The following is a 72089-nucleotide window of genomic DNA, read 5'->3' on the forward strand; positions in this document are numbered from 1 at the left end:
TCATCTTCATAAAATTTTCTATAGTCAAAACCTAAACCTTGGGAAAGCTCATTCAAGGTAAGAGTCCATCCCTAGTAGCAAGTTTGCTGGGAACAAAGATTTCATCACCTAGTATATTTCTTGAGAGCTCTGCACTATTTCAGGCCCCCAAGGCATGAACATTGCAACAATGTCAACATTAATTTTCATTTGTGTTTGGCTTCCTTAAAAAGATGCTCCAAAGTATTTTTACGTGCCCTTACAACCTCATGTGTTGGGCATTTTAAAAGGAGATTTGAATGCTTGTTTTCCACTAGGCCAAATAGGTCTTTTTGATATGTCTTAGTTTCAAAGGTGAAGGAGGCCTTTGTTAAACCTTTCGTAAAAAATTTAGTCTTGTTACACCACACTTCTCTACTCACACTTTACTTCGAAGAGATTTAAAGGAAAGCCTTGATCCATGTAAATAGACTCCTGACAGAGACTTCTAGACACCCATAGTTTCATCTCGTAAATGCGACAATGTTAGAAATTAAAAAACAAGATTTAAGTTGCCATTTCCTGCACTTAAACCATCATTTCCACTTAACGCTTCCAATCTCCACTACCTATCAAATTTGAAATTCTCTTAGTGCATTTAATTTGTTCATCACAACAATTTTTTTTTGAATTAATATTTAATACTCCTAAACTTCGTCACTCTTCATAATAATTGGGGACTCTATGCGGTGTTAACAACTACCTCCATTGAAAATTAAAAAGAAAAAAATTAAAATAGATATCCTTTTTAAACACATTTATCTTTTATTTTCTTAACATAAATGTAGCCAAAGAAGTAGCAAAACCAACCCATTGGCTACAGAACAACAAAAAATAATTATCTAAATCTATCATTAAAAACCTCCATCCTTACCTCATCTTCATTTTCAAATCCTAATGCACATTTTGACAACACATATGCTTCCATATTTCCTTACCTCCTTATGTGAGCTACCATAAAATTTTCCATACCTTCCAATTCCTTCCTAATCTACACAATGAAGTTCCCCAAATGCCAAACAGTTAAATTATTTTCCCTTTCTATGACATCCACAATTATAAAGAAGTCATCTTCCAAGTAGAGCTTCTTTATCCCAAATTTCTTTTCCATGTTGATTGCTAATAATGCCATTTTCCTTTGTATGTTATTTGTTCCCTTAGCTTTTTGGCCTTCACTACAATTGCCTCCCCATTATAATCTCTCACAATTACTCCCACGTTTGATGGTCCCTGATTCCCTCTTTTTGCACCATCAAAATTTATCTTTACCCAATCCTTTTTTGGGCAATCCACCTCTCTCTCTTTTCACTACTTTTGATTCCTACAAACTATTTCTAGAAACCACAACACTTAGCACCTCCTCAATTGAATGATTTATCCTCCCAAAAAAGGACTTCAAAGACTCATGTTTATCCATGAAGGTCCTCCTATTCCTCTGTTTCCAATTCTCCCACACCACAATGGATGGACTGATCCTCCACACACTTGGTAAAATAGATCTATCAATCATGCTTGGCCATCCTTCAAATAAATCTTTAACCGAATTCTCCCAAGGACCTTGCCACCCTAACTTCTTGTAAAGTCCCCTTTCTTTGTCCAGCATGATTTATATCTTTAAATAAATTGTAATATTCATAATAGTCATTTCTGTCCTCAAATGATGTTATTGTTTGGATTTAAGAATGAAGAATGATGATGTTATCCAAGTTTCCTAGACACCATCTATGGACTCCCTCAAAGTTTATAGGTCCAAGCCCATTTCACAAATAGGACATTGACCCCCACCCTCTATTGGGATAAGATCCATTAGATTGGACTTACACAAGCCCCTCCTTGGGAACATTGTATGCTCCTAGTTAGAAATCAAATAATGATGACAATGGAAATATTTTAATAATGTTAAAAGATCAAGTCGATAAGTAATAATATTTTATTAGAAATATATATAAAGTAGTTCTATTTTAAGATGAGTTATGGAAAGTAGTATAAATTACTTGTCATTGATTATTTAGATCAATACTTAAAATATTAACTGGTTATATTTATTATATTCTTAAATATACATATATCCATAACTCCCTTCAAAAATTTAGACGTCCACGACACTAGGGGAGAGGACCGAGTACTTGAACACCCTAACTTTATGCTTATCAAAATCTTATGTAAAAAATTTCAAATTACTCCCATTTTTTGACAACAGTTTACTTGGTGAGTCACCTACTTATAACTAAGGTTTCAAGTCCACATCACCCATTATGATGCCACATCAACATGCTTTTTGCAAAGTTGTTCAAAACAACCCAAATAAAAAGTGAGACCAATAGTCGTGCATAATGAGTACACATAGTTGAACAACTGATGTGGCATCACATCATTGGTTAATTTTTATAACTAAGGGTACATTTTATTCAATTTTTGGTAGTCAACATTGTACTAACAACTTTAAAGTCGCAAGTATTGGTACAATGTTGTCAAAAAAATTGGGCATTAAGTCAATAAGTGTAGGTATCAATTCAACAATTTCTTTCACAACTATTGGAACATGTTCAAGTACTGGATCCTCTCTTCTATGTAAACGTACATCCATGTTATTTTGGTTGAGGACTTGAAAAGTGACCAGCTATTCACACCGTTGATGTAGTGTAATCCATGTGAGAGTCTTGGATAGGTTGAGCCAATAAGGCCGCCTACTTTTCTTTTTAATTATTCTTTTTTATATTCTTTACTTTCCAAGTTTCTACTAGGGCGAAAGTTAAATTGCATTCTTATTACAATTTCACTTTATTTCTCTTGTTTTGATTCGATAAATATTTTGTCCTAACGTTGCCTTGTATTTATAGTAAGTGAGACCATAAGATCAATCACATTCTTTGATAAATGATGTGATTGGTCATTGATTTTTGGTTATAGTTTATTTAGAGATATTTGTTTAGTATATTTTAGGGATAAATGGAGAGCTCAAACAAAATTATGTCTTATGGGATTAGCTCATTTGTTTAGGAGTCGAATATTCATTCTTATATTATTCTTAATCTTATTTATTGATAAATATTTATTAACTATATTTTGGTAATTTAGATATATATATATTGATTTATTTATTTATCTATTAGTAATATTTTTCCTAATAATGAATTAGTCATTCTATCATTTTGATCAATTATACTTAGGGATGTCAATTATGGATTGATGATAGATTTTTTTATTAGAGGGGATATTGCACTTCCCTATTAGATCATTTCAACAGTCCATAGCAATTTGGCAGTTTACTAAAGGTGATCTACAATTTCTTTTGCATTCTCGAACATGACACATTTGGTTGGACCAAAATCCCCCAAATGCTTCCTTCTCTCCCTAATAATAATCCTTCCCCTTACCACTAACCATGCAAATGACCCTTCTTTTGTAAGGCAATCCTCATGTCAACATAGATCCTTTGCATCATCAATTCTACTTTTATCAACTCTCTCCACCATTCTATAGCCTAACATAGCTGAATATTTCCTCGAGGAGGCAACACACCAAATCACCTTAACATCATACTCTAGTGAACAAACCTCCCTTCTTTTAAAGATGTTCTTTAAGACTTCTCTTTGCTGAGGTGACAAGAAGTCAACATTTCAATCTCTCCACTCCCATGTCCTCCTATCTCAATCCTCTTTCACTAAACATAGTCCACCACCCTTTCCCCCCACCTTTCATTTATAATATCACTCATTTCCCCCACAACGCAATTTTCCATTAATACTCAGTATCAACTCCATGAATCCTCCTAGAACTTTGCCTTCTCTCCATTACACACCTTCAATGTTGTGTGATCAACTATTTTAGGTCTATAGAACACAATGAAGTTCCATATTACTGACCCTCTTAGGGGGTTACAAATTGTACTGATTCTTTCCTTTTCTATAGAGTCCAAATATTTTACTTTCTAATTTCTAACCCATGATTGTAGACACACCAAGCTATTTTTTCTCCAAGAGCATCATTCATTAAATTCCAATCCCTTAGGCCTATCCCACAAAAATATTTGGAATGACATATGGTTGTGCATATTATAAGTAGAATTTTTTCATCATCATTTGGTGCATTACAAAAAAACCTTCTCATTTTTTGACCTGTTTATAAGCTTAAGAATTTTTTAAGGAATTTTTAAAGACATCATTGAAAAAATTGGGATAGCTGATCTGACATATTTGAGAATTAAAATCTTACCAGTTGATGTTAGCGATTTCCCCTTCCAGCTCTCCATTCTCTTTAAAACATTGTCAATGAAGAAGGGAATACCCAAATATTTACTAGGAAGTGAGTCACTCCTCATATTAAGGTTCATGCATTCCCTTTATTTTCTTAGTGGGGGTGATCAAACATAAAATTTCAAACTTATTCATGCTACAACACCTCAACAATGATCAATACACTAGAATGCTAAAGAGTCTAAATGGTGTATCTAGGAGATGCTTAGGTGTTTGGATCCAATGAACCATTTGGTTGTAATGAGGCCCATCGTGTAAGACCTCTTTGCCATGTGGTAACACATATAAGGCCATGGTCAAAGTTAATCAAATGGAAAATTTTAATGTTTTAAGGAGTCCTAGGTCATTTTTAGATGATTTGGAGTGCAAGTTTGCAAAAAATGCAAAATTGCTCAAAAGTTTCTTGACAACTTTTTGAGCAACTTGCTAATCAAGTGTTTTCCAGCCTCCTAGACTCGCTAATGGTCACCAAAATTCCAAATTTTGGCTGGGAAAGTTGGTTTATGTTTATTTAACCCCATTTGAACCTAGTTCAAATGGTATGGTGAATTGGATGAAGTTTTGGTGCATTGAAGTTAAAAAAAAACTAATATTTTCTTCTAATTTCTCTATTTTGGTATTATGATGTCTCATGGTGATTTGAAATCACTTTAATCTTTCTTGGAACAATTCTATGGTGTATTAGGAACTTGAAAAAGGAAATTACACTTGATTAGATGATGGTTGTGGTGTGTAGAATCCAAATCATTGTAGACTTTTTTGAATTGGGCCCCCCCATATGGTTTCTAAAACCAATGCCTCTATCATTACTTCTAACCCTTAGAATTCAACGACCTTTGGGTAGAAGAAAGTAGAGGCAATGCACTTCAGTCTCCCAAAAGTATTTGGTAGGAAGGTTTTCTTAAGGAATTTTGGCACCAGGCCCTAGCCGAGCATCTCTATGTGATTGACGTGTGACATAGTAAGAAACCTTGGTAAGGAGAGTTCATGGGTGGATCTAAGTGAACTAATGGAGAATATTGTGAATTCTCAGACTGGAAAAGCCTCTTAAGTCATTTCCTTATCGAGTTTGATCAATTTCAAAGTGCTGCTGAAGTATGACCTTTAATTAGGCTTAATTAGCCCTATTTAGCCCTCATAAGTGATGTAGAGTGCTCACACCAAAAGCTTGTTAGAACCCCAATTATACCACTTAAGGAAACTTTAGCTTTCTCCACCTTATAAAGTCCTTAAAGACTCCTCCAAGAGGTTTAATCACAATGCCAACCTTCCACACAACTCTCCAAGTTTTCAAGACTTCTTTCCCTATCAACAATTTTAGGGATCGACAATGGTAAAATCGGCTAAAACTAGGAAATGGACTCCCACCTATTCCTTGGGTTAAACTCACACCTAGGACCTTTCAAGGAACATTCAAGGATGAGACTTCAATAACTATTTGACTTCCACAACTCCTACTTTGCAAGTTCGCTCGCAATGGGCCTAATTCTCCTTGTAGCCCTTTTTAAGGTTTTAGGATAGTAACTTGGTTTTTCTCCACTAGAATTGGAAAAAACTAGGGTTTTGGATGCCATTTTGGAAGTCACACAAATCCCCAAAGCACCAACTCTCACACCTACTCTAGCACCCCTGAACCTACACAAGCCTCATAGGCCTAATTGGCCAAATCAAGCCTGGATCACTTGGAATGAGCAAGGATGGGTACTTGGGACTGGTTTGTTATTGTTGAAGGTCCTACCTAACCTGTTAGGGCCACATCTTGCTTGAATCTCTCAATTTAAGGGTTTTTTAAACCTACTAGTAAAGAAAATGCTCTAACTTGCTTTAGACTAAAGAAACTAGGATGAAATAAAATGCAATGTATTCTAGACTAAAAAAGATTTGAAATCATGCAACTAGATTTGGTGTCCAAATCTGTATAGTTTTGTACAACAATAAAATGCTTAGAAAATACCTATATTAGGTATGAAAAACTTGTTAAACATACACGTACTTTCTCCTCTAACTTCATAGAGGGTACTAGCATCCAAATAAATCATTCCGAACTCATAAAAAGCTGGTTTGAGTAGTTATATGACCAGTTGTAACGTTTTGCAAAAAAATGTCAAAATTGACAAAAAGTTGTTAGCGACTTTTCTTGCAAAATGCAATTTTTTGCATGAACACTTCCTAGGGCTTAACCACTTGGTCATTTGCCACACTTAGGACCTAAATAAGGTATAATGACTCACAAAATATTCCTAGAGCCAAATTATTAGCTAAAAACATCAAAAAGCAAGATCCTAAGGACTAAGGCAACTTAGGCTTATATGGCACCTCAAGTTCCTTGACCTTACAAACAAGGATCAATTTATTACAATAAGAAAACTTAACATTTTTGAATGAGGTGGATCATCACCCCTTATCTTCCATTAGGAATCTCCTTCATTTTGATGAGATGACTTGTTAGTCACCTAGGTGCCTTGCACCATACTCCTCTAGCCAAAAGAGACTCAAGTCCCTTGTGTGGGAATATCTGAAAGCTTCACTCCTGTATGCTCAATATGCTTGTTGATCCTCTTTTCCAGTATGCATTCAATGCTTGGGCTAACTTGCTTTGGTAGATCTTGAAGTATATCTGCATTTGGAGAATCAATAGACCCTACAACACCAGTATTAGTAATACTAGAAGATTTATAGGCATATATATTTGAGACATTAAATATAAGAGAGAGAGCTATCTCAACAGGTAAGGCAATTTTATATGCATTGGGTCCACATTGTTTGAGAATATGAAAGGGACCAACCTTCTTCATGTGCAATTTAGTGTACTTTCCCTTAGGAAGTCTCTCCTTCTTAAGATGGACTAGAACCATGCCTCCCACATTAAAATTCACTTTCCTTCTCCTTACATCTACTGCTTTCTTATACTTTTGTGAACTCTACTGCAACCTTTCCTTAACTTGTTGACAAATGTCCCTTATGACCTCCACAAAGTCATCAGCAAAGGCACTCCTTTGATCAATCTTTTTGATTGACCTAAGCTCTAAGACTCCCCTAGGACGAGAGCCATACACAATCTAAAAGGGACTTAGGCCTGTACTTCTATTGATGGAATCATTGTAGGAGAACTCTGCCTGAGGTAGAACAATATCCCATGCAACACCATAGTCTTTAGTAAGACATTTGAGAAGTTTACCTAGTGACCTATTAATAACCTCAGTCTACCCATCTAATTAGGGATGATAGGCAAATGACATGGCAAGACTTGTTCCTAGTCTCTTCCACAAGGTTTGCCAAATGTGTCTCACAAACTTTAGGTCTCTATCTGACACAATAGAAAGAGGAAGTCCATGAAGTCTTACAACCTCTTTAAAGAAAAAGCCTGCTATACTAGAGGTATCATGAGTGGACTTACAAGGTAAAAAGTGTGCCATTTTGGAAAATCTATCCACAACTACATATATGCTATCATAACCAAACTTGGTCCTTGGAAGACCCAAAACAAAGTCCATACTGACTGAATCCCAAGGCTTTGTAGGTATAGGTAATGGAGTATACAAACCTTGATTAGAACTTGTCATTTTAGCCGTTTAACAAATCAAACAAGTTTCTACAAATCTCCTAACATTTGATTGCATTTTAGGCCAAAAGTAAAATCTTCTTATCAATTCCAATGTCTTGTCAAGACCAAAGTGATCAACTAGGCTTCCACAATGCTTCTCCCTTATTATATTTTCTCTCATAGAACATTGAGGTATACAAAGTTGACTTCCTTTGAACAAAAGGCCCTCTTGAATGATATAATCTACAAAATTAGTATGGTATCTATCCCTTAGTTTCATACACACTTGGTAACCTTCATGAAAGTCTTCATCAACATAACACATATCTTTCAAAGTACAAATACCAACACTCTCCATCTAGATCTCTTGAATGAATAGATTCCTCCTACTCAAGGAATCAACTACCTTATTGGCCGCTCCTTTCTTATGCTTGATAAAGAAGGTATATGGCTACAAGTACTCCATCCATTTGACATGTCTATGATTTAGCTTCTCCTGTCTATTCAAAAAACTCAAAGCTTGATTGTTAGTATGAACAATAAATTCTTTAGGTAACAAGTAGTACCTCTACTCTTTAAGTGATTGAACCATAGCATATAGTTCTAGATTATAAGTAGAGTACTTTTGTTTTGCCTTATTAAGCTTCTCACTGAAAAAGGCCACAGGTCTGCCATCTTGATTTAAGACACCACCAATTTCCCTCTTACTTGCATCACACTCAATGACTTTGTTAAAATTAGGTAAGACCAAGTTAGGTTGTTCTGTTACCTTTGTTTTAAAATATTCAAATGACTAATTTGCATCTTTAGTCCATTGAAACTAACATTCCTTTCCCCCCATAACATTATCAATCATTGATGCACTTATCCCACTAAAATTTCTCACAAACTTCTTGTAAAATCTAGTAAGACCATGAAAAATCTTTACCTCACCAACAAACTTTAGAGTAGGCCAATTCAATATGGCTTCAATCTTAGAAGGATCCAGCTTTAGGTTTCCTTTGGAGATGACAAACCCAAGAAACACAAGCTCTTCCTACCAAAATACACACTTTTCCATGTTGATCTTCAAATGCGCCTCATGTAGCCTTTTCAAAATAATATCAAGATATGTTAGATGTCCATGCTTATCCTTGATTTTGCTTATCCTTGCTAAAAATCAAGATGTCATCTAGATACACAACAATAAAATTTTTTATGAAAAGTTTAAGGACTTCATTCATCAATCTCATAAAGGTTCTTGGAGCATTGGAAATGCCAAAAGACATCACAACCCATTCAAGAAATCCTTCTTTGGTCTTGAAGGTAGTCTTCCACTCATCCCCCTCTCTAATTCTGATTTGTTGGTAGCTAGTCTTCAAATCAATCTTGGAGTAGTATCTTGCATTTCCCAAACAATCCATAAGATCCTCTATTCTAGGCATTAGAAACCTATACCTGATAGTTATCCTGTTGATGATTCTAGAGTCCATATATAGCTTCCATGTACCTTCCTTCTTAGGAGCTAGTACTATTGGAACAACACAAGGGCTAATGCTCTTCCTTATGAAGCCCTTTTTTAATAATCCTTGAATCTACCTTGCTACTTCAACATTCCACTCTGGAGTTAATTTATATGCAACCTTGTGAAGTAGAGTGGAGCTAGGAATGAGGTCTATTCAATGACTTATCTCCCTTTTAGGTGGTAATGTATCTATGGCTTCATTAGTAATTATCCCCCTATACTAATCCAATAGGTTTGCAACTTCTTTTGGGCAAACTTTCCTCAATGTCTCTTGTGTTTGGTTCTCCCTTCTATGTGCATTATCCTTAAGTTTCACTACAACAATAAAGCATGAAATTTTATCCTCTTTTAATCCCTTTAAGAAATCCTTTTCACCTACTAACATGACTATACTAGGTACTATCTTCTCCTTAGTTTCACCCACCAATGGTGTCATAGTGTAGGTTTCTCCATCTTTGGTGAAGGTATACACATTGGCCTTTCCTTCAGGTTGAGCATTTGTGTCATATTGCAAAGTCCTGGCAAGAAGAAGATGACAAGCATCCATATCCATAATGTCACATAATACTTTATCCCTATATTCCCCAATATGGAACTCAACATAACATTGCTCATTTACTAAGGTCTGCTGCTCCTTACTTAGCCAAGAAACCTTGTAAGGATTTGGGTGTGGGATTCTTTTTAGACTTAGTTTATTCACCATTTCACTAGAAGCTAAATTTTTAGTAGAGCCTGAATCAACAATAACTTTACATACCTTTCCTTTCACCTTGCAGGCTGTCTTGAAAATTGATTTTTTTTGAGGAGGATCTTGGTTAAGTGGCACCAAAAGTGATCTATGGAACATCCAGCTCTCTCCTATCTTAGGGCCTACATGTTTTGAAGAAGATGCAATATAATGGAATGAGGTAGTACTTTGCCAATATTCATCTTGAAGCAATTGAATCCTCCTTTCAACTTGGTTGGTTGCACCTATCTTTTCTTGACACCTAAAGGATTGATGTCCCACTTGGTTACATGAAAAAAACCTTACAATTAACACATTTGTTCCTCTACCTCCAAATCTTCCTCTTGGACTAAGTCTCCTTCCCCTAAAGGAGCCTTTGCTACTACTGTCATTCTCTGCCCCTTGATTGCTGCTAGACTCTCCTTGTTGTCTAGGGTAGTTTCCTCTTCCAAGGAATATGTCCCTTCCTTTGAAAGTATTTCCTCTTCCTCCTCTATTACTTTGTTCACCTTTCCTCTTTTTCTTTTCCTCAATCCTGAGGGTTGGTTAGTAACATTTGTGGACTAATTCCACTGACACTAAAGTTAACTCATCTTGGATATTATATTTAAGCCCATTAATGTACCTTGCTAGTTTTTGTTTCTCATTCTCATACAATTTAGACCTAAGGGTTAAGGTTTGAAACTGTTGAGTGCAGGTTTTTACATCCATGTCCTACTACTTGAGATTATGGAGCTTCTTGTGGAACATCACCTCATAATTCTCAAGTACAAACTGCTTCATGATTTCTGCCATCATTCTTTTCCATGTAGAAATGGGTTGCTTCTCTTCCTCTACTCTTTCATTTTGGAAAAAGTTCCACCAACTTAGGGGTGGACCTTTCAATTTATATTTTTCCACTTTAAATCCCTAATTAGCAGGTATCTCCCCAGCTTCAAAATGGTTCTCAAGAGCATCTAACCATTCCATGCATGCTTCTGGTTCCAACTTCCCATCAAATATGGGTAAGTCTCCTTTATCTTTTCTTCCTACCCTCTGGAGGGTTGTTACCATGATCCTTTGATCTTCAATCATGTTAGGAAAGTTTTCTCCCTCTTCTTCTTCTTCTTCTTCTTCTTCTTCTTCCTCAGACTCTTCATGCTCTCATCTTCTTACTTGCCCCTTCAACTTGTCAAGTTCTATCTTTATTGCCCTGTTCTCCTCTCCAACTGCCTTGCTCTTAGCAATTTGTTCTTTTACAATCTTTTCCAACTCAATGTTGGTTATTCTTAGAGGAATGTCTTCTCCTTCTGCCATCTTGTTCTCCCAGTTAGATTCTAAGTGGCTCTGATACCACTTGATGTAGAGTGCTCACATCAAAAGTTTGATAGAACCCCAACTATAACACTTAAGGTAACTTTACCTTTCTCCACCTTCTAGAGTCCTTAAAGAATCCTTCAACAAGTTTCAACACAATGCTAACCTTCCACACAACTTTTCAAGTTTTCATGACTTCTTTCCCTATCAACAATTCTAGGGATCAATAATGGTAAAATGGGCTAAAACTAATAAATGGATTCCCACCTATTCCTTGGGTTAAACTCACACCTAAGACCTTTCAAGGAACATTCAAGGATGAGACTTCAACAACTATTTGATTTTCACAAGTCCTACTTTGCGAGTTTGTTCTCAATAGGCACAATTCTCCTTGTAGCCCTTTTTAAGGTTTTAGGATAGTAACTTTGTTTTTGTCCAGTAGACTTGCCAAAAAAATAGGGTTTTGGATACCCTTTTGGAAGTTACACAATCCCTAAAGCACCAATTCTCTAACCTACTTCAACACCCCTAAACCTACACAAGCCTCACATGCCAAATTTGCCAAATCAAGCCTGGATCACTTGGAATGATTTTTTGTTGTTGAAGGTCCTACCTAACCTCTTCCACCAAGAAATGATTACTTGCCAGGTTTCACAACTTTATTCCAAGCCCTATCCACAAAATCAACATTTTTGTGACTAAAAACATAGCAATTTTAGTCTAGGGCACATTCATTTACCCCTTGGACCACCTTAGAAAAATATATAATTTAGGAATATTAAAATACATACCCTAGGCTTGGAAATCCCAGAAAGCCATTGATAACCAATGATAGAAATGTAGGTTAGGGCCACATCTTGATTGAAACCCTCAATTTAAGGTTTTTAAAACCTACTAGTAAAGAAAATTCTCTAACTTGCTTTAGACTGAACCAATTAGGATGAAATCAAATGCAACGTACTCTAGACTCAAAAATATTTCAAATCATGCAATTGGATTTGGTCTCTCAATCCATACAGTTTTGTACAATAATAAAATGCTCAGAAAATCTGTGTATTAGATATGGAAAACTTGCTGAACATATACCTAATTTCTCCTCTGACTTCATAGAGGCTACTAGCATCCAAATACATCATTCCCAATCTATAACAAGTTGGTTTAAGTAGTTACATGACCAGTTGTAACATTTTGCAAAAAAATGTCAAAATTGACAAAAAGTTGTCTACAACTTTTCTTGCAAAATGCAATTTTTGCACTAACACTTCCTAGGATTTAACCACTTGGTCATTTACAACACTTGGGACCTAAATAAGATGTAATGACTCACAAAACATTCCTAGAGTCAACTTATTATATGAAAACATGAAAAAACAAGATCCTAAGGACTAAGGCAACTTAGGCTTGTATGACACTTCAAGATCCTTGACCTTACAAGGATCAATTTATTACAATAAGAAAAATTAACATGTTTGAATGAGGTGGATCATCACCCCTTGTCTTCCATTAGGAATCTCCTTCAATTTGATGAGATGATCTGTTAGTCACCTAGGTGCCTTGCACCAATAAGGTTTGGTATACTAGATAAAGGGCCACGACCAAAAAACCACTTAATCTCTTGTATTTTCAAAAAGGGCATTGGAATCTCAAATTTTTTTGGAGTTTTTGTGAAATAAGTCCTAAAAATCAATTTGACCAATCTAATTCAATTAGGTCTCCCCACTAGGCTTGATTGGACAAACTGCCCTTTGGGTCTATAAGGGTGTGTTCAAAAGTATGAAATTTAAGGCAAAAACAGGTTTTGAAGGGACCCGAAACCATTTAAAAAAAGCTAAAGATCATAATTAAGAACCACTAAATTTTATAAGGACTTGAAACCTAAAGTTTTCCAACAAAACACAAAAAAATAGGTTTTATAGGGACTTGAAATAGAAAAAGTAATCCAAATAGAAAAGACACCTAGGTTTTATAAGGACCTAGAACCTAAAGATTAAACAAAGAGTTGGAGATAAAAATAGGACCAACAAAAAAGAACGGACCAACAACCAAAGAACCAATGACCACAACCAACACCTACAATAACTCTTTTATGATCTTCTCAACTTCCTTACCTATCTATGTAGTACTCTAGATAATATCATCCATGACAAAATCAGGAACCTTAGGTGCCTCAGTAGTCTTTTTCATCATACTTTGTGTAGTTCTCTTGCTAGGTCCACTAGGACTCTTCACACCAACATTATTTGGAGACATAATCTCCTTGTTGCTTTTCTTTCCTAGACTAGTTGCTGCAACACATAAATTGGAAGTAACCAACTCCATCCTTTGCTCACTATCTTTGATTAATTGTTAGAGTTCTAGCTCATACTCCTCATGTTTGTCGGGAGTGTTACCTACTCAATTTTCTAGATGGGCTCTCATGGCTTGTTCGTGATTGAACACTTTTTGAATATCCTTGAATTTTTTCTTAAGCACTATTATCTCATTGTAAAGCCAAGAGTCACCTTGAAGGGATGCCTCAACTTTGAGCTTGGTAGTGTGAAGGAAAGATAACTTCTCCTGATGAGACTCATCTCTGCATCCATCATCTACCCTAGTTGCAGAGTCAATATTGACTTGGATCTTAGTATTTGTGTCCTGCTTCTGGTTAGGCTCATCTTTCTTCTCCTTTCTTAGGTTGTGCTCTTTCATAACAAGGGCATTACCCTCATTTTTCTTTTTTGTATCAATGTCCATTTTCTCCTTACTCAAATTCCTTTTAGAAGGTGAAGGGTGATCACTATGTTTCCCTTCTTCATCCCTTAATGCTTTTGACCCTACTTTAGACTCAGTTTTAGTATCTTTTCTATCTCCACATTATCCTTGTCGATAGACATGCCTCTACTCCTAGAATAATCGTCCAAGTTTGAAGTGAGGTCCTCTGTTTCTATTTTGGCATCATCTTCAGCAAAGTTTTTAGAATTCGTGACTTCCACCGCATTTTTCTTTTTAGTCTCCAATTTATTGCCCTTTTTGGTACAGTGTGTTCAAAAGTTGCGTTGGATCAAATTGATCATAATAAAGCTCTTAGATTCACCCCTAAGTAAAGAAAGTCAATTTGATGAATTTTTTCACAATTCAACTTATAAAAAGTGTTAGTTGTTTTTGAAGCTTGATAGGATTGGAAACCTATCATATATGTTCATGGGCTCATAATGATTGTTATATTGTTTTAAGAATTTTAGAGTCTCATAATATCATAAAGGGAAAAACCCTAGTTATTGATCAATCCTAAAGATTACGTGCTCTTGTGTCTATGTACCAAAGCCTATGGTCAATATTTCCCTATTCACTTTGCATCAAAGTGGTATCGAAGCATGATTGATAGGCTTCTAGGTAAAAGTATATGTTTTATTATGAGTGTTAAGCATATAACACATAGGCTACATAGATGCCTCTCAAGGGAATGACTGCAAAAGTTGCAAGAATATTCCAAGAGATAGGAGGAAAGGGTTAGACATGGAGATAACCCCATCTCCATAGGAACTTGATGGTTTATAATATCAATGAGATATATATTCCAGAGGATTATGAAATCTAGTTGCATAGGAAGAAGTAGAATCTCACACAAAAGGACATGGATATCGATGCCTATATTGAGGAATTTCATAATTTTAGTTTGATATCCAAACAAGAGGAAAGAGAAAAGAAGGTAGAAAGGTATATGAATGGATTGAAGTACAATATTAAAAATGAATTGGCACTTTCCCCCTGAATTAGTCCATTGGTGCCATCAACTAGCAGTGAGGGTAGAAGAAAAGCTAAATAGGAAGCATGATCAAAACAAAAGTGGTAGAGCTAACAAAACTTTTAAAGGAAGAGGAACATCAAATTGGAGGGGTCAAAGACCAACGCCACAAGGAGAAAAAATCCAAGGAAAGCAAGAAGAATCAAGTTCTAGAGGGAATTCAAGATGAAGAAGACCAGATGTAAGATAAAGATTTGGAGGAAGGAATGTAGGACAATTGATGTGTTTTAATTGCAATAAGCTTAGTCACCATGCAAGTAGATGTCCAATGAGAGATAGATCAAGAAACCAAAGAGAAAGAAGAACCTAGTTGGTGGAGACACAAAGTATCAATTCACAATCTAAGGATCTTGATCTTGAAGGAGTGTGCTTAATGATGAGGAAAGCATTATTAAGGGTCCTTTCCACACTGAAGCCACCATAAAGGAAGAATCTATTCAGAATCAAATGCAAAATCCATGAGAAGGTATGTAATCTTCTTATTTATTTTTGATCAATAGAGAATCTACAATCCCAAGAAATGATGCAAAAATTAAATTTAACTAGAATTCCTCATTCTTATCCCTATCATATTTCATGGCTAACTAAGGGGAAACAAACTTTCGTAAATGAACAAGCATGGGTAAAATTTTCCATTGGGGAATATAAGGATAATTTTTCATGTGATATTGTGGAAATGGATGCATGCCATTTATTGCTTGGTAGGCCTTGGAAACATGATGTAGATTTTACACATAATGGTAGAAAGAACACATATAATTGTTAAAAATGGAATCACATATAGAATGAAGCCCTTACCTGATTAAAAGATAGAAAAAGAAACTATTGTCATACTTGTATGAGAAAAGGTACGAGTCCAAACTTTGAAAGAAGTAGCAGATATAGGATATGCATTAGTCATGAAGGCTAAGGATAAGGAAAAGTAAGAAGCCCCTATTGAAGTTGATGAAAGATCAACCCCACAGCTCTGAAGAATCACCTGCATATAAACACTTGTCATTGAGAAAGAGAGAAGCAAAAAGTTGTGGATGCTAGAATTGCCAGATCCATAGATAAGACATTCTTGATGAGCAAAAAGAGAAATTGCTATTAACAAAAGTGAATGAATAAATTACAAAGAGATCAATACTTATGAAAGTAGATCAAAACCTTAATAGGGTAAAACCTAGGTTGCATGATTATAATTAATAAAAGAATTAATTATTATATGCCTAAAGTTTAGCATAAGTAAAGTAGAGATAATAAGTGACTTAATAATTAAATCAAAATGATTTAATTAATAAGGCAATATTTTATTACTCTAACACCCCACCTTAAGATAAACTTAGGGAGTAGCTAAAAACCTAAAAACTATTACTGAAAGTAGATTTGTGTCCTAACAAACAAGGCCTGATGAGGTTCCTAAGCACAACCAAATATCTAAAAAGAGGAGAAATAGAGAAAATCACATGGGAAAAATCCTACTTCAAAAAGAGATGGAAAACATGATGAAAGAAACTAGTGAAGGACTGAAGAAGCCTCCAAACTAGGGAATGTCTTAGAAGATAGGAACAAAAGATGATCATGAAGAACACCACTGAAGCATGAAGCTAGAAACACTATCAAACAATTGATCTAAAGAACCTCCACTATATAGAACATGACTAGGTAGAGAAGAATAAGTTTGAAGAGCTGATCAATCAAAGATGGAAGGTATCTTCATGGCCTCCAAAAATAGGAAGGAAAAAATGTCTATATGGTAATCGAGCGATCTCACTGAAATGAATAGGTATCCAACCACTACAATTTCCTAGTACATAGGATCAAATACTAAATACATAGCTCAGTCTATCGAACCAAGAAAGCAATAGAACCAACATAACCCCCCCATAATGTTGAGAGATAAGACATGAACACTGAAACTAAATGCAATATCTCTTGCAAAAAGAAGAACTAGGAACATTGAGAGCACAAAAGAAGTACAAAAACCTATAATGATATGTTTCATCAACACATCATGAGTCTAATGTCATGTAAGGAACACTCACTTGACAAAGGAAGATGGCAAATATGGCCAACATGAAACTCCCCAAGGCACTTTATAATGTAGACTGAGAATAATAAAACATAAAGATATGCAAGATTCCAAAATGAAATAGAAGTTGTTTTCTCTTTCTAAATAAATATATTGTTTTATATCGAAAGAGAAAAATATGTACTATTTCCTAGTTTCCACCTGGACAAAAAATATTTTGTACATTCCTCAAAATGTATAGTTTCTGGTTTCCCTGCGAGGGTAGGTCGGCCACTAAATCTTGTTGTTATTGTTAATTTAGTAACATCTCATTCCTTAATCTATTGAACTTTCAAAATCTAAGAATATTATCTTATTGACCTTTTCTCCAAATAGTGTGAGCCAAATTTGAGCATGCTTGTTCAATTTGTATGTTATGTTGATGTATTTTAATACGTTCACACCTTCATTTGAAATCATCAAATAATTTTAATTGATTTAGGTGTTATCACAAGAGTGCTTACATTGAGATGATAACAAGTTAACTAGAACAACATTATCATTCTACATTTATTGGATACTTTTTAATTGTCATAGATTGTTATTCCAAAGCTATTGCATTTTTTATCATAAGAGGTCTAATTTAGAAAAACATGATCAACATGATTTAGAAAAGTTAGCCGAGAGATATGATCTTGTCACAAAAGATATTAGAGATTAATATGGTGAGGTCATAACTAAGATTGGTGTTGATAAAATCAGAGATGTTTTTGACCTCAGAGAGGCTTCTCCTTTGTTAGAAGAAGTTGACTTTGGTAATCTCAAAAACACCTTCAAGTATACAAAATTTAAGGATAAGGAGAGGATTGTTATAAAAAATTTGAAGGTTGAGGATGGAGTACAACACAATTTAAGAGATCTAGGAAATGAACCTTGGGAAACCAATCTCGTATACACATATGCTTCTCTGTGCCAAGTTCTAGGGCAAGTAAATAATGGTCATTTAACCAGGGAATTATTATGGGCAAGTATTCAAATTCAAACCCTCAACAATGTTGTTATCTATGATTTTCCATCTTATTTATAAAAGGTAATGAATTAAGGATTATCTTTCTTCAAGAGTGGTTTCCTTGCTAAGTTTCATTGGTACTCGCTATTAATGCACATGATCCTTTATAAGAACATGTTATATTCAAGATATTCAATGACCTTGAGTATTGAAGGAGAAAACTTTCCTATACAAATTTGGTCAACAATCATGTCCCCTGATTGGAACAAAGAAGGGAATAATGTTCTTTTTGATAGGATATTTGCGAGGCCTTTAAATTTGAAGATAATGAAATCTATTGAGAGAATCCCTTGGAAATTTGATTCAATTCTTAAGGCCTTTAGGCATTAGATATATCCTAAAAATAAGGCATAATTAGGGAGATATTTATCCTTATCTAGTAAGTATTGTGGTTAGCTTGTATGGATTTAGAGGAAGACCATATGCAATGCCCTATTATTTGTCTTTGAGGTTAGGATTCTTGAAAATCATGAGGCAAATGAATGAAATCCATGAAAAATAAGTAACAAGCAAAAATGAATGTTCGTTTCTAGAATTTACCACATTCCATCATTTTTCTATGATGAGAGGTGGATGAAGAGAATTTGATAATGTTCTAGAGCCTTATAAAATGGGTGTTGTTGTGTCTTGAATGAATGATGCAGAGGGCTTCTATGTGATTATGATGAATTGAATAAATTTGGGCCTTAAGTCCCCACATGTTTTTCATTTCCTAAAGACGTCATTAGAAATAAATAAAATTTAAATCAACATGATGAGAATAGGAGATGTTGGCTAACTTATAAAAGGTTTCTTGATGAGATTCATCTACACAACTCTATTTATGATTCCCTTGGCTTAGTAAAACCAATTGCTAAGAAGTTAAATTTTTTTTTTTTAGAACTTTGCTAGAGTTTATGATACAACAGGGGAGAAGTTAGGAAAGAATAAGAAATAAAGGGTTTTTTTTTTGCTAAATCTAGTCATTGGGTTGATCCATCACAAATGGATGATGATGATATAGTTTTGGAAAAAGGATTTGATATAGTAATTACAATCATGAAGCTAAAGGGTAAAGATGTTACAATTTACTAGAGGGTCCCAAAGAGAAGGAGAGTAGCTCCTATGAGTTTTGAAGGCTAGGACCTTGTAGATGCTATTGAGCGATCCCTTTCCCCACCTTCTCCACCTCCACCATCCATCCCTTCACCTTCTATTGTATATCATGAAGAAATCCTAGAGAAAAAATTAGTAGGAACAAGTGATGAACCTGCTTTTGTTATAATTGATGAGGATGATACCCTAAGTTTAGTAGAGGGTAAAGTAATGGTTTATACTAAGAAGGAAATCCAAACTGTTGATTTTACCCATACAAAGACAGTAGGTACTTTGTTCAGGGATAAGGTGGGACTGAGCAGAGAAAGTAGCCAATATAAGGGCAATAAGAGAATTATTTTAGTTGCTAAATCGGTCCCTGATTATGATACTGATTCTGACAAAGAAGATATCTTTGTGATAGTTGATTAATTAATGAGAGAGGGAATCCCCCCTACCCCTGTACCACAAATTAGAGATTCAACCTTACAAGAAATAAAAGACAAGATACCTATGTATTTAAGAGTGGAAGCATGTCAAGAATTTCTCATAGATTCAATTAGTTTTTAAAGTCCATTGTTGTTCAACAATTTTTGTGGCAAAAAAAATCCAAGAGTATACTAGGATTTTAGAGGAAAGAATGAACTAGAATTCTAGCATGCCAAAGGAATTAATTTAAAATGAAGTCAAGGGTGTATTCAATCAAAAATTTAAAGCAATCACTGCAAAGGATGGAAGGTGCATTTTCAGAGATGCAGGACCTTTTCTACTACCTAGATAAGATTTGGTTGATGCTATTGCTTTTGATTCAGTTAGAACTAGTTGCAAAATGGTTAGCTTTGGAATTGACAAGATTGAATAGGTAATGAAAGGAATAAAATCTAATAAATAATTTTCCACTAGCAATTTGATCACTCAATGTAGCTCAATATAGAAGAGAGATGGCTGGTGACTCTAGAATTGGAGGCAGTGTAGTATTGAAAAGAGTTGGTGAAGAAAGGGCGGGTGAAGTTGTATCAAGGTTAGCCCAAAATGTTATGTATGTAGAAGGCACTGCACAAGGAGATGACCAAGAAATTGATGATTTAAAATTAAAATACAAGCTTATCCACACAATTATGAAATCAAATTGAAACTTTGTGTTAATCTAGAATCACAGGTTAAAATACTCAAAGAAAGAGTCTTAGAATTGGAAGCTTAACAAGGTATGGATGTCCAAGATTAATCAAGAATAATACCTACAACGTAGGATGAACAAACATCACCCATACGTAAGATAAATGATGACACTGATGGTAACACCATTTCTTTGTTACACCATTAGGTGTTTGAATTGGAGAAAGAGGTTGAGGAAGGTAAGAATAATTCTGAGCTTGAAAAGAAGAATATTATTCAAATTTCGGTCATGATTTTTCATAATAAAGTAAATGTTATACTTCGAGGAACATATAATTGTTATTCTTTATTAGTTCAAGAAATTAGGAAATTTGAAAAGGACAAGGAAGTAGTGAAACCTCCTTATAAAAGATGGATTCAAAGAGTTGAGAAAATGAGACTTACTGGGGAAACTTCTCAATTTCACAAAGAGAGGTCATTGCTTAATCCAGAAACAACAAGGATGGTTAAATCTCTAGCATAGTGTCAGATGTTTCTTGAGCATATATAAGCAAGAATGGTGGAATTACTTAGGGGTTTTGATGAATGGAAAAGTATATTATTACCTCCAATACTCAATGCAACTAAAAGGATGAAGGAATATAAAGTGTGGCATGATGAGGCATTAGAGAAGATAAATACTACAATGAATGATATTTTAACAAGATTAGATATGGAGAGTCTTAATGTTTTCATGAGTAAAATCATTGATTCATGGTTGTATTTTGAAAATTTTGAAAGAGAAGGAAATTAATGCATTGTAAAATACAACCCATATAGACAGATGGTAGATTAGTTTTTCAGTTTTAGTAGGTCATCAGAACAAGAATACGAGTCATGGTCCCAAACCTATGCAACATATAATGGTGATTCATCTGCCTTGGCGGGACCACAATAAGTTCATTAATAAAGTTTAATTTTACAAAGGAAGGTGTAGTTACAACAAAATAAGAAAAGTCACTGGTCACAAAGTTGTCTACATCAACTTTTTGAGAAAGCTAACTACATGCACGTCCCCTATGCATCATATATCATTTTTTGTTTCGTAATGTTTTGTTTGAGTGACAAGTGTCATTTTCCCATGTTCGAAGCTTGTTGCAATCCTTCCCTATAAAAGGATTTCCAAGACTAGAAAAAAAGGTTCGAGTATTATTTTATGAATACATGTCATATTTTGTTCTAATGGTTATGTGAACTTTTTGTGTACTTGGCTTGTAATGAAAGGTTTTGAAGTGATCAATAGAGTCCTATTTTATTGTCATTTTATTTTTTGATCAAGCATTATTATGTATGTATTTTAAAGAAGTAAATACAAGTTGTTGATAAGGAGTATTTCATTCTAGATCTTGTCTCCTCATTTGGCATTTGGTAATTTTGGTTGTTTTCTAGAGAAAATAAATCAAGTGTGCATTTGCAATTTACTTTGCATGTCATATTATGTCTTGCTATTAACTCAAGGAGTTAAGTGAGTGCTTCTCATAATTTGATAGAATTTTTAGTATTCAAGCGAGGATTATACTAAGAAGAAGATATAAAATGTTAGTTTAATTTTCATTTATGAGGTAACTAAATAGATCATAAAATTATGTATGGTTGAAACCAAGAATGCCCAATGGATAAGGTACTAATAATGATATTACATTTATATCAGAATAGTTTCTTTCAAAGATTAATATTCAAATAAAAAATTATTATCATTTTAAATTATAAACGTAGAACCCATGCCCATACTTAGCTTAAGAGGGCAATGGAGAGTGTGACTGGTTATTACCCCATTGCTATTTTGCATTGAGTGTAGAAGATCTGGGGTCATTATTTGTTTTATTAAGGATTAGGGTAATGGAAATGTATTGAAGAAAATAAATATAATCTTAGGTATACTCATCTTAATTTTGCAGAGTTCAAAGAGGAAAAATCATTGTTTCTTTGTCAATCGGTTCTAGTATTTGATTAGATGTGCCATGCATAGGAAATAACTTCACTTTAGGCATGTTTTCTCTCAATTTGGCTAGTTTAAATTCTATCAAATCAGGAGCCAACATTTTGGTTGGTGGTGTAGGTGTGTGTGGGAAAAGGTATTGAAAGCCTCTATACTAGCTATTGATCTAGAGATGGGACCATGATCCATATAGGTACCTTGAGCCTAGGAATCCTATTAGGGGAGTCAGCTACCCAAATTGGGCACTAGAGGATTTTTATTCTTGTTTGGTTTTATGATGTTTTATTTACATCTTTATTGTGATTTTAGTTTTATGATTGATAGTCTAAATATTTATTTATTTGATTATATATAGGTACACACATATATACCCAAATATATATACATATATAAATATATATATGATACTACTTGGATGTGATGTTATCTCCTTTATAACTAAAAGTGAAAAATGAAATAAATAAAATAGATAAAAGAAATTAACAATGCTTATGAGATTTTAACTCAGAACCTTCCAACATTCAATTTCACCCACAACCAACTTGCACACTTAGCTCTTCATGAATCTTTAATAAGAAAATAACATTGAATTCATGACTTAGTAAGATCTTGTAGAAGGCTAAGAATAGAAAAAGGTCACAAGGTTTAAATCCATGACCCATGTGTTGGCTCCTGATTTGATAGGGTTTCAAATACCTTGTGAAGTGGTAGTGGAAACCTAGGTATCAACTATAGACCATAATAGGTATTTCCACACAAATCAGAAGGACCAACTAACAAGACTTAGCAGTCTTGTTCCCTTTGAATTCTACAAGATTTAGATAGGTATACCTATGGATTCATTATATTTCTTTTTGACAACAACAACCTCAATGGATTTCCTCTTTATAGAAGACATTTTTTTTCAATTCTTCTAACTTGGAGCCTACACAATGGATGCAATTAAGCTACTATTCCATACCCTAGATCTTTTCTCTAAATCAAGGAAAGACCATCTTTCAAGATCTACAAACAAAAACATAAGATATTTGTCTTTGATTTATGAAATTTAATATTGTGCAACCTTTCAAGGTATATTTAATACCCACTCATGATTAGTGCTTTATCCTTTTGGGAAATTTACTCACAGGACTTGAACATACCCTAATGGGTCTATCTCACAAAGAGAGCATCAATACTCAATTCCAAATCCTATACTTATTAGATCCTTTTGTAATATTTTCAATTCCCTCAAATCACATCAAGCATTTACATAATCACTTTGATTAACAAAAAAACATGAACTAAGGTATAACACTAAAAGAATCATAATTGGATCCTAGAATACTTGTCCTTGAGCCTCAGAAAATTTGAATATTACATAAAGAGAGACAAGCTCAGAATTGGGCACTTAAAATATTTATTCCTTTGTATTAATTTTGCTTGAAAAATTATACATTCCTTATATTGAAACTCTATGAATATCAACTCAAAATAGATATTGAATTCTGTGCTTCACCATTCTAAATCAGGAAATATTACATAGTAAATGCATTGATTGTGAGAAAACATAGAAAAATCTATTCCTTTCAAAATTCTCAGACCATTCTCTAGACTTGGGAACTCACCTATATAGTCGAGTTGTAATAAAATTCTAGCATAGAGACTAAGAAACATGTCATCTTTTAATTGCACATACCATCCTATTACAAACAAACACATGACTACTTTAGAAAAGCGAATGCTATTAATAATCAATAATCTGATGTGACATTCCTAGGGTCATGTGCTTTTTTATTATGACAACTTTTACCCAAGTTATTCCTTACAAAAGGGAAAACAAGCTCCAAAACTTATTTATTTTTGTGGGTCCTCGTGATTTGAATCATCATCTAGAATATACTTTCTTACCCACTCATGGTACTCATCATCACTTGACCATGTGTGTCTAAGGATTTGATCTGCCACTTGCCTGTAGGGGTTGTCTTTTATTGTAGCTTGGGTAACTTTCTTTTCAAAAATTTCATAAAATATATATGATTAAGAAAATTGGAAAATGTATTCCCAAAGAAGTGTCATATTCATATTTTTCTGCTATAATCTTCACCATGTCATTTACTTTGGTGATGGCTTCATTCCTCCCATTAGCAAACTCTTTAATATCTTTGTTATTATCCAAAAGTGGTAGTGTCGAGTTGTCTTGAAAGCCTTCTATCATATTTTTGAATTCTATCAATTTACTTTCAATGTAGTTAGGTAACACCCAGAAATTCTTAAGTGATTTGACAATCCTGGCTGTACACATAATGTTTTGAGGAGCATTAGGATCTATCTTGAAACATAACTCTACCTTTTTCATCTTCTCAATCCTACTTATCCACTTTTGGTATGTTGGGTTAACCAACATTCTATTATACTCCATTTTGTTGATGATCAAATATAATATCTTGCATACTTCATGGAGTTTGAACAACTTGGAATTCATCTTTTCATGTAACATCATTAATGCAGTTCTAACAATAATCTCTTTGTCATAGTCAGGTTTCTCTTTATCATTTTTCAAGTGCATCTTCAAATCCACTACCTCTTTTATTAAAACATCATTATTTTTTTACCTATTTTGATATGAGTTTGTTGTAATTGAACTGTTGGAATGAATCCCACTATACTCAATTTTTTGGATAGGCTTTCTTGACCTTTCCCTGATGAACCATTGATGTTAGGGTCCTTCACTGCCTCTAACTTGGTTATTCTATTTTCCAACAAATTTATTTTACTCTATTGATTAATATTTTCTTTTGTCCTTTGCTCATATACTAAAAAAATAGGTTGTATCTCTCCTACAACTATTCATATCCTTTTTTCGTTCATTCTGCAACATTATGAACATAGGTAACATGTTCCTACATATTCTTAGTGGAATGCAAAAGTTTATCATACTCCACTTGTTGTAAAACCAAACTCCCTCTGACTCTACTGTCATCATCAACATTTTGACAAAAAGAGGAAGGTAAGAAAGATGAAGTAGCTAAGACAACTAAATCTTCACTGTAATACATTCCAAATGTGGTCCTTTCAACTTCCTTCTTAACCCTCTTTAATCTCATGTCTTTCATGATTGAAATAAATTCTATTGCATTAGAAATATTCATGTTTGGAAATAATTGGATCCTTGATTCTTTTAAAAATCTCCTCCCTTCTTTTGGGATAATAACATCAAACTTAATCATCATTTCATGCTCCATTTCTTAACCGAGGTCATCAGGATCATCATTTTGATTTTGTATTCTTTTTTCTTCAAGCTTTTGGAAACAATCCTCCCAATAAAAATTTCTTGAATCAGACTAATTTGACAAATTCATCATTAGTCACATCTATCTTACAAGACTCTCTTCTCAGCTTTGGGAAGAGGCCTTTTATCTCTTGTGTTGTGATATCATAAATTGGTGTCCCAAGAACTTGAAGATCTCTCCCTGCTAACCGTTCTTTAGTGACATAGATGTATTCTTCTTCTTCTTCATCATCTTCACAAGGAAGATTCAATCCCTCCAATTGTTCCTCATCCAGAATGTTTTCTGTATCCCTTGGGGCATCTCTTTTACCAGCCTCTCTTTCATCAAGGATATCATCAGGATTCGTTTCATGTGGTATGGTTATAGAAGGTGGTTTTGGAGAAGGAGATATTCTTACTAGGTTTTTTTCTTATAGTGCTTCTAGACTTATTATCTCAAGTTTCCTTAAATCAATTGGTCTCTTTTCTAGTTTCCTTTTTTGATATACTCATAAACCCTCTAGAGTTTCAGTCTTCTTCTTTGGCTCATCACCATGAGTTTGTGACTCTTCTCTCATCCTCTTCCATCCTCTTCCTTCTTTAGGGACTACATCAACAAATTGCAATAACACATTTGAGCTTTTTGCATCATCTACAAAAGTTACCTTCGTCTTCTTTATTCCCCCAAACTTTTCATTCATAGTATCATGTACACTTAATAAATTATCAAAAAGTATTTTCAACTTCTGATCCATGCCCTTATAGTTTGAGAGTGGATCATAACTTGGATCCTCCTCCCAAATTTCCCCCAATATCTCATGATATGTATGCCAATATGCTTTGTTTCTTTTTGAGATTTGAAATCTTCATTATTTCTGATGATGCCCACTAGATAATCAAATTCATGTTTACCCCTAGTTACCTTGTTGACCTTGCACATAGAAACCCTCTATGTCATTCAACCATTTTGAATTAACTTCCAAATTGTATGGTCTAAAAAACTATGCCAAATCATTCCTTCCCTCTTTAATGATTGTAAAGTGGTGAAAAACTATAAGATCTAGAAAGAAAGTTCCTTTTTGGGCCTTTTCTATTGGGAAATCTGTATCTTGAAGCATGACAATTTGCCTCATGACTTCAAGAAAACCAATCCTCAATGAAACATATTTGGGAAACACAAAAGGCCTTCCTAGAAATCCATATATTTTGATAAGTGTGGTACGAGGGTAAAAATATATATCCCCCCATTGATGGCACATCTTTGGTTTTGTATTAAAATCAATTGGCCTCAAGAAAATTCTCAAAGAGTGAGAAAAATCATTAATAATTGGCAGAATCCTTTTTTTGAGGGAAAATCCAAAATCATTTTCAAATAACACAAAACTGGAATCCTTCCAATCCATTGGCAAGATGGTGGACCATAACTGAACATGTAACACTTCATCATCCTTTTCAAATTATAGAGTCATATATTGCATAAAGTAACCTTGTTATGAAAAAGAATCATGTGAATGAGCAAAGAATACCATCTAAAATCTGTTGACACTGCTTTCTTCAATGGTGTCAATCCCACATTGATATTTTCTTCAAGATACCTGGGGAAATCATAAATTATCACATCCCCATACTTCTAAATTCTAAGACACATCGATATTGTAGATTTACTGAATTTCCTCTTATTTGTCAATCCTAATACTTGATATAAGGAAGTATGTGTATACACCAAGGTGTCATTATAATGTTCACAATTACCTATTGTGTGCGATATGGTTAGAGGTATCAATTTGATTCCATCTACCTCCTTTAAGAAAGAAAGTATCAATTTACGTTGAATGATAATCCCTGCCTGATCAAAAGCTTCTTCAAACATTTCAAAATCTATTCTATGAGTTACATCTTTGGTTGGATGGAGACCAAAATATTCTTCAATAAATTCAAAGTCCATTTTTCAATAAAACTTTCCCACTTTGTCCCTAATTACATGTGAAATTAGGTCATATCTACCTACCAGCTCCAACAATAGGTCAATATCGAGGAAAATAGTGGGCATGATGAATTTACCTAAGTCATACTACTAGACATTACTTAGAGGGCTCCCTGAATCAACTTTACCATACCACTATATAAAAAATTCTAAGCCTTTGGTTGGCATATTTGTGTCACATACATTTCCATACTTATCCTTCAAGCCAAGGTACACTTCATTCTTTAAGGTTTTCCATATCTCAATTTTTTTCCTACCTTCTTTTGACATAGGTAATTGTTTGACAAAGTCATCCTGTAATCTTCTATCTTGATAATTAAATTTTCCTGATTACTTTTTAGAGGTATCTTCTCAATTATAGGGTATTTACACAATTAGGGTTTATTTAGAGCTTCAAGGATTCAAATTAGAGCTTTAATAATCAGTGCAAAATTCTAGAGCAACTTAAAATTTCACAATTCCAAACACAATGAAAATAATTTGACTACTTACTTGGTATTTTACTCAATCACAAATCCATCCTCAATGTGACTTTTGAAATTTCTTTGAGTTTTGTGTGGAAAAACTAAATGAAACTCTTCAAACTAAATGGTAGCTTGAAACTAAATGAAAGCTCTTCAAATCTTCATAATAACATTAAAACCATGATTTTGTGTGGAAAAACTATTACTCTTTCGTGCAAAGAAAAACCATCTTTATTTTCTTCGTACCAAGTTTGAATGTCATCGTCAATCCTTTTCCAACTTACTTTTGACTACTACAATCTTCCTTTGACATTCACTGACTATCCTTTTCATCCTCAAGAACCCATTATCAACCAATACAAAATCATAAAAGTGATCACATAAACTCTTTTTAAAATTCCACACACTGAAGCAGAGGGGACACATATCTACATCATGCTTTATCACCATGTAGATGCTAAACCCTTGCAATAATATGAAAACCATTGATCTCTTATTTATTTCTAAGCATATGGATGACTCATCATTATTGTGTGATTAAGCCCCCACCATTGATTTCCTCCCTATGCACAATTATTCCTTTTAAGTATCGATGTAATACTATGGCACATGGTAGACACATGGAAGCATCTCACTTCATCACCATGAGGACACCAATTTCTCGTGAGACAACATAGGTCATCCAATCATCTTAGAATTAAAATTGTAGATGCTTACATAATCAGACTCGTTGACATTGTCCACATGGCCCAATCATATGCCAAGTCCCTATTGATTCCTCAGGTCCCATTGGAAACTTTTCTATCGATCAAAGCCACGTGTCATGATCTCGCTAACTTGCTATTTCATATATCAGAGATATGAAGAAGCAATAACTATTGATTCAAAGGAAATAGAACCCATTGTATATAAAATAAAACTTATTCCTCATGTCCACATGACATCATCTTGGCATCTCCATTGTATGAACCATACCTCAGGCCCATTCATATTGGCTGACTTGGACATATGTGGACCAATCAGAATGCAATGAACTCTTCATTGGATATGGTCCCACTGAAAAGCTTGAGCTTGGGTCTATTCAACACAAAAATTTTGCGCTTTCTCACTACAAACATTGTTAGGGCTTGGGATTTAATGAGGATAGTTGATCAACATCATTATATTGAGACCCATCTCCTAGACATTTGTCTTAATCCCACTACGTTGCCACACAAAGAAAGAAATCTTGCGAACAAGTGGTGGCCATTGATTTGGTTCAACTATTGGCTTAAAAGTAATAAGTGTCTAGTCCCACCATCAACCACGTGGAAACATCACACATTATTGCTAGAAGAGATGTTAGAGATTGAGAAGAAATGGGTACCATTGATTTGAGGTCCCACCATTTCATGTGCTTAAAATCAATTATTGTTTAAGACCAAAGTTTAATTATTAATTTAAGTGTTGAACATGGGTGATATAAAAGTCAACACCTAGGATATTCACGAAGGTGCCCTAACTACGAAGAAGTAACCCTTGGCTTTTTTAGGGCATAGAACATATTTAAAACAAAAGGCATGAACAAGGTCATGACTTAAAGATAATAACGACTAGGCTCAAACACAACATGACAATGCACACCCCATTCTTTAAGTGAATTAAAAAGTACCAAATGAAAAGAACACATTTAGGGGATTTTCAATCTTGATCTAGGGTTTTAAACTCAAAACCGTTGCAACTAGGGCTTTTTCAACACAGGAAAATAATAATTGGCGTAGGATCCAAAAAATAAGAACCCTAAAAGGAAGAGAAGATTCTTACTCTGAAAAGAACACCATCACCATGTAATGAGTTGGTAGAACTCAACGAATACACCAAAAAATATCTTTGGGATCGAACCTCGTTAACCACCTTGATAACTAGTCACAAGTTGGAAACATTTTTTTTGGCAACGAAAAATACATAAAATATTAAGGTAGAACTATAGTCAAAATATTGGATATAAACTTGCACAAGGAGAATCCTGGGAAAATTAGAAGGAAGGAGGAAACTAGACCTTCTTGGAAGCCATAGGAGAACATGATGCTTGATGAATACACATAAGTTTCAAATACAACTTTTCTAAGGAAACCAAGTAGATCGTGATCATTTCCTTCTCATATTAAATCGATTAGACAAAGGAAAAAGAAAAGAGAAAATGAAAGTATTTATCTCTGCTTATGATTGTAATCTTAGTTCTCTATTTGTGTGATATTTCTTGGGGATTTATGTCTTTCATATTTCTAATTTTATCTTTGAATACCTTGGGATTGGATATGGGTTACTAGGAGTTTAATCCCCTTGAGGAGGAGAATAATAGGGTTCTTTACTAGAGATTCAACCCATGCTATTTTACAAAACCTACATTTGGTCAGACCACTTTTGGGAATTCAATTTATAGCATCCTTTATATATTTTTAATAAATGTACAGGTATACTGAACATATGCACATCCCTGCAAAACACCCAATTGTCAACCTTTTTTTGGCCTATTTGCATGTGTAGTCTTTCTTTATATATGCATCAAATTAATAAATTTGCAATTATACTTAACATATGCATGATTCTTCTTTACATATGCACTGCTTTAACATATGTGCGGTTATGCTTTACATATGCGCAACTCTGTTGGATGAATGTACAAAAATTGTTAAGAAAAGGTACATGCATGGTTTCAATGAACAAATGTGCGTTACTTCATGATAAATGCATAGATATGATAAAAGTACAACAATAGAGGGTAGATGTGTAGGCATAATGAAAAAATGTGCATGCTTATAGTTGCTCAGTCAATTTTCTTGTTGTTTTGGATATTTTTGGTTGCTCATCAATTTGTATTTCTTATTGTTACTCTTCATTTTGACCAAGGACATTTTTTTATTCTTGTGATGTAAACATTCTTTTGGAGTTTGAGACATACTTTTGTTTTAGTTTCCTTGAGTAGGGAATAAACCCTAGGTGAGTGGCTCACCATAGGTGCTAGGGTTTGGAAGGGGCTAGCAGGGATTCTATGTTTGGAGATCAGATCTCTACATAGACTAACTCCAATTTTAAGTTAGTTATTAAGTGATAAAATAACAATAAAATGAACTTGGGTTTGGGTTTTGGGGTTTCATACTAAATGAGATAATTATGAAAGTAATGTTGGAGTACTTAGAGTAGGGATGCCCTACATATCTTATAGGTCCCTACTTTAGGTGGTTGATCCCAACATTACTAGGTCATGCCTATCCTCATTAGAGTACTTAGGGGAAATAAATTCTATTCTTTAGGATGATCTTAAGTCTGGGTGGTGGATCACAACACCTTAGGAAGGAACAATGACACTCGCCTAGATGTGGTTATAACCCCCCAGTCATGCCTTGGCTCTTGATGGTCTTTTTGTGATCTATGGTCTTTCATCTTTACATTTTAGTTGTTGTCCTTCTCTTGGGGTCAAGAATTAGTTCTAGCTTAGACCCCAATGGATCATGGTTTTGTCTCCTAGCTTGAGGGGTGCTTTTGTAGGGTCAACATGGTTGGGTGGAAAAATGTTTTGAGGCTTGCATGTTGTCTAATCTTAGAGTTTTATAGTGCTTATGAAGATACTTATGATGATAATTAGGAGATATTTTCAAATTAATATGCACTTGATGTATTTGAATCGATGTAACATGTAAATCCTAAAACGGGAACTTCTTGTATTTAAAAGAAAGCATTGTAAAGGGCTGGGTAGATAGGAAAGAAGGGCTTTAATGGGAACTAATGATATGTAAAGATATGGTTGTTGTCTCCCTCTCTTGAAAGTTTATTAATGAAAAATGTTGCAGTTAAATTATTGTGGAAAAGTTGGAAAGCATAATGCATCAAGTATTTATTAAGAAATGTGTCCTACATTTGTATTATGATCTTTACTTTTCAAGTGAAATTTGTTTGTATGAATATTGTAAATTGTGATTATATTTTAGAGGTAGGACTTGTTTATAATAATCAAACTTAAAATACTTTGAGGGAATGAATCTAGGTACTTAGTTGATACATAATCTATTGGAAAAAATGAATGTTATAAAAAAAATTTGTTACCAAACTTAGTAAAATTAGACCTAGTCTTGTCAAGTTCCCTAGCAGGGCATTACACCTTACCCTCATAAATTTCTATATCACCTATATTTAATGTGTTTGATTTAAATTAATACAAAGTTATTGTAGGATATGATGATGTACAAGAAGAAGAATATTCATAATAGGCTTAAGGACTTGCCTCCCAACTAACCATTGGAGTTAGAAGCCATTTTGGACACAAAGGTGATGAAACAAACAAGGAGGAATACTAACAAGCACTACTACTACTTGGATGAATGAGCGAACTATCTTGAAAAATTTTGGAAGAAATTTTTTCAAGGAGGAACTTGAGTTCTAATTCACAAGTGGAGTATGGGGAAAGAGTACCTTAACAATGATCAAATCTCTTGGAATTGCATTGAATCTAAATGGTATATCTAGGAGGTCCTTATTTGTTTTCATAATGGAACATTTGGTTGTAATAAGGCCTATCTTGTAAAACCTCTTTCCCATGTGGTAGCACCTATAAGCCCATGCTCAAATTTGGTCAAAAGGAATATTTTATGGTTTCTAGGAGTCCGAGATCATTTATAGTTGACTGGGACCTAATTAGGGTCTTGGAAAAAGTTTAACAGAACTAGGAGTCCAACTTTGCAAAAGATGCTCAAAAATTACAAAAGTTTCTCAAAAGTTACTTGAAAACTTTTTGATCAACATGCTAATCATGTGTTTTTTGGCCTCCTAGACCCACCAGTGATCACCAACCTTCAAATTTTGGTTGGGACATGTTAGCATAAATTTTGATGGTATTCCTTTGGGTGAGTATCCTAAGCATTACTAGAGATTGACATATTGCATTCATGATTGTATTTGTCATTGATGTCAACATAGTATTGTTTCTGTAGAGACTGGCATAGTAGAAGATAGAGCATGAGGTCATACATACAGAGTGTTGATGAAGAGGTCAAGAACAGTTGAGGATATGTTCTACAATATGTCTTGATGATGTGGACAAGTACGTGTGCAAAAAGTCAAAGACATGTGAAAGTTATTTGTGATTTATAGAAGATAGTGTGCAGACAAAGTACCTGAGAAGTAGTTTGTGGTGTTTGGATTGTATCTCCTAATAGGGATAGAAGAATTATGAGTGAAGTTAGATAGTGACACTAGACAACCTGATGATGATATAAATCAGTGAATGAGGTTCGAGGTCGCAAGTGTGAAAGGTTGTAATTACTGTAAGTGATAGTATTTTGTAATTATAAAAAGATGTAATGAATTATGTTATCTTAATGAGGTCCTATTATAATTAATTGGGAATGCCTCAAGGCCAACTCAAAATTATTTTGAGGACATGGTATAAAGGAAGATTATTTTCCTTGTGATGAAATGTAAAGTGAAATGTGCGTAAGTGCAAATTGTGAAAGTAATATGCGAAGTTGGTAAATGAGAGTAAGTGATCAAAGGGATTCGTGTGATGTGAATTTGAAGATCTGGTATTGAGATTTGAAAGGTATTTGGTGTGGTATTGGTAGAGTAAGAGGATAGGGAAATAGTTTGAGTTGTAGAGATTAGTCTCATTGCTATTATTCCAAAAGGAATAATATAGAGGCTAGTTGGATAGTGAGTTTTCCCTTGAATCTATTTGGATAGTGGGTCCACCTACCTTCTACAATAGGGTTGTAACAACTCCTAATAGGGCTGGAATCTCCTCACAGGGATTCAAAGTCTCCTAATAGGGACTAATATGTACTGAATGTATTTGATTGGCTCCTAACAAAGTCCATCATCTTATGAATTTTTTTAATATTAGTACATAATTTTGTGGGTACCATCCCCATCAGTTTTTCCCCTCTAGTCAAAGGTTTCCCTAGTTAACATATCTAGTGTTATCATGTATGTGCATCTTCTTATGGTTAAGGTTTAATAAGGTTGACTGGGACCCCCCTCTTAGTTATCTTGGTGGACTTTACTTTCTAACAATTGGTATTAGAGCATTAGGTCCTTGAAGGAAAAGCTTAACAACTTAAGGAGATCAATGATGGGTCATTTTAGAAAATAAAATCCTAAGTTTGATGGAGTTAACTATGATAGCTTGAAAGAGAAGATGAAGAGACATATGTTATGCATGGGTCTAGGATGTTGGATGATGATGAATAATGAAAATAAAATTGTGGAAGAAAGAAAACTTGAAGAATGAAGTGAAGTTGAAAGAGATCTATTGTGTAACATGATTGCCAAAGAAGCACTATTGTTAGCTCTTCCTAAAAATGAATATAGTCAAGTAAAATCCTTAGATTTATCTAATGAAATTTGGAAAGATTTTGAATTTACTTTTGAAGGTAATAAGAATGCTAAGAGAATTAGATTAAAAAATAAGATATGTTTGTTTCAAGAGGCTAAAATGTTGGAAGATGAATCCATAAGAAGTTATATTGGTAGAATATCAAAATTGTTACAGAATCAAGTCTTGTAATGGATCTAGAGATGAAGATGAGATTATATGGAAGATATTGAAAACCTTGACACCACAATTCAAGAAGACATCACAAATGATTGAGAAAGTAATACCTTGTACTAAGAAATTTAGCAGAGAGACTCTTCTTGGAAGATTGGAAGCAACATAAGTGAGCTTAAAATAGGTTGGAGATTTTCCTAGAGTGGAAATTTATTTTGGTGCATTAAGTGTTCACCCTTCCTTATCAATAAGTGCAAGTACCGGTGGAGATTATGCTAGTAGTAGTAGATCCAAATTTGAGGAACATAGAAGGATTGAAGAAGGAGTTACCTTACTTGTAAGGTGAGAACCAGATGATAAGAAAATCTTTAAATGTTAGACTTGTGATGAATTTGGTCATTATGCTTCTAAATTTCCTAAAAGAATGAAAAAGTACAAAAAATAATTTCAAGTCTAGAAGACCTAGATATTGTTTATATTAAAATAAATATGATGATTCCGATGAGAGAATTTAGAGTGAAAATGACAATGAGTTAGGATTTCTAGCTATAAAAGAAGAAAAACTTGAAATAGAAGTCAAAGAAAAGAAAGCCCTAGTGTTATAGGTTGAGAAGAAATCTGATTGGATTGTAGATAGTGGTTTTTCACATCATATGACTAGTGGCATGAATAAATTTATTAAGTTTAATAGCATGGAGGAATTTTAAGAGTCAATAACAATGTGACTTGTCATATCAAGGGGATATGATCTATTAAAACTAACACATATGATTTTTACTTTGTTGATGGATTAAAGCATAACCTATTGAGTGTTGGACAACTGGTTGGTAAGGGATATTATTTACAATTCATATAAAATACATGCATTATTAAGAAAAAATATGGTAAGTTGATTGGCATTGGAAAAAGATCCAAAGGTAATGTTTTTCAACTAAACTCTACAGAGATGACATGTTTGGTTGCATAAGTTGATAACAATTGGTTGTGGCATATAAAGTTTTTTCATATAAACTTTGATAATATTGTGAAGGCAAGTAGTACATTTGTTGTTAGAGATTTATGAAAAATTGTGAAGCCTACTAATGTTGTGTGCAAGGAATGTGTTATGGTTTGTTAAAGTGTAGCTTCAGTAGAAGTGAAGAACATATTATACTTAATATATGAATTTTTTACTTTTTCATTGTTATATATATATATATATATATATATAGAAAATCATTACAAGACCATCGAACTTCTATGATGTATATTAGGCTTGTTATAAACTTATAAACTAATGATAGTTTGACTAATCAAAATATAATAGTCGACATAAGGACATGACCCTACAAGGCCATTAGCCACATAGAGGCATGTCCCTATGGGGACATGAAATATCCTTCCATATTTATATAGATCAGTGGCTGAGATAAGGACATCAATCAAATTGACCATTTACCTTTCTCAGCAATAACAAATGCACATACAATTTTCAGTCACAATAATTGTTATTCAGTATAAAATTAAAGTTGGAAAATTCAATACAGTTTGAATTATATTTAGAATCATATCTCAGATCAAAGTTTTTATTATTATTTGAAGATATATTACCACTGATCTCTATCAGAGATCCATAAACATTTACATGGTATTAGAGCCACATTGATATTAAAATTTTAGTCAATCTTATAATAGATTTAAATCTATTAAAATATCTTTAATCTAAAAAATGGCGAGTCATGTAAGATTGGAAGACAAACTTGAAGGAGCCTCAAACTTTGCATCATGAAAAATATGAGTAATGATCATACTATGAGAAATAAAAATAGAAGGGTACATAGAGGAATATAAATATATGCTAGAGAATGATCCAAACAAAACAACTTGGAAAAGACATAACAATAAAGCTACGAAGATCATTATAGAATCCATAAAAAATCACATCCTTCCATCAATATCAAGCCTAAAAATAGCTTATGAGATGTATTCCACTATTAAGAATAATTTTGAAATTAATAACACCAATATATTTTTAACATTGAAACAACAACTACTATACATTAAAATGATCAATGGAGAGTCAATTACATCTTATTTTCTAAGAATCTCAGAATTAAAAGACCAACTTGTGACTATTGGAAATCAAGTAGGTGACAAAGAACTTTTTATTATAACACTAAAAGGATTACCCTTATCTTGGGAAACTTTTATTTGTGGACTAAGCTCTCGACCTGAACTTCCAAAATTTGAGCAACCTAAAAATGAATGTACTCAAGAAGTGTCAAGATTAATCTCAAGAGGAATCAATTTAAATCAAGAGGGATATATTCAAGCTCTTCAAGTTAATACCAAAAATAAAGGAAAGAAAGGTAAATTCAAACAGAAAAGAAAGGAATTTAACAAAACATACAAGAAAAGAGATTGGTGAAAAGTACAGTGCCTCAAATGCGAAAAATTTGATCATACTCATAACATCTATCCCAAATGGAAGAAAATTCAACAAACACTACTAGAAATAAAAGATGTAAAGGATGAAAAAATTTGCATTCTACCTAGCACTCTATAGTGAACTAAACACCAACAAAAATACATGGATAATAGACAATGGAGCATCTTGTCATATCTCAGGTTTTAGAGACAAATTTGAAATCTTTGAAGGATACTCCTTTGAAGAAGTGACCATTGGGGATAATTCTAGACATCCAATAAAAGGTATTGGATCATGTTCAATTCAACTAAATATAGGTATCACTCTTCAACTAAAAAATGTTTTGTTTGTACTTGGCATAAAAAGAAATTTGGTCTCCATCTCTGACCTTGCTAACCAAGGGTATCAAATCACATTCCAAGAAGATAAAGTACTATCCTAGCCAAAAAACTCCAACATTAAGAATGCTATATCCATTGGATTTAGAAATGGAAGTCTATACAAACTTTGTAACCATCAAAATCTAGCTCTAAATCATGAATTCTCAAACACTAATGAAATCTGACACAAAAGAGAAGGCCATCTTCATTTTCATGCTTTATCATCCATAGAGTAAATAGTAACAGGGTTACCTAGTTTAAAACTTGATTGTTTTGGTATATGCCAAGGTCCTTCTCCAAAAGTGAACACAAGTCCAAATTGGTACTTGAACTCATCCATATTGACTTATGTGGTTCTATGTATGTTCCTTCCCTAAGAGGATGTCCATACTATGTAATTTTTATAGATGACTCTTCTAGGAAAACTTAGATTTACTTCCTTTAACTTAAAGAATCAACCAAAGTATTATCAAAATTCAAAGAATTAAAAGCACTATTTGAAAAGAAAATTGGACAGAAAATCAAAACCCTAAGATCAGACAATGGAGGCGAATACATTTTTGAAACTTTTAAAGCTTTTTGCATCTCTTCTGGGATTAAGAGGGAGTTTTTTTGTACCATATAATCCTCTCGATGGAATGGAGTTACAGAAAGGAAAAAAATAACTATTATTGTATCTACTAGAGCTATGATGCATGATCAAAACCTTCACACCTCTTTTTGGGTTGAAGCTTCTAATACTGTAGTTTACATCCAATATAGATGTCTTCATTCAATATTGGAAAATACAACTCCTGAAGAAGTAATTACTGGAAACAAACCAAACTTAAGTCATCTAAGAATATTTGGGTTCCCTGTATATATTCACATCCCTAAAGAAAGAAGAACTTTAAACTAGAACCATTAGGAAAGAAGGACATATTTATTAGATATAATGAATCATCCAAAAGTTACAGGATTTATGTCCCCGGACAAACAAATATTGAAATCAATAGAGATGTAAAATTTTAAGAAGACATTTCTTTTCACATCTCCAAGAACATTGTTGAATCATACTCAGAACTAACTACTGAAGTAGATGATGTCATGCCCTAATTTACAAGGCAAAATACAACCACAATTTTTTTTGAAAGGAAAACTAAAGATAAAGTTTATAGAACTATACTTGTTACGAACGTTTTGTCGAACTACAGAGTGTTTGGACAACAATTCATGTTTCCTCGAGGATGTTAGAAGATACTAATTTGATCATCAGGGTTGGCGACGATAAAGTTAACTGGTGAAAAAGGAATTTGTTTTCATTAGATATCATACACTACAAGTTTCCACGAGGTGCCCTAACATTAATTGACCATAATAGCTAGGTGATGTTATTATATTAGTTTTGCATCATATCCTCGAGGTGAGACATTACATATGTAATTGTGTAACACAATTTTTGCATCGATGTTGTTATAATGGATTCCATAGTTACTTTGTGAAGTGTGTTTATGATTTCCCTAGGTAACGACTATAGCTTGCTACATTTTGTGTCCCATTTTGATCCTAAGTTATTATAGTACGACTAATTCGATGAAAATCTTGCTTTATATCCTTTCACAACTTTAGCTAGCAAGATGTTTTACAACTAGGTATTTTAAATCGTCTATCATTTACTCATTATCCATATCCTATAATGTACTACTATTTACCAACTCTTTATTATTTATCCTCCACATTTCTATATAATGATACCCTCTAACAACTCATTTATTAATATTTCTATTTTATTTTATCATTATAATCTTTATTATTTTATTTTATATTATAATTTCTTTATTATTTTATTTTATTACTTATTTTATTATTTTTATTTTCTCACACATCATTATACTCTACTAATTTGATTATAGATTTAGCTACCATTTTAATTTTAGCTACAAATTTAGTTACAATCTTTAATTATTAAAATTTTAATATTTCTAACACTAAAATTACATGCTTTCTAATACTCCATTGCTTACTAACCTGAAATCTCCACTAGTCTCTTTTATATTATTCAACGTAAAAATCTCATTTTAAACCCACTTCCCTCTAAATAGATTCTTACATTTTCTAAATGTGTGCCTTAGTCTCAATATATCCTATCCAACAAGTCATAAACCAATAACTTCACACACACACACACACACACACACACACACACACACACACACACACACACACACACACACACACACACACACACACACACACACACACACACACACACACACACACACACACAGGTTTTCTTATTATTTCCATTATTATTATTATTTATATTAATCCCCCTTTTAATATTTAACATTTAGATAAAATGTACTAAATTAAGTATCTGCAAAAGCAATACTAATTTTTACATAGCTATAATATGTTCTAAGTAATCCCTATTATGGAAGCATAATGAAGAAAGTCTATTAAGGAGTTTATTAAATAATAAGCTAGCATATCACTTATATCCTTTCCTTAACCACTAACTAATTACTTTCCTACATTCCAACTTTACTATCACTTTACCTAGCACCCTAATTCATATCTACATCTAAATTCCTTTTCTAATTTTTCTGCATTTTAACTTAAATTATTTTCTTACTACTAACTACCACCTAAACCTAGCAATACTCCCAATGTATTAAATTACACTTACTACCCACCCCAACCTTTTTCCTTTTTAACTAACTTTTTCTTCATTCCTAACACTATCCCATTATCCCCTAAGTCTACCCTCTTCCCAATGCAACTTCTCCCTAGGTAGGTGTCCATTTCTCCTTGCCCAAGGTGGGACACCTAGGGAAGACTCCTCTAACTTTATGTTAGATGCAAACTTGGTTGCTACCCCATGCATGTATGCCTAGTAGGAAGTTTGGGACATTTTCAAACAATGGACATTCTTTTAAACAACTAAACCCAAGGTATTTTATCTTATTCCAAGAAGGTGAGACCTTGGTGGGCAGTCTTGGCTTCATGTCAGTGAGTAGCTCCTTTTTCAAATCTTGTCACATGTGCCAAGATGAAGTGGAGGTGCTTAGACTTGGGAGTTAAGTTGCCTTGTTAATATATATTGTTTTTTTGACTTAAAAAAAAACTTTATTCACCCGTTGGAAGATGAACGCCTAGTTAAGTGGGGGAGGGGGGAGAGTCTGGTCAAGAACATGTTTAGCCCTACTTTTTTTTTTTGTGATTCTCCATTTAATTTATTTGATTAGAATGAATAAAGGTATCCCCTTCCAAACACCTAGGTCTAAGGGATAGATATCTAGGTTTTTTTTTCTCTTTGATATGACATAGTACTAATATATATATATATATATAAGACTGTAATTGAAATTGGGTTTTTTTCCATTCCTCATACAAATTCCCGAGGAATAAAAGTGCACCTAAGTATACATTTCCTTATAGTTTTAGAGAATAAATTACATTGAAATTTCTTTCCTCTCCACTACTATAGATCCCATAGAGTTGTCTAAGTGATAGTTTAGTTCTTTAGTATTATCTAACTTAATTTGAACACTTATATGCACAGATCTTTCTCTAACAACTGAATCTTTTTCCATACATATGCAACAACTATTAAAATCAAATGCTTTCTCTTTCATGACATATGATTCTACAAGTCAATCACCTATGTTTTGAATCGAGCCAACTATATCCATAATAATCTTCCACACAAAAACTATGAAAAATTTATACCAAATTATTTACAATCAACATAAGGAGGATCTCATTACATAACTTCTTCATAACACATCAAATTACATATTGTGGAACTCATAATGAATATTTCCTTGGAAAGGTTACTTTGTTCAATTTTCTCAACTTCACAATTTCTCAACTTCACAATTTCAACAATATGCAATAATGTGAAAATTTCATTTTATATCACATTGTAACAAAATGGAAACTTAACATCACAACACATTTTGTGATAACAAGGAAATATTGGTCTCTCTACACACTTGATTTTTCAACATGGTCAAGGGTAAAACCTTAATATCTTCAAGGAATCCATCTTCACAAAACTTGCAACCACCCATAAACTAGGAACCATGTGGGCTCACCTCCCACCCTAGGCTTCTTTGAAGCCACCCATCGAGTAGGGGACAAGTCCAAATGGGATACACACACACATCACTTGACAATACATGAAAACATATCAGATAACACAAAACAATCCCTCCCAGGGCTTTCACATTGATTCACCATTGGAACCTTGAACATAGGGTGAAGGTGTGATTTCAAAAAGGAGGCTTGCCATATCATAACATATCTGTAATAAATAATTTTCATGCCCTTTCGAGGTTTTCACAAATCAACAAATTCCATGCCCTTTCAGGGCTCTCACAAATATCCTCCAACATACTACCATTAACTACAACATCCTTGAATATCCATACTCCATAATCTTCCTTTCTACATCATCATTTCCCTTATCACCCCCAAAGAAAGATATAAATGAATATGGTATACAATGGAGCCCATACTCCAAGATTCTTAACTATATTTCAAGGCCAACTAAGCCCTTCACCCTGGACTTCTCTTCCTTTCAAAAAGGGTGAGTGAAGCCCTCACACCCAAAACAAAAATTGACATTCAAATCAAGACAAGGAGATTCAAGAAAGAAAATCAAGAAAATTCATGAAACACAATGCACAATCACACCACCAAAACACAATACCAAGATTCATAATAGCAATACAAGATCCCATAACATCACTCCATTCTTGTAGATTCATCATGCAATGCTAAAAGGAAAATGATCATGGTTTGAACACCTACCTTGGTCCAAGCTAAAGGCAGTGATAATTATTGTAGAGCTCCATTAGTCTTCCTCCAAAAAACCCTATCTGTCTCTAAACTTAGAGAGTGGGTGAACACCCCACTAGTTTTTCCAAGACTCTCAAATAGGGCCTTACCACTATCTATTTTAGCAAAGACACTAAGCCACTTCCCCTTACAAACTTGTCGCCCTCTAAATTGTCTATATTTGACTTAGTGGGAATATGGAAGAGAACACATGTGTCAACTCAAATTTCGAATTGGTAGAAGAATGCATGGGTGAAGGCCCCCCCCAGGCTATCTAGTCACTATCATGGTTAAAATTAGGTCCTTAACATGTTATACTATCACATGGGTAGCTCATTTTTACATAAAAGACACTTTGGGACCACCTAATGACCCCTCAAAACCCTAGTCAAGTCTAAATTCGAATTTTCTTTGATTGTACCCATCCTACCCCTTTTCAATTGGGTTTACTTACTCATTAGCAAGGTAAATAGTCTTAGTGTAAAATGCCACCATAACGAAAACCCTAGATGACATATCATTGCACCCAAAATCCACAAATGCCAAGTGACACATAAAAGCACATTCCACATCACCATGTCATGTCCCTAATGCATTTTTATGATTAAAAATTTCCACATACAAGAAACTTACATTTATGGAATAAAATACATCACAATGAGGCTTTCAAATCTTCCAAAGATTCACCTTGGTTAAACTATATTCACATAGGTTTGAATCTTGTTTCCCCCGAAATTTCCATGGTTCCACTTCCTGCACATTAAACTCAAGCATCAGTAGTTCAAGGAGGTCATATAAATATATATCATAAATGCATATAATTTAAAATGTTACGTAATCTTATTAACATAATTCAATTAAATTTCCTCCCCTAATCATTTCAAATAAATCATTCAAAAAGTTAAAATATCAAGATCTGCATATCATAAGCCATCATAATCAAATCAAAATCTATCTGCATTTCACATTAAATCATATATCATCATTATCAAATTAGCATTCATCTACATATCACATTAAATCACAATTCATCATAATCAACATATCATAATCTAATTCTATTATGTCATAAAATTGCATCCATATGTGTTCAATCATTCCATTCATAATCTCAAGTTCATAGTATATATCATATATGCAAAACACTATTGTAAACATCAAAATCAATAGATAAAATAAGCCATTGTCATGCTAAGTCTTGAATAATGTCAAAATATCCAAATCCTGAATATCAAAAAGAAAGTAACATACCCCCACTTAAACATTACATTACAAGAATTTATGCAATTTAGCTTCTATTAAAGAAATTGAAAAAGGGTAGTGCATGAACCAAATCATTAATTATATCATTTAGGTCTTAATGTGCAGACATAAGTGCAAATCATCAAAATACAGATATTAAGATAACATAACCTTATAGTCTCGAAAGTGTATCAAACCATCAAATTAGAAGTGTCATAATGCAAATATGTCATCTATACTCTGACAGATCAGGTGAGGCATCATAGATAAGAATCCTCCAGTAGAGAATGAGAGGGAGATTGATATTGGAAGTCTTGCACCTCCTAGTCCTAATTCAAAGAATATTAAGAATTCTAACAATAAAAGAGACCACTTTGGGAAAGAAAAATGATAGAATAAAATTAGATAGAACTTGATGAAGTAATCAGAGAACACAAGAGAACAAGGAACTATTCATACTATGTAGCACAAATTTCTGAACTCATCAAATCAGAACCTGTAAATGTTGAAGAAGCATTATCATGTCAACCTTGGAAAGAGGCAATGGTTGAAGAATATCAATCCATTCTTAAAAATGATGTGTGTGATATTGTGGCCAGACTTAAAGATAAAATAGTTTTCTCTTCTAAATGGATACTCAAAATCAACATTCACCATATAGTAGTATTGAAAAATACAAAGTCAGATTTGTAGCTCATAGATTCTCACAAAAAGAAGGAATAGATTATGAAGAAATTTTTTCTCTAGTCACCTGTTACATTTAGGTCAGAACGATCATAGCCATTGCAATATCAAAAGGGTGGAAGATACATCAAGTGGATTTTAAAACTATATTTCTAACTGGTGTAATTGAAGAAGAAGTATACATCGAACAACCTGAAGGATTTATCACCCATGACAAAAATTCTTATGTATTTAAACTAAAGAAATCATCATATAGTATTAAGAAAGCCCCTAGGTCATGGTATGAAAGGTTATACAAATACCTTTCAAAATTATAATATTCCAAAAATGAAGCTGATCCTAATATATATTTCAATATAGTTAATGGTGATATGATTATTCTTGTATTGTATGTTGATGATTTACTAATAGCAAGTGAAGATCATCTTATAGAAAAATGCAAACAAGATTTGGCAAGATAGTTCGACATGAAAGATTTAGGACTTCATTACTTTCTAGGCTAAGAAATATGACAAAAGAAGAATTATATCTTTCTAAATCAAGGAAAATATACTATTGACATTATGATTAAGTTTTAGATGATGGACTGCAAACCTTTAATTACTCCAATGGAAGTAAATTTACTCAAACTAAAGAATGAAGGACTTGAATCTAAACCTACTGATCCTACTTACTATTGACAAATTATCATATTATTAATGTACTTGGTAAAAACACATCCTAATATCTATTAGACAACTAATGTCTTAAGTCAATTCATGTGTGAGCCAAAGAATATCCATCTCATGGCAGCCAATCACATTTTACAATACTCACATGGTATAATTGGTATGGACCTCAAATATGATCAAGTTGAAATTAATCTTCATGGATATTCAAATTCTGATTGGGTAGACAACTTTAGTGATCCTAAGAGTACTATAGGATGTTTTGTATGTCTCAAGTTAGAAATGATCTCTTGGTTTAGCAAAAAATAATCATTGGTCACCTTAAGCTCTACTAAAGTAGAATTCATAGCTTCTTCCATGGGAACCAAAGAAATGATATGGTTAAGAAAATTGCTGGTCAAACTATTCAAAAAGCCCTTGAAGCCTACAATCATCCATTGTGATAATCAAAGCTGCATTAAGCTTTTAGTGAATCTAGTTTTTCACAATCAATCCAAGCATATTGAAATACCCTATCATTATATTAGAGACACATTAGATCGAGATATTCTCAAGATGAAATATAGCACAAATGAACATACAACTGATGTACCTACTAAACCTTTTACCAAACCCAAATTGGAATATTTTAGAGGTAAATTTGGTATGATTAAATTATGACTATAAACACAAAAAATAGGTTTTAGAGTTATTTTGAAATATTTATTTATATTCATTATTGATTAATATGCTACTATTCTGTAGTTGCATCTGATATGTAATGAAAGGTGACAACATCGACATATATAAACAAAAGGTAACCATTACATAAGGTGACGATCTCACAAGTGGTAGACATGTTATCATGAGAATATTATGTTGTTGTTCTAAATAATCAAAAGTCTTGATAATAAACATATTATGATCAGACTTCATTAAATTGTTGTCTTAAAGTGTTGGAGATCATAATACTTGTCATAATTTTGTTTCATGACATTATGATTTCAGTTATCTAATGGACTACTCTAGATCTCTATTTCTAGATGCCATAAATTAGATAACCTATTCTCCTGATAGGTATCATTGAGATGATACTAGTGTGCACATATTAAGAGAATATGAGAAACTTTTGTGTCTCACTTCTCCTTGGCTAAGAGGGAGAGTTAAAGTGTAGCTTCAGTAGAAATGAATAACACATTATACTTAGTATATGAATTTGTGACATTCTCATTATATATATAATCATTAAAAGGCCATAAAACTTCTTTGATGTCTATTAGGCTTGTTATAAACTTATAAACCAGGGGCATGAACTCTCCTTCCATATTTATATAGATCAATGGCTAAGATAAGGACATCAGTCAAATCAACCATGCACCTTTCTCAACAATAACAAGTGCACATACAATCTATAGTCATAGTAATTGTTATTCAGTATAAAATTAAATTTGACAAATTCAATACAATTTGAAATATATTTAGACTCATATCTCAAATCAAAGTTATTATTATTTAAAAAAATATTACCACTAATCTCTATTAGAGATCCATAAACACTTACATGGTTAAGCATAAGAAAAGCTCTTTTCCTAGCAAAAAGTATTCTACAATAGCAAAATTGGAGATTGTTCATACAGATCTAAGTGGTCCTACTAAGACAAGAGAATTTTATGGTGAAAAGTACTTCATGATTATTGTTGATGACTTTACTAGGATAATTTGGGTAGTGTTCCTTTAAGAAAAGTATGAAGCATTTGAAAAGTTTATGTTGTTTAAGAATAGAGTTGAGAATGAATCTAGATTAAAGATTAAATGTTTAACATCCAATAGAGGTGGAGAATTTACCTTGAATGAGTTTAACATTGTTTGTGAAGTAAATGACATTAAGAGGCATCAATTAGCACTGAAGACTTGAGCAAAATGGAATTGTTGAAAGAAGAAACAGGTCTGTAATAGAAGTAGCTAGAGCCATGATGTATCAAAGACATTTTGGAGAGAGGCATTCAATACAATAGTATATACAATGAACAAAGTACAGATCATAAAATGCAGAAACAAGACATCTTATGAACTATGGTTTGGACATGCACGATCAGTGAATTATCTCAAAATCTTTGGAAGCAAATGTTATATCAAGAGAGATGATGACATTGGTAAGTTTGATGCAAGAAATGATGAAGGTATGTTCCTTGGTTATTTATTGAAAAGAAAATATTATATATGTTTAAATTAGAGAACTAATACTATTGTTGAGTGCACAAATGTGAAAGTGGATGAGAAGTTTGGAGTAAAAGAGAGAATACTTGATTATAATTCTAATGATGAAGAAGCTAATCCTAAGCCTATCCAAGAAAATATTGAAACTTTATTTGAGACTTACAATGATTTGCAAAATGATATTCAAGTTGTGGAATAGAGAGAAGAATTAAGATCTGAACCTAGAGAAGAAGTAAGAATTGAGTCAGTGACACCAACACCTAACATGAATTTGACAAAGAATCACCTTGCTAATCATATTATTGGAAGCAAAGACAAAGGAGTTATGACTAGAAACAAAGTTCATGAAGAACTATATTTGATTTCTCAACTTGAACCAAAGAGTGCAAATGAAGAATGCAAGGATGATCATTGGATTGAAGCAATGAAGGAAGAACTAGATCAAATTATGAAGAATGAGACAAGGGAATTGGTCCCTAGACCTAAAGATAAGAATGTTATAGGAACTAAGTAAGTTTTTAGAAATAAGATGAATGAACAAGGTGATATTGTGAGAAACAAAACTTGATTTGTATGTAAAGCATATATTTCTTGATAGGGCCAACATTAGAAACCTCCACTAGAAGATCCCCATTAGTATTCCACTAGGCATAACCAACAACCAAAAATATTACAATATCATGCTTGAAAAAGCCATCCCCATTAGAAACAATAGTCATTTGTTGTAAAAAAATGAAGAAAAATCCAATAGTCTTATTTTGATCAGAGTTGGTTTGACCAGCAACACTCTCCACCCTTGCATCTAGCTGTGCCAAGCTAGCAACCATTATCTTATCCAATATGAGGACAACTGCAACTCTATACATATGATCCAAACTAATGGAAGCTTGCAAAACATCTCTAGGACTTTCATCCTCTTACAATAAATTTTCAACCATCATATAATGTTGCGAGGAACCTCCCTTCCACAACAAAGAGTGCTTCTTGGCCTTAACTCTTTCAAAATTATACATAGGTACCATATGATCCACCTTAAAAAAAAAAAAAATCTAAAAGGACGATCTTCATAATCTAAAGGCTAGATCTAGGATCCTAGTGGAACAAAGTTTAATATCTACCAGAAGACCTTTACAAGCATCTATGTCAATAAGAATTTGTGCATAGGTGGAATGAAATATTTTTGAAGAATCAGAGTCCACCAATAAAAAGTCTTCTAAAGCCTCATCCACCTCCTCGAGGACAAAATGCAACCAGAGATTAAGAGGAAGATTAGGTAGTGTATAGTCTTAAAATGGAAGCACTTCCATGTTAAGAGAATTTAGCCCTCCGAGTAAGTGGTCTGGGGTCATCTCAAGCACCTTGAATGAGTCTTTACAAGGATCTAACTGTTTTACCATTTTTTTTCTTTTCTCTTTTTATTTTTAGTCTATTTCTTACAAATTGCTTTGTGAAACTGAGGACTTTGGCCTCTAGGTCAAGGATGACCTTCTAGACCTAGGTCTAGGAAGACCTCGACCCTGACTTGGGGTAGGGTTGACCTCATCCCTGACCCTAGGTCCTATTTTCAATTTTTGGGAGTATCAGGATCTTGGGCTTCAAAAAGTTTCTTTTCTTGATTTTGGGTTAGCTATTTTAGGTTTTAGAATGGTAGACTCTTAAATTTCATTTAATCTAGGTCTATTCCTATGGGTTAAGGTTAAACAAGATTTAATGCTCCTATGTCGGCCTTCTCTAGGAGTTAGTGCCCTAGATCTCTATATAAAGAAGCCTTCTTCCCTCATTTTGACATCTTCATTTTTATGCACAAGCTATCCACCATCTATGGGAGAATTTATTATCTATAATCTATGCGAGATCAATCCACTATCTATCAAGCATTCAAGTATTCAAGTATTCAAGTGTTCAAGTATCCAATTCATCAAGGAGGACCATTTTTAGCCATTGAAGGATTTAATCTCTATGGAGCCCTCTTGTTGAAGATTTCATTCATAATCATCCAAGCCATTTCCTATGCAAATATACATTCAAGATTGGTGTTGAAGATCTAACGACATTGATTTGAGATATCCTACATACATTCTACATATATTTGGAGCATCCATACTTGTGGATTCAAGGATTCAAATCCTCCATAAGGATTTCCTCATAAGCAAGGTGAACAATTCCATTACTTTGTTTATGCATATATATTGTTTCAATTATATTTCAAGGTTAATTCCAAAATGGGGTTTGACTGAGACAATCCCCTATTCAACAAAAAAAACCATTTTCCTTGTAGATACAGGTGTGGAACAATGGATCAGAGAGCAGATTTGGATACCCTTTTCATCGAACTTGTGAGATTCGTAAACATAAATTTCATCGGAGCAGTGTAGGTCATGGTCATTTTTTTGGGGTACAATTGTGCCTTAAGGTAATATTGTGCCGCACCAATAAAGTCAAGGTTGACCTCCCTTCAAAAAGATAAAACATTTATGGGTTTTCTACATCTCAACATTTCCAGTACGGAACAAATTGCAGATTTTCCAAAAACTAGATACAGACATCCGAAAAAAACATTTTCTTGATTCAAGATGAGTATTTTTCTTTTATGCATTTTAGGTTTTTGGCATATACTCTTCTCAAAATAGAAAGAAGATTACTCTTACCCCCCTCTTTTCCCATATTTTTCATCACTTGATTCATTTATGCATTGAACACTCTCTTGTGTTTAATCAATTTGAATCATTCCTTTTGAAAATTAGGGTTAGGAAGAGGGTTTCCATTTTCTTTCTATTGAAGTAGATGAACCCAAATAAAAATCTTACAAAATGATTCAAAAGATGGATTAAAGCACTTGTTCTAAGGTTTAACCAAAGGGGAAATAAGTTTTCCCAAGTAAAAAAGTGATTACACAGAATAAATTTCTTATCCTTTAGATTATCAAATTTGACAATGGAGAAACCTTTTGCCAAGGAAATTTTTTTAATAGAATCTGTAATATGTGGTTTCCATTGATTGGATATCCAAGAATGGAGCCCCAAGAGAGAAGGGAAAAAGTTGATAACATCATCCTTAGAAAGAGCCTTAATGATATGCTTAATATGTGATATAGTTTCTTTTTCTAGATTGAAGAGAAGAGAACATCAAATAGGAAAAGGATTTTCCTTTCTTGAAAAACCTCCCACTCCTCCCCCAACATAGGGGCATAAGAGGGAAAAATCTTAGCTTTTCCAAAAGCCACAAAAGGCTTTATGGGAAGCATCGACACAAGATTAGATTCACTAGAAACAAGAACACCTCTCTCCAACTAAAACTTTGATTCCTCTTACAGGGGAGAATAATCTGTAGCTACAAAGGATGTAGTCCTCACAATAGACAAGGTCACCATAGAAGTGCCCCAAACCACTTCATCCCCATCCACCAACATAGGTGACACAACATCCAAAATGACAAGAGAACTGCAATTCAAACTCACCGTGACAAATTTAGCAAGGCCACCCTTTGACACACTTGATAAGATACACCTTCATGTAAGCATATCACTAGACATAGGGACATCTTCACTGAAAACCTTCATGCAAGTAGGAACCCTAATGTGAGTGGAAGTCATTTTTACTTTTTGATAATGTTGACTAAAAGATGGATTAAAATTTTATTGAATACCAAAGAGAATAGAACAATAGAAGAAACTTTTTGATAATGTTATTTAACTAAAGGAGATGCCAATTTCTAAGAAAATGGGTGACAAAAAAAATGGAGTGATATGATCATCACATATAATGACCAAGGTCATTAATCTAGAGACACTAGTATGATGTTATGGTCTTCCATATGAGATATAACCTAATAAAGGTCAAAACGTATATCTTATAATTGTTAGTACATTGCAATTTTCATTTATCAAGCATGTAATTAATTGTGTATGAATTTAGCAAAAAAAAATCATTTTTGTATGTAAAGACACATTTTGTAACCATCTTAACACTCTAGGAATTGTTGGAAGAATTGTCATTGATGTGAAAAAATAGATATAAAAGTGCTGATAATAATAAGAAGTAATAGTTAAACAAATTTGCAGACAATATGTGAAACCCTAGTTTATGCTACAAGCTAGAGTTGTCATTACACCAAAAGATCTACATGTTAATGCCCGATACACTAGACTTATAGAACATAGGAGGTGATTAAGATATGTCACGAATCCTAAAGGGGAAGGCTACCGGTTAGTCCAACAATTCCCCCCTCAAGGTTACCAAAGGGGATTCAAACCTATGACCAAGCTCTGATACCATGTTAAAACAGGCCATAAACAACATAAAAATAAAAGTAATGACTATTGTAATGTAGAAAGCAAGGAAAAACAAAGCCAAAAATTAGAGATATATAATTGATAAACAACAATATATTAATCTAGCTTTCTTACATATATTAGACCTTCAAAGTTCTTCTAACAATGCTCAGCTTGTATGTGCACATCGCATATTTATACATGTAATACCAAAATCTAGAAACTCCTTTTCTAGAGTATTCTATATCCTAGAATGTTCTACATCTAATTTGGATTCTACAATGGAAGGCTCTAGGAAGCCTCTTCTCTGGATTCTTCTAAACAATCTTAACTCTTAACAAGATTTTATTTCAAGTGCAGTAGTTAACTTCTTACTTGTTGTATGTTGCATCTTAGAAGTTTACATAATAAATTTTGGGGTTTGGCTTTTTCTTGTGCTGCATATATTGTGAATAGAGTTCCAACTAAAGCGCTCACAAATATCACCCCTAAAGAAGCTTGAAGTGGTAGAAAACCCCATATTGGTTATTTCAAAGTATTTGGGTGTATTGGTTGGGCACATATCCCTGATGAAAAGAGGAAAAAGTTAGAACCAAAGAGTCACAAGTGTTTGTTTATGAGTTATAGTGAAGAATCAAAGGCTTATAGGTCATATGATTTGACAACAAAATAACGTATTTGTTAGTAGAGATGTAAAGTTTGATTACCATTCACAACTTACAACAACAACTACTTCTCCTATTTTAGAAAAAAAGGTGAAGACTATATTGATGAGGATGACGTATGCATTGTTGATACAAATGAAACTACTAATGCTTTTGATTAGCCATTATCTACAAGTAGTGATAATGAAGAAGATGTTTCTCTATAGCAAGACAAAAGAGAAGAAGTATTGAAGAAATCTATTGGCAAGGCTCAAAAATCCAAGGAAGGAATGGTTGTGCTCTCATGGCCAAAGCATTACAAGAAAATGATCCAAAATCCTATGAGGAAGCTCGACGAAAGAAACAATGGGAGCGAGCCATGAAAGAAGAATAAAATGCATTAATGGAAAATAAAACTTGGGAACTTGTACCTCAACTCCAAGGTAAGAATGTTATTGGTTACAAATGGGTTTACAAAACAAAATTTAGATCAAATGGTGATGTAGAGAAATTCAAGGATAGATTGGTTGCTAAAGGATTTAATCAAAAAGAGGGTGTTGATTATGAAGAAACATTTGCTCTTGTCATTAAAATGAATATAATTAGAGTTATTTTATCTTTGGCTACAAGTCTTGGGTGGCATGTTCATCAAATGGATGTAAAAAATGCTTTCTTAAATAGAGATTTATATGAAGAAATCTAAATGGATCATCCACCAGGTTTTATAGATCAGCAATATCCTAATCATGTTTGAAGATTAAAGAAGTCACTCTATGGACTTAAGCAAGCACCAAGAGCATGGAATGAGAAGATTGACAAATATTTTCAGCTTCATGGGTTTAAAAAAATGTAAGCCACATCCAAATCTTTATGTGAGGAAGGTCAAAGATGACATCATCATTGTTGTAGTTTATGTAGATGATTTACTCATTGTTGGACCAAGTATTAGTTTAATCAGTGATTTGAAATCGGCTCTGAAAGGGGCATTCTACATGATTGATTTGGGTGAACTAACATATTTTCTTGGGTTGCAAATTAGTAGGCTTTATTCATCTCTCAAACAAAATATGTTTTAGAGAAATTTAAAATGCTTGATTGCAAGCCAACCCCTACTCCTTTCCAATTCAGAGTAGGGCTTACTAAGGAATGCACTTCCAAGAAAGTAGTTCCTACTCTATATGGACAACTTGTTGGTCGCTTGGTTTATCTAACTCATTCTAGACCAGACATTGTTTTGTAGTCAATATGGTATCTCAATTTATGCAGGAACCTAAAGAAAGTCATTGGATGGCTGCCAAGAGAATTTTGCAATATGTTCTTGGAACAATGTACTATGGAATACATTACACTTATAAGTCCCCAATTTTTTCGCTTGGCTTTATAGATTCAGACTGGGGTAGTGATATTGATGATAGAAAATCTATTAGAGGCTATATTTTTCAGCTTGGCTCAAATCCAATCACATGTAGCAACAAAAAACAAGCCACTACATCATTGTCTTCATGTGAAGCAGAATATAGAGCAACAAAAGAAGCAGGAAAATAAGTTGTTTGGCTTCAAGATCTTTTGTGTGAGATTCGCTTTGAACAAAGTTCAACTACTACTGTGTATTGTGATAATCAAAGTTCTATACAAGTTGCAAGAAATCCTATTTTTCACGCTAAAACAAAGCACATTGAAATTGATGTTCACTATACCAGGGATCTTGTTCCAGAAAATATTGTTAATCTTCAATTTTTTCCAAGTGAAGATCAAATAGTAGATATATTTACTAAGAGTATGCTTGAGGCTAAATTTGTCAAGCTATGGAGTATGCTTGGTATGATTGAGGTGAACATTAAGGGGGGATAGTCATATAATGTTCCCCTCTCTTTTGTATTTTTTTGTAGCCAATCTTAAGGGGGGTGTTAAGGGTTAAGATTGTCTAGAAGAATCCAAAGAAGAGGCTTCCTAGAGCCTTCCATCGTACAATCCAAATTAGATGTAGAACATTCTAGGATATAGATTACTCTAGAAAAGGATTTTCTAGATTTTGGTATTACATGTATAAATATTTGATGTGCACATACAAGATAAGCATTGTTAGAAGACATTTGAAGGTCTGATGTATGTAAGCAAGCTAGATTAATATATTGTTTTTTATTAGTTATATATCTCTATTTTTCCACACTTTCTACATTACATCAGTCATTACTTTGGTTTTTATGTTGTTTATGGCTTGTTTTAACAGTTTGAAAGCACATATCTATTTGTATCAATTGATTTGTGTTAGAGAATGATACATATATATATATATATATATATATATATGTGTCAAGTGATGACAGGAAAATATTCAACATACATTTGATAGGTATATCTATAAGTGACAAAATGATGGCATGGAATCTTCCTAATAAAAAAGAAATAATAGGAATCAAGGTTATATACATCAATGCTATATGCTTCATGACCATTATTTTATTTTTGAACCTTTAGTGTGTTAGTTTGATCAAGAAAAATACTCTAATGTTCATATTGTTTTGTTGAAATCACAATGATTCGATAATGTTGATCATCCCAAAGTTGTTGTTGTTCTTTCCCATGTTAATGAATTGTTCCGATCAAGTATAGAGACTAAAATATCTTGGTTGAAATGTACATGTAGTATTTATCAAATGAAACTATGCTCTCTAAAATTTTACAATCTATGGTCATTCAAATGTTGATTTTATTCTTAGATAGTTTGGTTATAGCTATTAGTCACCACTTTTCATGGGAAATTATAAACAATTTTAGATTGTAAGTTATTTTGTCACTCTGCATATTAGAAAGGACAATATAGAGAATTAAAAGTATAATTTGAATATTGGTGTGAATGAAGTCATTTGTTCAATGAATATTATTAATTATAAATGTGTAAAAAGTAATTGTTCAATTGATAAAATAAGCTTTTAAAACATGTGAGGTTTATAGTTATCATATGGTGTACATTATTGACAAGATAAGATCGAGATAGAAAAGACATTTGATGCAAAGAACATAATATATTAATAACAAGTTTTTGTCATGTATTGTAATATTGAAGAGAAAAAATATATCATTTGTAAGAATTGAGATTGTGTTGAGTTGTTAGAATATGATTTGGGAATCAGAAATATGTAACTTGAAATCTAGATTATAGCTTTCAAATTTGGTTTGGGACCATTTGGTTCACCAAGAATTCATAATGAGAATAACATTTTATACATTTGGTAGTACATTTCTAGAGTTAGAATACCACTAGAATAACCATATTGATGTAAGCAATTATTTATTAAACTTGCACAAATCGATGCAATGCATAAGAAACTACCAAGTAAGTTCATTCAAAAATTGAATATTTTTGGATACATACCATATCATTGGAAGATGGATATGATATCTTCATCAAAGATGGTTGTATCCACATTGAAGATAACTAGCATACCTTGTTTTTGATAGTGGGCTCTACATATTTAGCCCAAATAGGTCTCCCTTCCATGAATCTCCAAAAATTGGGCAGCTATTGCAATGCTCCTATCAAATTATCACTAACATAAGGTAGAGTACTGTATTAGATTCAAAGTCCATTGAATTTTCCATGGGGTTTATCTCATATGAATTGAAGAACATCATATTTTCCACAAATGAAAACATGTTTGAAGAAAATAATATCACATTTATTTTTTTTGGATTTTGTAGTGCCTCTTGTGTTTACAGTCTATATCTTGTCTATTTTTGTTCTGAGAGATACTTGATACTCTTATTATATGTACCTTGTGATGATCTGAGGGTCAAATGTTATACTTTGATTCTGTAACATAGATGCTTTGTTGCTATGCTATTCAATTTTTCATATTTGCATGTTGATGCCATTTTGACATGATAGTAGATCTATGATGATATCTGATTATCTGGTATTTGGAAATACTTTCTGATTATGTTATGTGATGGATTTTATGCTATGGTGATTTATGTCATTCTTGTCTCTTTATTCTTTATGCGAACATGAGTGATGTAAATGGATTAATTAGGTATATAATGCATTATTGCTTTGGCTATGATATTATTATGCAATTACACTTGATCATTTATTTTAGTGTGCAACAATTATATCCTTGGTAGTGGCACATGGAGTTAATGATTAAACTATTCATATTTTACCAATGTCATATCTATATGGTCGATGTATCCTTATTTAATTGTTTAAATTAAACCTTTAGGTGATTATTAAATCTAAAATCATCTGCATTATGTGATTAGACTAGTAAGTGTGTCTATACATTTAGAGGTTTGCATTGTCACGAAAGTTGTTAAGTGATTTTCTGTGATTTTGGATTTTTGGGCTTTAAATCTTATCGGATTTATTTTTTGGTAGCTTTGCCTTAGGTGAATTCCTATTATGAGGAATAACCTATTTTTGTTTGGATCGATTCAAAGTCTAGCTAGTCCAACTTTCTATTTGCCCTAATCAACTATTCACTTGAAAAGAGGAATTTAATTCCTCACTTTTTCTATTTTGGAATTTAGAAATTTGGAGAGCTTTTCTATAATCCTCTTTTGAAGGATTTGATTTTTGTTCATTTTGGGAGCTGTGAGTGTGGGATTTTTGTGAGATTAGTCTCATTGGATCCAGCTTGGGGAGACTTTACCTTGCTATCACTTTCAATAGTTTCGACAGATTATTTATTTTATCAACCTGATTTCAATTTTTGTCCCTTTTGATATCAGGTAGTGCTTTCTAGTTTTCTTTTTACTGCTTCATTTCAACTTCTATTTCTTGTAGCAGTTTGTTAGAAGGCTGAGAATTAGTGTTCCCCTCTATTTCTATTTGCTGGTTCTACCCGATTGGTCAAGTATGAACATTTTCCTTATTTTGGGATGGGGGTTTGGGGATTTCCACCATTATGCTATCCATTTTTGCATACGGTGTCCAAACTCAAATATTATTGGATTTTTGAGGTTTTTGTACCCAAAGGTCAAATGGGTTTTAATTTTGAAGTTTTCCAATTTTGGAGGGTTTTACCTCATTTTGCATGCCACCCTATTCTCTTAGGTTTTCTTGGCATGAGATGGGTCGTGGACCTAGATTATCTATTTGGATGTTGGTTAGACCTTTATTGCACTTTTGTATTGCATTAGGATGCATGTTGCATCCGTCCTCTTGAGTCTATTTTTGATTGAGTGACTTTCTACTTGTGTTTTCTTCTAGTCCTTGTGTTGTGATCTTCGTGATGGTGGTGCACCACACACGAGTATGTGCACATACATATTTTGGGTGACTTGCAAGTCTTGATCTTTTGTGGTACTTTCAGAGGTTATAATCATTGGGTTTGGGTTGGGAATCTACATGCCTATGGGCACTCATCATTGGATGAGCATGGGTAGGGTAGGGTAGCATATGGAGGGGGCTTCTATCTCATAGCTTGGTGATCATTTTTCCCAAAGGGTTGGAAAAAGAAGTTTTAAATAAGTGATTAATAAATAAAATATTGGGTGGTAATAAAACTTAAGATAATAATTTTTCCTAGAGCCTTTCCTTTGAGGGAGTTGAATCTACATGTTCCAAGCTTGGGCTTGTCGATGCCAAGCGACTCTCCATGATGTCAACCCCTACTTAGTAGCCCATTAAGTGTCTGACCAAGACCTGTAGTTTATGTATTGTCTATGTCTTGGTTTCAGTCATCATACTATCTTGCACACGTGTTAGTCATGGACATTTTTTTTGTGTGTGTTTATGGTTGGATCATTATCTCCATCAGCACAATGGGAGTGGGCTTGTGGGTTCCATGTGGTTGAGAGGTGTAGCTACCCATACCATTGCTAGGGATCGATGTATGAAGATGGCCCATTATCCTAGTGTGACCGTTGCTGGATGTTTTCACTTGGTACTTTGGGTTCCAAAGTATGTTTTCATTGGAATACTTGTATATTACATTTAGATGATGTTAGTATTGACACATTTCCTTATTATGATGTTTAGGATATGTAGATGATGAGTTGATTTGTAGGATTATCTTATGCTTTACTTCTAGCATGTTAGATTTCCTTATGCTTATGTTGTAGCACATTTTAGTAGTGACATCCCTATATGATAGTACTAATGATCTGATTGGTAGCTTGGGATGTTATTCATGGGTAATGGATAGGGCCCACTATGGTCTTATGATGCTATTATGGTTGGGAGGAACCTTGTACTTAGTTTGGTTGTTCTGCACATTGCAATGTTATTTTAGTTATTGTAATGTTGTTTTAAGTACACTATGATATTATCTTGTGTACTTTCCCTTTACTGCTTGTTAGATGGTTAGATGTTGTTTTCATCCTTTAGTATTGTGTTTGAGTGTTTACGCCTCGAATTGTAGATCTAGTACTCCCCGATTTGGAGGTTTTGAACTCTATTTTACCCCTTTTTGTTTGTCCTTAAGAGTTTTCTTGTTTTCTTGGGTGACCATGTGTCAGCATGGGGCAATACAATAATGTGTTGTACACCCATTAAAATTTTGTTGTGTGTTCCCTAATTGTATCACATGCCTCTTAGAGAAATTTCATGTGATACTTTCTAGTATCACACCCCCTTTGAAGAAATGTCATATGATCCTTGTAAAGTATTGTATGCCCTCAAGAGAAGTGTCACCCAATCCCTAAAAATGTTGCACCCCTTCTTGAGAAATGTTGCATGATATTGGAAAGTATGCTTGGCTTATATTTATCCTTGTTCCAAGGATCTTTGGACGAAGCATTATAGGTTTCCTTTATCTACTATATCATTGCATATAACATTGGAGGCTCTGATCAATATTTTTACATTTTGTGCTTACAATTTTTTGCAAATTTACTGAGTATTGTAACCAACATAAAGTTCATTTCATATGAATTAAAGATCGTCACATTTGACATTGTAAACATCACTTATGACATAAAGACATTATATTTTATTAGAAGTTTATTTCATTTGAATAAAATTTTGTTGCATATGAATACTATTGTATTGACTTCCAGAATTTTAAAATCCAAAAAATGGATATATATTTTATGAGAGAACAAATGTCTTAGTTCCTCAAATTTTTGGTTGGGAAACTTATGAGCCTTTCTTGCCCAATATTGGAAAAAAATCCAACAAAATTTGGCCAACAATTAGGGTTTGAACTAAAAATTCTCTTCACTTCAAGATCTACTAACCTAGGTGGGTATACCTAATGGAACTATTTATTATGACTTGTGCATATTTTATTGCTTGATGCTCTTGGGATAGCAAGTAATTCCCAAGGAGAAATCAATTATGTATGGCTATATGTTTTATTGATGCTTAATATAATTTTTAAAGATGTGAAGATATGATGGAGATGGTAACAATCAATTATTATAACTATTGATCAACTTTAACAATGACTATACTTGTCCTTTTCCATTGGGTAAATAGAGTCTAACTCTCAATCAAAATATCATCAAACCCTTAAAGAAAACATGTACACCATTGGTTATTGGACATAGAACTTTATCGAATATGGACCCTAGTCTAAGTGAATTTAACCCTAGTGATGGAGACCAATTAGACAAACATTACATAGCATGCAACATTTGATAGTCAAAGATACATATAGAATTCAATCCATCAATAGTAATATGAATTCAAGAGGACAATATTGAAATATAAGTTATTAAACATCCAAATATCCAAATAGAGTATCAAAGGAAAGTATCTTATATTGTTATATAAAATAAAGGAAAATAAAAAATAAATGAAGATTGCATAGATCTTGAAATTGCATCAAACATAAAGTTCTAAGTACTTTATAATATTGCATAAAGATGGAAGCATATCCAAAATGTCAAAATGTATAATATATCTTGCATGTATAATATGTATCTTCTTATGGCCTCTTTTTTAATAAGGTCTTGGTAGCCTTTCTTATACAAAATGAAAGGGTGCAACATAGCTTCATACCTTTTCATTTCACAACTATTCATAAATAACTAAATACTAATGCTTATGAAATTGGAATTAACTTAACAAGGGTTGTTTGTGGTTTATTATGTAACAACAACCTCTTCTTCCTCATTGGTTGATGTCTCCACCTATACTAATTCAAGTACCACCATGTAGTCACTGATCCACTTAAAAATTTGTGTGTGGTTAGGCCATGTGAATCTAGAGACCCCAGGGATAAATTTATGTATGTCTTGCCATTTCTTTCCTACAGTAACTCAAACATTTGTTTGGAATTTAGTGAACTTATTCTCTAGAATGACGATCTTATCCAATAGAGTGTGGAAGTCATTTGGTTGGAAGCTCTCCTTTTCCTTGAAGTAATTCATGGCCCTTTGTAGATGTGTCATCATTTCACCTCTCTATACCTCCAAGATTTTGGTCTATCCTCTTTGTTGAATAGAGAAGGTATGATGCAATGCTCAACAGAAGAGATGAGTTGCACCATTTGTTCAATTTTGTTGTTGTTCTTGTTCCATATAGGCCAAGTTATTTTGTATAGCATCCAATATATCTATTGTATCCTTAATCATTTAAGAAGCATCTAGATCCCTCTTGGTAACCTCACATAATTTTCCTAACTCAAATCAAGAAGGCTTTCATTTCATTTCCAATTCCATCAACACATCCTCATTGTTTGTGAAGAAATCAATCATATTATTCAAGCATTGAATATTCTCATGCACCTCATTGCACCTTCCAATAATAATCTTGACCTTGAGTTCCAAGATATCCTCAAGGTTCTTATAAGTGCATTCCTTGTGTATGTCTTTATCTTTTATTTCCTCAATCTATTTTTCTTTGATTTTAATGGTAGGTATTATGGGTTGGTTAATAACTATATCCTCAGGTGCTAGAAGGGCTTTCATACTATTTAGTTGACTCTCCAACCTTCTTGTTTTTGTGTGAATTTTGTTTATGATGGTATTCATGCCCATCTCTCTTATCTAGAATTTCTCTCCTTTATGTGCTTCATTTTTGCCCTGTTGAACATGGCTTTGTGCATCAATTCATTTGTAGAGACTAAATAATTAGTATTATCAATAGTTTGGACAATTTCCATTCCATGTGTTCCTCTGGAGCTATTGATTAGCTTGGGTTTATTTCCTTTAAAGATGACCCAAGTAGCCAAGGTTTCAGTTTTTGGATCAAATCTTGACCCTTCTATTTTCTCTGAAGTTTCAATTTCAGTCACAAATGTGGTGTCATCATGCTTTCTTACTTGGTCCAATAGAATATTTCCTTAATTGTAAGACTATGCAGGTACAATGAGGATATCACTCTTGCATAAATTTTTTTTAGCCTCTTCTTCAGTGCAATTTATGTCATCAAGATGTAATTCATCTATCATTTGTTGGATCATGGTAGAATGTTAAGACTCATTAACCCCTTCCAAACTCTAATTCTTCTTCTTCTTTTCATAAAAGTCTTTCATTCTGTAGTTGATCTAGAAGTCCTTGAACTCTCGTGTCTTAGTGATATCTTCCTATTGAATGAATTGTTGAGAAATTTCCTCCCTCTCATCCTTAGTGTCAATTGGCATGTCATTCTCCATTGTTAATGCATGACACCCATGTATTTCTTCTTTAAACACTGGGGGAGATTGTGGTTCTTTAACTATGGTTCTTTCTTCCAAACTTTTTAGTATATGTGCAACTTCTTCTAACCCTCCTCCATCGTCTAAATCCTCATAAATGACCAATGGGGTGCTACTCTTCTCAGACACACTAGATTTGGGTTCTGAAGCTGAACCTCCTGTTAAGAGTTTCCTCTTCATTTGAGAAAGTGAGGTTTGAGGTTGCTCTGCTTCTTTTCCCTTTTTCTAGTTCATATACTCCTGATGTATTTCATCAAAGTTTTGAATACATTTATAAAGTCTGATGACTTCTAATCCAACATCATCATAGAAATGGAGCAGTCTTACACTTAGTATTTGCTTCTCAATGTTCAACAAAATACTCCAATTCTTCATCCTTTTCTTAATCTCAAGAATATGATCATAGTTCCTTATAAAATCTCCCTCAAAATTGGAATGATGATATTTTCTTGCAACAAAAGACTTGATATGTCCCTTCAGATCATTTTGCCTTTCCTTTGCACTTTGGAAACCAAAATTATTCATAATGTACTCTTGTACCTACTTAATGTTTAAGTATCATATTATGAAACCATCAAATTTAATAAAGTGAGGCATGGGATTCCCCTTCTTCCTAGTCAATGCAATGTCCTTTTCAATCCACATTAGTTATTGTATAAACTAAAGGAAACCTGCCCTTTTAGACACAAATTGAGGTAGTATGTGGGGTTGGTTTCTACATCCATACAACCTAATCAATGTGAAATAAGGTTTTCATATCCAATCCCCAAAATTGAACTCATATTTTCCATCAGGTAAGTATTCCTTTGGCCTCAACATTAACTTAATTTGTTTAGGGATTCTAGTGATAGGGTCCACACCAAAAATACATCTCTAAATATCTTGAAATCCCCATCCTTGCCATATTTATCCCAGGCCTTGCACCATATTTGAATGGGTAAATGATTTCCTTGTTCATTAGTGGTAGTGAGTTTTAGAGAACTCCTAAACTAGTCAAAATTTTGGAACAGCAGAAGATGACACAATAGAGAGTAATTATTGAATGACTTAGTAGTTTTCCATCTAGTTGACTATGTATGAAGGGTTTTCTCAATCTCACTAGAAAAATCAAATTCCAAATAGGAATGAGGGTTCTTAATTCTCATAGACTTGTACATGTAGTCAAAAGGGATTTTCTCTTTAGTATCCTTTCCAAATAGCCGAGCCCACCCATAATAAGTGTTCTTGAACAATTTCATAAACCTATCAATGGGATGTGGACCCATATTCTCAACCAACATTAATATATTGTTTTGGATCCTATTCATGAAGCGTGTGACCTTTGCTAACCTTAATCTAAGCTCTATCTATCTTACTTAGGGATTGGGTGCGAAATCCAAAATATTTCTCAATACAAGACCTAGTTATAACTAGTAGGGGCATCCCATTTGGCTTTCTAACTATCCTAGTAGCTAGTTCATAAATTTAGCCAGGATATTAATGAGCTATATGTCCACATATATGTTTTGAACAATGATTTTTTCCTAGGTTAAGTCACCAAGCATTGTTCCTAGGTTCTTTTTCATCCTTATTTGCATAAAAATACTAGAAAAATGACCTACCATTAATTGGTAAATTTGCATCCTTATATCCACTAAATTCATCAGAAAATATGGACATGGTACCAGTAGCTTAAGAGTCAAGAAATAACTCCATGATTATTTTTTGTATAATTTTTTCTATGTTCTCATTCTTATCTTTCTTAACAGTTACTTTTGTTTTAGTTGCAACTTCCTTCTTAGGTGCCAATTGAGCAATAATTCAAATTCAGAGGGAGAATTGAACTTACAAATTTTTGTTTCTTAGCAATGCAGTTTCATAGCTTCATCGCTTGTGCTCCAAATTCTTCTGTAGCTTGAAATGGTATTTCACAAAGAAAGGTGATGCAGGGGCATTTGAGGTTCAAGGCTATTGACTCAGATGTGGGTTTTAGTCGAGATTTACTTCTGGGGGTCATAACTTTTGACTTGGATGTGGGTTTTGGCTGAAATTTACAGGTAGTTGCAATAGGAGTTATTTGGATTGTCAATGAGCTTAGCTCAATAGGTGGCTGTTTCGACTTTTTTTCAAGATCCTGAAAACTCATCTTGACCTCTGAAATCGACTTTCAGTGTTTTTTCCAATTTTTTTAGAATTTTGTTTTTGTAATAAATCCAAAATTGTATCTTTGATTTTGTTGATTAGTTGGCAATTCATCTTGCCTTAGTTTAGGGCTTTTCTTGGGAAAAATTAGGATTCATAGGATAAGTTTTAAAAATTACCAAAAATGGAAATTTCCATTTTTCTTGAAAATTTGCCAAATATGATAATTTTTGAAATTGTAATAAGTAGATTTTTTTTCATTGTAGAGGCAGAGTAGAGTTGGGGAACATTTTTTAATGAAGAACTTGGTTATTCTGAAACATTTATCTTGTGTGAAATTCAGATTTATTGTTTGATGATATTGGGGTTACATTAAAAGGATTCTTTAAATAACTTGTTGCCTTTATTCATCCTTTAATTCTTTATTTTTGAATTTAAACATTTTGTACAAGTGGCCAATTATCTATTTCATTCATTTGCCATTTAAATCATTTCATAATTAATGACTTGTACTTTCATGTACATAGAATGATTTAGTTCACCCTTTCAAAAGTTTTATTAATCTCTATTCACAACTTCATTATATGTTCATCTCCCCCCTCCAAAATGGAAAAAGCCTCTATTTCACACTCCTTTGTAAGGAATATATTTGAAATAGAGAAATTCACCACTTCGTGGGGACATTGTATTGGTATGTACGATCCTGTGAAAATCATTACTTCATGGGATTGTAATCTTTAGTTGTTCAAAACAACAATAAATAGCCACTTGCAAGGTGCTCTTCTTGTGTCACCCGAAATATTTTTTTTTTCTCTTTCACAGGTATTCCCAATCTCTTCATCTAAAATTGCAAAAACATGGTTTCCAAGGCATGTTTAACTTGAGAAATTATAAATTTGTAATTTTCAAGCCTACCAAGATGGAGTTAAGGGCCTAAAAAATTATCATCATGGTCCTACCAACAATGCACAGATTGTAAAGACCTTCGACTATGGATGATAGAAGATATTGTTGATCTTTATGGTGTAAATTTATTCAGCACAATAAGCATATTTTATGGTACATAAATACATGGCAAAATATAGCTGGACAAATTTTTGTTACTAGATGTGAAAAGTTTTTTCTTTCAATTAATATCTAATACTTGTTTTTGTCAAATTGACATTTGAATGGGAATTCCATCAATTCCACCTATTTAGATGGAAAATAGAATTCCAATTTTGGGGAGTAAATGAGGATATCAAATTTTAAGTTATTCAAATTTCAATTCTAATTTTGTGCATCCAAATATTGGATTATTTTTTTTTTAGAATTACAAGTGCCAATTTATGTCCACTTTAGATAACCAAATGGTTCCTTATGCAATATAGTATCTATAAAAATGTAAGGTATTTGAGTGTTGTGAATAGATTTGATTATGTGAAGTTTGAGTTACCTAAAAAAAATGACATATTCTAGATAATTTTCTTGTAGATTTTAGATATTTTAAAGTGTAATATTTGTGATTTAAAGTACAAGCTAGTGGTTGTTTGTATTTGTAATGGGTATGTGGAGGATCATGGTGGGCCAAAAACTAGCGGTGTAAAAAAAAATTAGTCTAAAAAAGTCCAAAAGTGATTTAAAATTTGCTCTGATACCCCCACCACCACCCACGACACCCCCCCCCACCCACCCACCCCATATCCTAACACCAATGAAAAACTACTACCTAGGCTTATTGGGTATTTGTATTTTGGATACTCAAAACCTGCACATAGGTTTAGAAAAAAAACTCGAATGTTGTTATTTGTCTTCATCTTGTCAACTCCACTATCAGGTATAGGAAAGTAGTTTGGATATATGATACAACCTTGCCATTTTTTCACTCCACTTTTCATCTGACCACATGTAGCTTCAATTTTTATTGTTTTTCAATTGATTGAATTCAATTTTTTAAAATTTAGTTTATTGTGATGCAAATGAGTTTTTTTAGTTTGATTCATAAAATTTTCATTCAAAAAATTGTAATTCTATGTTTATTTGCATTATAAATAGGCATGGAAGACCCTAACCAACCTCCTAATAATACCTTGCCAAACAATGAACCTTAAAACAATCCACAACCACCATTGCCCCTCAAAACCTCCCTGAATTCAAGACTTAATTTAAGAAAACGTATACCAATTAAGCATTGTGAAAAAGATATATAACAACATCCCTACTTTATCTCCCATGCTAGCCACCCTTAATACTATTGTGGCTAATATTGAGACCATTATCAAGTAGCATGATGTAGCTCTTTGTTGGCATGATGAGATGAAACACCAATTTGATGACATCTTGGATTATGATGGGGTTGTGGCCCTTAATATTGGTAAAAAGGAATTAACTAGCCTATTTTTCAACCCCAAAATTGGTAAACTAGTTGATGCTAGAAAATTGAAACATTAATCAAATGGTGCACTAATGAGGCCACTAGAACTCATTTTTGGGATCCCTGGTGGATGGTTTTTGACAAAACACCACACAAAAATTTGGAGGTTCCTTTCTATTTAATAATAAAATTATATGTTGATTTTATCAAAGGGCTTAAAGTTAATTATTGGAGCATGGGGCCCAACATGGGTGTAGGAGGTGGAGCTTCATAGGATAGATCCAAGGTGAGGTAGAAGAAAGCCACCATATTTATCCCTTCTCCCCCCCTATGCCCTTGACATCCCTCCTCCAATGCAACATCTTGATGTCATCGTCGAGGCTAGTGTGACATCTATTATAACCATTCATCATTTGAGCTGTCTACTAGTCATCCAAACTAGGTCATTGTTGCCTCTCCATGTTGATAATGCTGGTGCTAGTACATCTAGTTGTTCCTGACATGCTTGGGTGCCACATAGTTTCACTTGTGAAATAATCTATGTGTAGGTCCCATTACTAGTTCTAAATTGCAATTTAAGATTGGGGATGATAACACAACAGGCATGGTTGCAAAGACACACGACTCCTACTAGAGAAAAGGTGGGGTGGGTAGAGACATGTAATTTGTTTGTTACAGTACCTAAGTCTATAATTTTGATTTGTTATAACATTCTTAATTTAAAATCAACATTTATATTTTTAAAAAAATGACAACTTCATACTTATGTACATTACGTGTTTCATTTATGTCCAACTGATGATAGAGGAGATGAGAGATTTGGATGCTATCACACTTTTAGCCATTTCATTTGGCCTTGAGACCTCTATGGTGTGTATTATTTTATTAATCATTATTTTCCTATTTGATATTGTATTTACATTATTTCTCATCCTCTTTTTGTCTTGTAGGTTTCACATCTTAGTGGGGGACACTGTGAGGGGGTTGTGCCACCAACCATTGACAAGGGAAAGGTAATTATATGTTATAAAGTCATTAAATGCATATATAGATATATATAATAGTTAGTTGTTTGTACTAATGAAATATTATTGCATTTTCTATTTGATAAGGGGTGTCCTCTGATGATGCATTGACCCAAATTTTCCATCGTAGACTTTTAGACATTTTCATTCATAGTGAGAACCCTATAGTATGTACACATTTATCATTTATTTGTTACTTATCTAAGATCTTAATGTTCTTAGATTATAAGGAAATGATAGTCATCATTGTAAAAACTATATTTTTAACTATTCTAGGAAACACTTGATGCGATGGAGGGGGATGGACAAGGCTTTGTATCTTTTCTCACTCAGACAATAATTTCCAATGAGAGATCACCCAAGGTAAATTATAATTATAATATTTTATTTTGTTATTAATTTATTATGTTATCATTAATAATGTTATGGGTTAAATAGTAGATTAATTTGACAACCATATAAACATGTTTAGGTCAGAGGTGGAAATGTGTTTTCTTTTCTGAGGATATATGTGAGGACTCTTGAGTGACAAAGGAAGGTGTGGAGAGATTTAATAAATTTTCCTTCATTATTGATCAATATGCATTTGAATAAATTTATATTTGATATGTATAAATCATTTAATTAACTAGTCTAACTTGAATTTTTTTTTTTTTTCATACATGATCTAGCAACTTCAGAGAGTGCATTGAAGAGGCTGCATTTTGATGATCCTCCAACAACCTAGGATATAGTAGTTTTTAAAGCACACCTCAAGCCACATTTTGAGATGGCACATTTCATAGACATATTTTGATGGTATGTGCCATATTTTGAATATGGATGTACATTTTGACATATATTTGCATTTGTATACATATGGTTATATATTTTGATATATTATATTATTTTGAATTGTTGTGCATGTGTATTTGTATGGTGTATAAAATATTGTTTATTTTAATAATGTTCATTAGAGTCTTCTTAATCAAAATCTCGTTCATTGGAATCTTGTTCATTAGAATCTCGTACATGTTTTTATGAAATCTGATTCATTTTGATCTTGTTCAATAGAATCTTATTCCTAGTTTATGAAATCTTACTCATTTTAATCTTGTTCATGGTTTATGAAATCGAGATCACAATAAGAGAAAGGAATTGAACTCCTTGATGCATGGGCTCACAAACATTCTAGTGACCCCATGGTCTAACTAGGAGTGTCACTATGGTTCGCATGCCCATCCAAAGGTAATGATGCTGATGAAACAATGCCACAATGAACAGTTGCATAGTGGTGCACCAAATCACCAAAGAAAACTATGAGATTTGACATTGATTGAGATGGTTATGTCAATCTCAAACAAAATTGAATCTTCAAAAAATGAGAGAGGTTATTGTAGAAATTGATATCATGGTCTATTAGAATCTAAAATTTTTATGATATGCCCCATGAGCTTTGAGTTATGGCCCTCAAAATATCATTTCCCAAACATGCTTAGGACAGCTTGGAAATGCTTCAAGTTAGGGTGGTCGCAAACATTCTAGTCTATTTTTGGACAAAATAGTGGTGTAACTATGGTTCAACCTCCCATCTAGAGCTAATCGTAATGAAAAAGGATGCCACAGTGAATGGTTTAAAATTTTCATAGTGGTGCACCAATTCACTAAAGAACACTTTGAGATTTGGCATTAACAAAGATCATTGTGCCAATTTTAAATGAAATTGAATCTCCCGAAACTAAGGATATTTTAGAAATAAATATCATGGTCTTGTACCATCTAACATTTCGTAGATAGGCCTCACAAGCTCTGAGTTACAACCCTGAAGAGATCATTTCCCAAACATGCTTAGAATACCTTGGAGACACTTTAGTTTGGGGGTGGTCATGAATATTATAAGCTCTCCATGGATGAAAAAGTGGTGTCACTAGGGCTCACCCACCCATCTAGAGGTAATAATGCTAACAAAATGATACCATGATGAATGGCTTAAAAATTTCATAGTGGTGCACCAATTCACTAAAGAACACTACAAGATTTGATATCAACTGAAATCATTGTGTCAAATTTCAAATGAAATTGAATCTTCTATAACCGAAAGAAGTTATTATAGAAATTGATATCATGATCTTGTAGCATATGTAATTTCATCGACAGGCCTCAAGAACTCTAAGTTATGACCCTTGGAAGATCACTTCCCAAATGTACTTAGGTCACCTTGGAGACACCTCAATTTGGGGTGGTTGTGAACGTTCTAGGATCTTTGTGGATGAAATAGTAATTTCTCTATATTTCAACCATCCATTCAGAGCTAACAAAGTTGATGAAATGATGCTGCAATGAATGGTTCAAAAGTTGTACATGGGTGCACCAATTCATTGAAGAACATTACGAGATTCAACATCATCCAAGATCATAATGCCACTTTCAAACAAAAAAATCTCCCAAAATTGAGAGAGGTTATTATAGACATTGATATGCCAATTTTTTAACATATGACAGTTTGTTGATATCCCTCATGAGCTCTAAGTTATGACCCTCAGAAGATCACTTCCTAAACATACTTAAGACAGCTTGGAGACCCTCTAACTCAAGGTGGTCACAAATGTTCTAGGCTCTTCATGGATGAAATAGTGGTTCCATTTGGGTTTTCTCACCCATTCAAAGCTTATGACATTGAAAAAATGATGTCATAATGAACAATACAAAAGTTGTACAGAGGTACACCAATTCACTGAGATCGTGCAAGATTTGGCATTGGTTGAGATCGTTGTGCCAATTTCAAATGAAATTAAATCTCCCATAATTGAGGGAGGATATTGTAGACATCAATATCACAATCCTATAATATCTCATAATTTGTTGATAGGTCTCATGAGCTTTGAGCTATGACTAGTGCAAGATTTGGCATTGTTGAGATCGTTGTGCCAATTTCAAATGAAATTAAATCTCCCATAATTGAGGGAGGATATTGTAGACATCAATATAAAAGTCCCATAGTATCTCATAATTTGTTGATAGGTCTCACGAGCTTTGAGCTATGACCCTCGAAAGATCACTACCCAAATGTGCTTAGTGTACCTTGGAGACACTCTGATTTGGGGCAGTGGTGAACATTCTAGGCTCTTTGTGGAAAAAACAATGGTGTTACTAGGGTTTTCCCTCCCATCTGAAGCTAACGACATTGATAAAATGATGCCATGATGAATGGTTCAAATTTTTTGCACTGGTGCACCCATTTACTGAGGAAAAAAAATTAAACTATTAGAATTGAGAGAGGTTATTGTAGAAATCAATATCATGGTCTTGTTGCATCTCATTATTTTTGAATTTGCCTCACAAGCTCCAAGTTATGACCCTTAGAAGATCACTTCTCAAATATGCTTAGGGAATCTTGGAGATGTTTCAATTCAAGATGGTCACAAATGTTCTAGGCTCTCCATGGATGAAAAAATGGTTTCACTAGGGTTCACCCACCCATCTAGATATAATGATGCTAATGAAACAATGTAACAATGAATGGTTTTAATGTTGGAAGCAATACAATAATTTACTGAGGAACACCACAAGATTTAGCATCTACCAAGATCATTGTACCAATTTCAAATGAAATTGAATCTTCAAGAACTGAGAGAGGTTATTGTAGACATCAATATCATGGTCTTATAGCATCTTATGATTTTTCTATAGGCCTCACAAGCTTCATGTTATGAGCCTTATAAGATCATTTCCCAAATGTGCATAGGGCACCTTGGAGATGCTTTGGTTCAGGGTGGTCATGAATGTTCTAGGCTCTCTATGACAAAATAGTGGTGTGACTAGGCTTCACCTTCCCATTCAGAGCTAACGACACCAATGAAATGATTCCACAACTATCCTCTAGGGTCAATTGACAATTTTTTACAATAATTACAATTTGTGACACTATTACATAAGTTCTACTTTGAACATTATAAACATGGTCAATATTAACTAGATGAACTAAAAATATAATTTTGATTCTCCCTTCATTTTATTTAATAACTTTGACTACTTTGACCACTATGAATGACCTTTGACCGATACAGATTAATAGGATAAATGGTTACATAGATGTCCATAATAATTTACCATTGGAGTCTATTATATGGAAATACAAATTAGTGAACCTTACAAAAATAAAATAAAATCAACAAGTTCATATTTGCAATATTTCAAGTGTTTCATCATAGTTGTTGCTAAATGGTACAAATATGAATATATCTTTGCCATGAAAGTAATGTATATGGAAAAAATGGTACACAATGTACATCATTGTGCATACTAAAGTCCTTGTGTATATTGTTGATACAACCATATTGTATACACAACTACCAAAAATTCTAGAGATTAAACTATCATAGAATTGTCTTTGTTCTTCTTCTCAAAATATTTCTATCTTCTTGCACTGTTCTTGTTGAAGACACTTGCAATTCAATATTGTACTAAATGTTAGTATTATAGAAATTTAATATTAAGTATAGGTATAGACATATAATTAACATATGAAACTAAATTTAAAGCATATAATGAATATATAAAAAATTGTTGTGAGTTATTATTACCAAGAAAAGTGTTCCTAAAGGGTCATCTCTCTGCTTGAGGATTTCCAATAGGGCTTTGTGATCAACATTAGTAATAGTAAAAAGTTCTTTAATTTTTGGTCTTCCTCGATGCTTCACCAACTTTAGTTTCTTTTTATAGTAAGGTGTGAATATATGAGAATGGTTTTGTGCTTCTCATAGTCTTTGAATGTGGGATCCTTTAAAGCATGTATGTTTGCAACCATATTCCATCAACAAATTAACTAGTGGGATATGTTAATCTACCATCATATGTGATCAATTTTGTAATATTTTGTTTACCTCTTACATGAAATTCTAACCAATAATCTAATTTATCATCATTCCCTTGTGCTACAACCAATGCAAAGACCTATCATGGCTGAAGAAGATCAAATAGATGGTTATGCTCAACTCAAATTTCCATGTCATAATTTTTGATAGAGGGGATGAGAGACAATGGAGTAAGATAATGTAGAGCCCATGTATCCACCCACTCACTCCACTCACATTGATCTCAATCACACTAAAAATAACCATGAAAAAAGCAAG

The sequence above is a fragment of the Cupressus sempervirens genome, chromosome 3, assembly GCF_028749045.1.
Source record: "Cupressus sempervirens isolate cs-2001-9-10 chromosome 3, ASM2874904v1, whole genome shotgun sequence".
NCBI classification, from domain to species: Eukaryota; Viridiplantae; Streptophyta; class Pinopsida; order Cupressales; family Cupressaceae; genus Cupressus; species Cupressus sempervirens.